Genomic DNA, 60,948 nt, shown 5'->3' on the forward strand with positions numbered 1-60,948 from the left:
GTTCTCAACCCAACCAACCAGCCATGGAGATATGTCACTCGCTGTGGAATTCGAAGAAAGCGTCCTCTGGCAACGGGAGTCTTCTTGGAGATGATAAGTCCGGACCTGACACAGACCAGAAATGGCTTTGCTGCCCTGGATCCAGAGGTTCTGGCACCTTCTTCCTTAGGGGCTTCCCATTCCAGATCGGATCCGGAAGTACCTGCGTCTTCGTCCTTGGTTCTGTCTCCCTCTTCGGTGGCTTCTACCTCGGTCACAGATCCTCAGAGCTCCCACCCTCATCAGACCGTGAGACTGCCTGAGAGCAGCCCATTCAACATCACTAGCTGTCATCATAAGCAGCTCTATGGTGAGAAACATCTCGGTCCCCAAGCCAAAAACCCTGTGCTACCCAGGAGCACGAGTATGGGACATAACAAGGCTGCTTCCGACTAATCTACGGGAGAGGCCGGGAGCTGATGCTTCCGTAGTCCATGTGGGGTCAAACAACATCAAGAGGGCTAGCTTGGAACATCTGAAAATGGATTTTAAAGAACTGATTTTAGCATTAAAAGACTCCAAAAAACAGCCAATCATTTCAGGTCCAGTACCATTGATGGGCCACAGGTGAGAAATATTCAGCAGGCTACTGGCATTACACATCTGGCTAAAATATTACTGTAGCTCAGCTGGAATAATTTTTATAGATAACTGTGACACCTTCTGGAAACAGAAGATACTCTACATCCAAATCATATTGGCTCATGGACTCTTGGCTCTTGGCTCAGACCACTGTGTGCAGCTCACCCTGCATTATCAGCGCCAATGTAAATAACATGAGCAAGTCTACTGATAAGCTACCCAGTAAAGCATTAAAAACAATCAAGCAATCCAGAAAAGTGCTAAAATAGCCCATATTAACATATGCAGCCTGAGAAACAAGGTCCATGAAGTCAATAACTTCCTTGTAACATCTCTGAAACTCACTTTGTTAATACATCTGACGATACAGTGGTAGCAATACATGGTTATAACATCCACCGGAAAGACAGAAATGCCAACGGGGGCGGTGTTGCGGTCAATATTCAGAACCACATTCCTGTAAAGCTTAGAGACGATCTTATGTTAAATACTGTTGAAGTAATATGGCGACAGGTTCATCTGCCTCACCTAAAGTCCATTCTTGTGGGAAGCGGCTAAAGACCAACTGGTGCTAACAGTCAGTATCTGGATAACATGTGTGAAATGCTTGATCATGTCTGTGATATCAACAAAGTATATGTTATGGGTGATTTTAAATATTGACTGGCTCTCATCAAGCTGCCCACTCAAGACAAAAATTCAAACTGTAACCAGTGCTTGCAACCTATTTCAGGATGTCAGTCAACGTTCCAGGATATTTACAAACAGCACAGGAATGAAATCATCAACATGTATTGATCACATCATTACTAATGCTGCAGAAATGTGCTTTAAAGCAGTATCCAAATCCATAGGATGTAGTGATGACAATATAGTAGCCATATCTAGGAAAACCAAAGTTCCAAAGGCTGGGCCTAATATAGTGTAAAAGAGGTCATACAATAAGCAAACTTAGGTTTGACATGCCAGCAACACACGCTGATACTACACATCCATGTAAACTCAGCAGAAAAAAGAAACGTCCCTTTTTCAGGACCCTGTCTTTCAAAGATAATTCGTAAAAATCCAAAGAACTTTGCAGATCTTCATTGTAAAGAGTTTAAACACTGTTTCCCATGGTTGTTCAATGAACCATAAACAATTCATGAACAGGCACCTGTGGAACGGTCGTTAAGACACTAACATCTTACAGATGGTAGGCAATTAAGGTCACAGTTATGAAAACATAGGACACTAAAGAGACCTTTCCACTGACTCTGAAAAACACCAAAAGAAAGATGCCCAGGGTCCCTGCTCATCTGCGTGAACGTGCTTTAGGCATGCTACAAGGAGGCATGAGGACTGCAAATGTGGCCAGGGTAATAAATTGCAATAACCGTACTGTGAGACGCCTAAGACAGAGCTACAGGGAGACAGGATGGACAGCTGATCGTCCTCGTAGTGGCAGACCATGTGGAACAACACATGCACAGGATTGGTACATCCGAATATAACACCTGCGGGACAGGTACAAGATGCCAACAACAACTGCTCTGGTTACACCAGGAACGCACAATCCCTCTGTCAGTGCTCAGACTGTCCGCTGAGAGTGTCATGTTTTGTCTTATATCATCTTGTCATTTTGCTTTTCCTTCTGTTCGTTTCCCCCTGCTGGTCTTATTAGGTTCGTTCCCTTTTTCTATCCATCTCTCTCCCCCTCCCTCTCTCTCCTCTCTCTATCGTTCCGTTCCTGCTCCCAGCTGTTCCTATTCCCCTAATCATCATTTAGTCTTCCCACACCTGTTCCCGATCCTTTCCCCTGATTAGAGTCCCTATTTATTCCTTTGTGTTCCGTTCCTGTCCCGTCGGTTCCTTGTTTTGTATTCACCATGCTGTGATTGTGTTTCGCCCTGTCCTGTCGTGTTTTTGCCTTCATCAGATGCTGCGTGTGAGCAGGTGTCTCTGTCTACTACGGCCTGCGCCTACCCGAAGCGACCTGCAGTCTGTGGCCGCTTCTCTTGTTATTCCCCTCTACAGACTAGAGGATTTCTGTTACTCCCTGTTTGGATTTGAATAAACTCTGTTTCTGTTAAGTCGCTTTTGGGTCCTCTATCACCTGCATGACAGAAGGAACCGACCAAGTAATGGACCCAGCGACTTCAGACGCTCGTTACACTGCCGTCGAGATCCAAGGAGCCATGCTCGGCAGACACGAGCAGGAATTGTCTGCTGCTCGCCATGCCGTGGAGAACCTGGCCGCTCAGGTTTCCGACCTCTCTGGACAGTTCCAGAGTCTACGTCTCGTGCCACCTGTTACTTCCTGGCCTGCCGAGCCTCCAGAACCTAGGGTTAATAACCCACCTTGCTACTCCGGGCAGCCCACTGAGTGCCGCTCCTTTCTCACGCAGTGTGAGATTGTGTTCTCTCTCCAACCCAACACATACTCTAGAGAGAGAGCTCGGGTTGCTTACGTCATTTCACTCCTTACTGGCCGGGCTCGAGAATGGGGCACAGCTATCTGGGAGGCAAGGGCTGATTGCTCTAACAAGTTCCAGAACTTTAAAGAGGAGATGATTCGGGTTTTTGACCGTTCAGTTTTTGGTAGGGAGGCTTCTAGGGCCCTGGCTTCCTTATGCCAAGGTGAACGGTCCATAACGGATTATTCTATTGAGTTTCGCACTCTTGCTGCCTCTAGTGAGTGGAACGAGCCGGCGCTGCTCGCTCGTTTTCTGGAGGGACTCCACGCAGTGGTTAAGGATGAGATTCTCTCCCGGGAGGTTCCTTCAGATGTGGACTCTTTGATTGCTCTCGCCATCCGCATAGAACGACGGGTAGATCTTCGTCACCGGGCTCGTGGAAGAGAGCTCGCATCAACGGTGTTTCCCTGCTCCGCATCGCAACCATCTCCCTCCTCTGGCTTTGAGACTGAGCCCATGCAGCTGGGAGGGATTCGCATCTCGACTAAGGAGAGGGAACGGAGGATCACCAACCGCCTGTGCCTCTATTGCGGAGTTGCTGGACATTTTGTTAATTCATGTCCAGTAAGAGGCCAGAGCCCATCAGTAAGCGGAGGGCTACTGGTGAGCGCTACTACTCTGGTCTCTTCATCTAGATCTTGTACTACTATGTCGGTCCATCTACGCTGGACCGGTTCGGGTGCTACATGCAGTGCCTTGATTGACTCTGGGGCTGAGGGTTGTTTCATGGACGAAGCATGGGTTCGGAAACATAACATTCCTTTCAGACCGTTAGACAAGCCTACGCCCATGTTTGCCTTAGATGGTAGTCATCTTCCCAGTATCAGATTTGAGACACTACCTTTAACCCTCACAGTATCTGGTAACCACAGTGAGACTATTTCTTTTTTGATTTTCCGTTCACCGTTTACACCTGTTGTTTTGGGTCATCCCTGGCTAGTATGTCATAATCCTTCTATTAATTGGTCTAGTAATTCTATCCTATCCTGGAACGTTTCTTGTCATGTGAAGTGTTTAATGTCTGCCATCCCTCCCGTTTCTTCTGTCCCTACTTCCCAGGAGGAACCTGGCGATTTGACAGGAGTGCCGGAGGAATATCATGATCTGCGCACGGTCTTCAGTCGGTCCCGAGCCAACTCCCTTCCTCCTCACCGGTCGTATGATTGTAGTATTGATCTCCTTCCGGGGACCACTCCTCCTCGAGGTAGACTATACTCTCTGTCGGCTCCCGAACGTAAGGCTCTCGAGGATTATTTGTCTGTGTCTCTTGACGCCGGTACCATAGTGCCTTCTTCTTCTCCGGCCGGGGCGGGGTTCTTTTTGTTAAGAAGAAGGACGGTACTCTGCGCCCCTGCGTGGATTATCGAGGGCTGAATGACATAACGGTTAAGAATCGTTATCCGCTTCCCCTTATGTCATCAGCCTTCGAGATTCTGCAGGGAGCCAGGTGCTTTACTAAGTTGGACCTTCGTAACGCTTACCATCTCGTGCGCATCAGAGAGGGGGACGAGTGGAAAACGGCGTTTAACACTCCGTTAGGGCATTTTGAGTACCGGGTTCTGCCGTTCGGTCTCGCCAATGCGCCAGCTGTTTTTCAGGCATTAGTTAATGATGTTCTGAGAGACATGCTGAACATTTTTGTTTTTGTCTATCTTGACGATATCCTGATTTTTTCTCCGTCACTCGAGATTCATGTTCAGCACGTTCGACGTGTTCTACAGCGCCTTTTAGAGAATTGTCTCTACGTAAAGGCTGAGAAGTGCTCTTTTCATGTCTCCTCCGTTACTTTTCTCGGTTCCGTTATTTCCGCTGAAGGCATTCAGATGGATTCCGCTAAGGTCCAAGCTGTCAGTGATTGGCCCGTTCCAAGGTCACGTGTCGAGTTGCAGCGCTTTTTAGGTTTCGCTAATTTCTATCGGCGTTTCATTCGTAATTTCGGTCAAGTTTGCCCCTCTCACAGCTCTTACTTCTGTCAAGACGTGTTTTAAGTGGTCCGGTTCCGCCCAGGGAGCTTTTGATCTTCTAAAAGAACGTTTTACGTCCGCTCCTATCCTCGTTACTCCTGACGTCACTAGACAATTCATTGTCGAGGTTGACGCTTCAGAGGTAGGCGTGGGAGCCATTCTATCCCAGCGCTTCCAGTCTGACGATAAGGTTCATCCTTGCGCTTATTTTTCTCATCGCCTGTCGCCATCTGAGCGCAACTATGATGTGGGTAACCGTGAACTGCTCGCCATCCGCTTAGCCCTAGGCGAATGGCGACAGTGGTTGGAGGGGCGACCGTTCCTTTTGTCGTTTGGACAGACCATAAGAACCTTGAGTACATCCGTTCTGCCAAACGACTTAATGCCCGTCAAGCTCGTTGGGCGTTGTTTTTCGCTCGTTTCGAGTTTGTGATTTCTTACCGTCCGGGTAGCAAGAACACCAAGCCTGATGCCTTATCCCGTCTGTTTAGTTCTTCTGTGGCTTCTACTGATCTCGAGGGGATTCTTCCTTATGGGCGTGTTGTCGGGTTGACAGTCTGGGGAATTGAAAGACAGGTTAAGCAAGCACTCACGCACACTGCGTCGCCGCGCGCTTGTCCTAGTAACCTCCTTTTCGTTCCTGTTTCCACTCGTCTGGCTGTTCTTCAGTGGGCTCACTCTGCCAAGTTAGCTGGTCATCCCGGTGTTCGAGGCACTCTTGCGTCTATTCGCCAGCGCTTTTGGTGGCCGACTCAGGAGCGTGACACGCGCCGTTTCGTGGCTGCGTGTTCAGACTGCGCGCAGAAGAAGTCTGGTAATTTTTTTCTGCTTCTGCTCCTGGTCTTGCTGGGTCTCAGTCTGTTCCCTGCCATCGCATCTCTCCTGTTCTTGTTCCTGCCCTTGCTGTGTCTCAGTCTGTCCCTAGTTCTCATTTTTTTTTAGAGTAGTACCCTAGTTTCCCTTTTTATCGTTTTCGTTACGGTCCTGAGGAGAGGAGTTGGGTTCTTTCTCGGGACGTGCTGGACCGTTTGATCTATGATTTCCTCCGTTGCCGCCAGTGTTCCTCCTCGAGAGCGCCAGGAGGCGCTCGGTGAGTGGGGGTACTGTCATGTTTTGTCTTATATCATCTTGTCATTTTGCTTTTCCTTCTGTTCGTTTCCCCCTGCTGGTCTTATTAGGTTCGTTCCCTTTTTCTATCCCTCTCTCTCCCCCTCCCTCTCTCTCCTCTCTCTATCGTTCCGTTCCTGCTCCCAGCTGTTCCTATTCCCCTAATCATCATTTAGTCTTCCCACACCTGTTCCCGATCCTTTCCCCTGATTAGAGTCCCTATTTATTCCTTTGTGTTCCGTTCCTGTCCCGTCGGTTCCTTGTTTTGTATTCACCATGCTGTGATTGTGTTTCGCCCTGTCCTGTCGTGTTTTTTGCCTTCATCAGATGCTGCGTGTGAGCAGGTGTCTCTGTCTACTACGGCCTGCGCCTACCCGAAGCGACCTGCAGTCTGTGGCCGCTTCTCTTGTTATTCCCCTCTACAGACTAGAGGATTTCTGTTACTCCCTGTTTGGATTTGAATAAACTCTGTTTCTGTTAAGTCGCTTTTGGGTCCTCTATCACCTGCATGACAGAGAGAGGCTGGACTGAGGGCTTGTAGGACTGTTGTAAGGCAGATCCTCACCAGACATCACCGGCAACAACGTCACCTATGGGCACAAACCCACCTTCGCTGGACCAGGCAGGACTGGCAAAAAAGTGCTCTTCAATGATGAGTTGCGGTTTTATCTCACCAGGGATGATGGTCAGATTGCCGTTTATCGTCGAAGGAATGAGCATTACACCGAGGCCTGTACTCTGGAGCGGGGTCGATTTGGAGGTGGAGGGTCCGTCATGGTCTGGGGCGGTGTGTCACAGCATCATCGGACTGAGCTTGTCATTGCAAGGCAATCTCAACGCTGTGCATCACAGGGAAGACATCCTCCTCCATCATGTGGTGCCCTTCCTGCAGGCTCATCCTGATATGACCCTCCAGCATGACAATGCCACCAGCCATACTGCTCGTTCTGTGCGTGATTTCCTGCAAGACAAGAATGTCAGTGTTCTGCCATGGCCAGTGAAGAGCCCGGATCTCAATCCCATTGAGCACGTCTGGGACCTGTTGGATCGGCGGGTGAGGGCTAGGGCCATTCCCCCCAGAAATGTCCAGGAACTTGCATGTGCCTTGTTAGAAGAGTGGGCTACCGGGGGATCACGTGACCCTTGAACGAGATGGCCGCATGAACTAAGAGCTCCGCACAAGTAGTTTCCAATTCCTAATCTTACCTCCACTCCAAGTTCAAACTCATTTAGCTTTAGTAAGAAAAAGTCATGGCGGCTACAAAAGGCGACACTACAGGTGACATTTTTACCCGGACTCGAGTATTAGTGACGGAAAAAGCCTCCAAGAAGAAGCTAGCTTCAGAAAAAACTAGCGCCATTAGCCAGGAGCAAGAGAACCCGCTCCCCCACGAGGCACAACGAATGCCAACCTCGCACTCTGTCGAAGACATCCTTTCTGAGTTGAGATCCCAACGTACAGAACTAAACACCAAATTAGATCAAATCAAATCAAATCAAATCAAATTTATTTATATAGCCCTTCGTACATCAGCTGATATCTCAAAGTGCTGTACAGAAACCCAGCCTAAAACCCCAAACAGCAAACAATGCAGGTGTAAAAGCACGGTGGCTAGGAAAAACTCCCTAGAAAGGCCAAAACCTAGGAAGAAACCTAGAGAGGAACCGGGCTATGTGGGGTGGCCAGTCCTCTTCTGGCTGTGCCGGGTAGAGATTATAACAGAACATGACCAAGATGTTCAAATGTTCATAAATGACCAGCATGGTCAAATAAAATGCCATTAACTCTCAGCTCCGTGCGATAGGGGGCAAGGTGACAATCCTGGAAAACGCTTTGCCTGACATCAACAACAAGATAACCATAAACGCAGGGCGCCTGGACGAGGCAGAGGGGCGAATCCTATCCACTGAAAACTTATTGACAGATGCCATGGAAACAATAGCATATGATTAAAAAAAATCGAGCATCTGGAAGAGAAAACAGAGGACCTGGAAAACAGGGGGCGAAGGAATAATTGTGTTTTATTCAATCTGGGCGAAAAAGAAGAGGGAAACATGCCACTGATCCGCTACCTACAAGACAAACTTCCTGAGTGGCTCCACATGTCCATCGACAGGCCCATAGAACTCGAGAGAGCTCACCGAGGACTGAGGCCCCCACCAGCAGCCAGACAACCACCGCGCCCAATCACCATACGTTTCCTGAGATTCACCGACAAGGAACGAGTCCTACAGGCGGCGAAAAACAACACCATCACAGTGGGAAACGCCAAACTCGCTTTACACCAGGACCTGTCAGCTGGAATACGCCGAAAGCGCCGAGAATTTGACGAAGTGAAGAAATACTCCATTGACCGAGGCATCTTCAGGAGATTCAAATACCCAAACGAGCTCAGGATTCTTCTCCAAGGAGCCTTGCGACACTTAAGAACTCCCGAAGAGGCAAAACGTTTTTTTGAAAGACAATCCTGGCCAATGAGAAACGGACTAAATGCGATTAATGCCTTTACTAAAGGAGGTAAGACGACATATAGCCGATATCCAGAGACCCACCCCCTAAATGTCATTATAGCCGTCCAATTTATATTTATTTTCCTTTAACTGAGAGGGATGGGCTGTATAGCCTAACCTAGGCCTACTAATGTTTCAGCCTACTTTTATTTCCCTGTTTTTTTGTTGTTGCTATTATTACCTGGGGTTCCCTATGTCCCTTGGGGGAGGTATATGTAGGCTGGGCTATTGATTTTATTTTTCTCTCCTCTTTTACTGTGGTCTGGACGAGGGCAACTGTGTTATTTACTCAATGCGGGGTGGAGAGGATGAGGCATTTCTTTGGTGGGGAGAGGGAGACGTTGTGCGTTGCTAACTGTTCCCGGTTTTTGTTTTATTCGGAACACAGAATTGAGATTGAGCAGGGAGGGTAATAGATCCAACGGGATGTGTCGAGTTGTTTGGGAACTCGGCTGGGGTGTTCAGAGATTATTATTTTATGTACACCATTTATTTTCCTTTTATGTGAACGCAGCTGTAATTACTATCCACTTTTACCCAGCGATGACTTGCACTAAAGTTCGATTACTGCTCGATGACGATGACTAGTACCTTAAATCTATTGACATGGAACTGCCATGGTCTAGGGCATGCAATAAAACGAAAAAAGATACTATGTGCTCTAAAAAAGGAAAAAGCAGACATCGCGAGACATCGCAAGAGACACACCTCTGTGATGCTGAACATGCCAAACTCCACAGAACTTGGGTGGGACAGGTGTATTTCTCATCTTTCAAATCAAACAGTAGAAGCACAGCCATACTTATCCATAAAAATGTTCCATTCATAATTGACAAAAACATATCTGATCCGGAGGGGAGATTTATTTTGATAACTGGGTCACTATATGGTCAACCAATTACTATATTAAACATATACGCCCCTGACACAGATACTCCTGCCTTCATGTCAAAAATTATAACCCTGTTCAATGAGCATTGTGTCTCCTTTGGCGTGGTGGCCGGAGATTTTAATTGTACCCTTAACCCAACCCTTGACAAATCATCTCAAGTCCCCACCACAAATCCTAGATCTGCAAAGATGTTGAACTCTCTTACTAAAGAGATGGGACTGATAGATATCTGGAGAGAGAATAATAGCTCATCTATGGACTATACATACTACTCTAATGTCCATAACACCTACTCCCGTATAGATTACATTTTTATCCCAAAGAGTTTCATAAATTCAGCCACTTGTCACATCCTTAGAAAGCATGAGCTCTTGAGTTGGGAAAATCTTGTGCAATACACCGACGCATGTCTTGTATTCAAGATCCTTAATGGCCTGGCTCCCCCTCCACTCAATATTTTTGTTAAACAGAAAACCCAGACATATGGCAGCAGATCCACAAGGTCTGCCATGAGAGGTGACTGTATAGTTCCCCTAAGGAAAAGCACCTTTAGTAAATCTGCATTCTCTGTGAGAGCTTCTCATGTCTGGAATACACTGCCATCAGACACGCATAACTGCACCACATATCACACTTTCACAAAATGCTTGAAGACCTGGCTAAAGGTCAATCAGATTTGTGAACATGGTCCCTAGCTGTGTTTTTCCGCTTTCCATGTTGTCTGTTGTCTGTAGCTTGTGAGGTGTGGAAACACTTTGTTGCTTTTATGAATTTTGTTTTGCTGCTTTTTGTTCTATGTTGCTCTGTCTGTATGCTATGTCTTGCTTGTCCTATGTTGCTATGTCTTGCTTGTTCTATGGTGCTATTGTCTATATTGTAATTGTTTTTAATAACCTGCCCAGGGACTGCGGTTGAAAATTAGCCGGCTGGCTAAAACCGGCACTTTTACTGAAACGTTGATTAATGTGCACTGTCCCTGTAAAAATAAACTAAACTAAACTAAACTAAACTTGTACAATCGGACCCATAGCACTTTCAGATCACGCCTTTGTCCACCTCCGCTTTGACCTCTGCAAAAACATCCCGAGGTCAAAGAGCTGGAAATTCAACACCTCCATGCTATCAAATGACGTGTTCCATACATTGGTAACTACATGGATAGACAACTACACACAAGACAATAAAGATTCTCCTGTTTCTCCGGCCACAATGTGGGACGCTGCTAAAGCCACACTAAGAGGTCATCTAATTGCATATGCTTCCTCTAAGAAAAAAGCAATGGAAGCACACAGGCTAGATCTTGAGAGGGAGCTGGAGTGCTGTGAAAAAAATACATAAACAATCCCTAGACAGCACCTCCTGGAGTCATCTTAAAGCAGCCAAAGCCAAACTGAATTTGGACTACACTCGGGAGATTTAAAAAAAGTTTTCTTTACTAAACAGAAATACTATGAGTATAGCAATAGGCCCAGTAGATTGCTTGCTTACCAATTAAAAAAGGAGCAGTCAGAGCGTACAATCATGGCTGTCCGAACAGCAGAGGACAAGGTCACATATGACCCAAAAAAAGATCAATTTAACTTTTCATGATTTTTACTGCAAACTATATACCTCTGAGAGAAAAAACACGGAGGCAGAACTCCACTCTTTCCTAGAGGGAATCTCGCTACCTAAACTATCAGAGACCGACCAGGAAGATCTCAACTCCCCCTTCACTCCTGAGGAGATCCTGGAGGCAATTACCTCCATGCCACCTAATAAGTCCCCAGGCCCAGATGGATTCCCCAGAGAGTTCTACAAAGCTTTTTGGCCCCAGCTCAGCCCTATCTTCATGCCAATGCTGGAGGATTTTTGCAAAAACGGAGTTCTCCCAGACTCAATGCACACAGCTCGCATTACAGTGTTGCTAAAAAAGGACAAGGACCCCCTATCCTGCTCGTCCTTCCGGCCCATAAGCTTGTTGGATTTCGACTATAAAACAATTACCAAATTGCTCGCCAAAAGACTAAACACTCTTCTTCCCAAAATAATAAAAGCGGTCCAAACTGGATTTATTTGAGACAGATACTCTTCTGATAACATTCACCGTCTTTTTGATATTATTGATCAAGTAAACGCACAGAAGACCCCTGTCCTGCTGGCTTCACTGGATGCTGAGAAGGCGTTTGACAGGTTGGAGTGGAGCTTTCTGTTTTCAGTCTTAGAAAAGTTCAATATGGGCCCAAATTTTATTAAATGGATCAAATCACTATACTCTCATCCAAATGCCATGGTGACTACTAATGGACTGAACTCTGACAGATTCCCTCTGGAATGGGGCACAAGACAAGGGTGCTCGCTGTCCTCGCTGCTCTACTTGTTGGGGGCGGAGCCTCTGGAAGAGCTGATAAGGAGCAATCCAAGTATTATGGGTGTTTCTGCAGGTGGCCTGCAGCACAAGATTTCGCTTTACGCAGATGATGTCTTGCTCTACATATCCAACCCTGAGAAATCCCCCCCTCTCATTTTAGACACAATTGCTCAGTATGGCAAGTTTTCAGGTTATAAGATCAACTTTAACAAATCCACTGTCTGCCCTCTCAATATTACACTCACCAGCTCTATGAAGACACTTTGTCCTTTCCAATGGAAAACACAAGGGTTTCAATACCTCGGGATCTTCATAACACCAGATCTGAATAGCCTTTTTAAGGAAAATTATCTTCCACTCCTGGATCGAATCAAGAACGATCTCCAAACTTGGATCTCCCTCCCAATTAGCTTAGTAGGAAGAATTAATGTAATCCGTATGAACGTCCTCCCTAGACTGAACTACTTATTTCAGATGCTCCCGTGCTATCTCCCAGTTTCCTTCTTCAAAACAACTAACCAAAGCATCACCAAATTTATATGGGGCAATAAAAAACCTAGGATCAAGTTTTTCACTTTATCAAAACCTGAATCTAAAGGTGGTCTTGCCCTTCCCTCCCTTCAATTGTACTACTGGTCTGCCCAAATCCGCAACATGCTAACATGGATCACAAACAGACAAGAGTCAACGTGGATTCAGATAGAAGCCCAATCCTGTGGTTCATTGCCCTTAAGCTCAATTATATTCATTAATAACTTTAGTGAAGTGGGCAACATAGCCAAAACCTTTGCGATTTTCAGCACCCTACTAGCGTGGAGGGACTGTAAGAAATACCTGGGCATTTCCTCCCAAATATGTTCTCACTCGCCTATAGTAGGCAACCCAGACTTGCCAAAAGCCCTGAGGGATGCCAACTTTAATCTTTGGCATACTCTAGGAATCAGGACCTTTTCAGACCTATTTCATCAGAATACCACTACACTGAAATCCTTTCAAGAGCTCTGCAGTGAATTCGATGTGCCAAGATCCCATTTAAATAAATAAAAATCTTCAAATTAGACATGTAATTTCCTCATTTACCTCCAAAAGGAGGTTTAGAACTCAGTTGAATGAAGTTGAAACCCTTCTTGTCACAGCACAATCCATTAAAGGCAAAATATCTTACATCTATAGACTCCTTTCTGAGAAAGGAAGCTCCTCCTTTACTCATTTGAAAATAATCTGGGAAAAGGACCTTGGTCTGACTATCAGTGATGAGTTATGGCCGGAAGTTTGCGACAGGGTATACTGCTCCTCTACCAGTGTAAAAATGAAAGAATCTAATTACAAATTTTTGTACAAATTTTATTATACTCCTTTGAGACTCCATAGAATGAAAACAGATATGTCTCCTAACTGTAAAAGATGTACCTCTGAAAGTGGAACCTATATGCATGTATTTTGGAGCTGTAGGGAGATTGCCAGATTCTGTACATACTGCTGCACAGAAAATACTAGAGGTACAGTTTGATATGACCCCATGTATCTATCTTCTTAATGCCCAGCAGGACTTTGTTCTTGATCCTGACAGGGAAAATTTGCTTATGACTATTACATACTTTGCTAAGAAATGTATTATTCTATTGTGGGCCTCTAATACCCCTCCTACATTTAAAATGTGGATTGACCAGATTGTTGACTTTCTTCCTCTTGAAAAGCTCACTTATGACCTCCACAAGAGACAGCCCAAGTTTGATAGACTCTGGTCTCCACTATTCAACTATATTTCAAACTGGACAAAGTGAACGGGGTGACTAGGGAAATGCGCAGATACATGTTGTGTAAGGTACTGTAAAACCTAAAAACGAATTATTGGCCCGTCGTCTCAGCAAATGCTTGAAATAGCTGATAAGAACCTTGATAGTGCTGCTGCAAGTGTTATATGTTTTTTGTGTGTGTTTTTATTTTAATTGAGTTTTTGAGTACGTGTGCGTATGTGTGTATGTGTATGTATATGTGTGTATGTATGTATGTACGTATGTATGTATGTATGTATGTATGTATGTATGTATGTATGTATGTATGTATGTATGTATGTATGTATGTATGTATGTATGTATGTATGTATGTATGTATGTATGTATGTATGTATGTATGTATGTATGTATGTATGTATGTATGTATGTATGTATGTATGTATGTATGTATGTATGTATGTATGTATGTATGTATGTATGTATGTATGTATGTATGTATGTATGTATGTATGTATGTATGTATATATATATGTACCAAGGAAAATATATAGATTAAGAAAAATAAATGCTTTTATTTGACTTTAACATTCATTTTATTTTTTTATATATTTTTTTAATGTATTATTATTTTTTTGACTTTTTCTTTTTTTAAAGCCTGTCACATCTGTGAATGTGGAATGTGTTTTGTTGGTTGATTGAAAAACAAGAAAACTTAATAAAACTTTAAATTGAAAAAAAGAAGAGTGGGGTACCATCTCACAGCAATAACTGGCAAATCTGGTGCAGTCCATGAGTAGGAGATGCACTGCAATACTTAATGCAGCTGGTGGCCACACCAGATACTGACTGTTACCTTTTGATTTTGATCCCCCCTTTGTCCAGGGACACATTATTCAATTTCTGTTGGTTACCTGTCTGTGGAACATGTTCAGTTTATGTCTCAGTTGTTGAATCTTGTTATGTTCATACAAATATTTACAGATGTTAAGTTTGCTGAAAATAAACACAGTTGATTGTGAGAGGACGTTTCTTATTTTGCTGAGTTTATATCTGACCAAATTATGAAAGGCAAGAATTGTACTTTTGAATTCCGTGAAGTCGGTGTGGGAGAGGTGAAAAAATGAATGACAAGTCACCGGTGTGTCTATGTATGCGGATGACTCAACACTATACACGTCAGCTACTACAGCAACTGAAATGACTGTAAACACTTAACAAAGAGCTGCCGTTAGTTTTGGAATGGGTATCAAGGAATAAGTTAGTCCTAAATATTTCTAAAACTAAAAGCACTGTATTTGGGACAAATCGTTCACTTAAACCCTAAACCTCAACTACATCTCGTAATGAAAAATGTGTAAATTGAACAAGTTGAGGTGACTAAACTGCTTGGAGTAACCCTGGATTGTGAACTGTCATGGTCAAAACATATTGATACTACAGTAGTTAAGATGGGGAGAAGTCTGTCCATAATAAAGCCCTGCTTTGCCTTCGTAACAGCACTATCAACAAGGCAGGTCCTACGGGTACTATTTTTGTCACCCCTAGATTACTGTTCAGTAGTGTGGTCAGGTGCCACAAAGAGTGACGTAGGAAAATTGCAGTTGGCTCAGAACAGGGCTGCACGTCTGGCCCTTAAAAGTACACGGAGAGCTCACATTAATGACATGCATGTCAATCTCTCATGGCTCAAAGTGGAAGAGAGATTTACTTCAACACTGCATGTTTTTGTAAGAGGTGTCGACAAGCTAAATGTACCAAGCTGTTTGTTTAAAATACTTGCACACAGCTCGAACATCCATGCATACCCCACAAGACGTGCCACCAGTGGTCTCTTCACAATGCCCAAGTCCAGAATGGACTATGGGAGGCGCACAGTACGACATAGAGCCATGACTACATGGAACTCTATTCCACATCAGGTAACTGATGCAAGCAGTAGAATCAGATTTTTTTTTTATGGTTAAAAAAACCACCTTATGGAACAATGGGGACTGTGAAGAGAGACACAAAGGTACAGACACATGCATACACATACATTGTGATATTTTGTATGGTGGTATCAAACATTTTGTATTGTAGATATGTAGTAGTGTAATAATATTATATGATGTACTGTTTTATCTTTTGTATTATATGTAATGTAAGTGCCTTAATGTGTTTGGACCCCAGGAAGTGTAGTGGGGATCCCTAGTAAATACAAATACAAACACACGCAATTATCACAAGACCACTTCGGGTTACCTTCACCGATTCCACAGCACCTAATTCCATTTTCACCCACCCTGAAACCACAAATGGATCAGCCAAAAGGAAAGGGTCCGCTTTTTCCAAAAATGTCACTCCTACTGTCACAGACTCATCTTTATCCCGACCCTCGGTGCAAGCCTTGGGCTCCGAGATCTTCACCACTCCTTCCACCTCCGATACTTTGCCTTCATTCACTTCCATTTCTCATCCTGTCTTCGATCTGGTGTACAGCTCACTCTGCTTACACTTTCCACCATTCTTCTTGAACAAACCGTGTCCCCTTTTTCCACAATTCTTTACCTATTCAAGCTCACCCTCTTCCTCCCTCTCTCTCTCTTCGACCTCCTCTGCCTCTCCTTTTCCCTCCATTCCTCTAAGTATACGTCTCCTTGTGATAATACTGCACTTCGCCGGGCATACATCTCATGCTTGCCTTCTCAAGGGACACCATTCCCAGCTATAGCTTAAGGGATGGCCTACAGTGCCTTGCAACAGTATTCATCCCTCATGGCGTTCTTCCTATTTTGGTGCATTACAACCTGTCATTTAAATTTATTGTTGTGTTTGTATTTTTCATGTAATGGACATACACAAAATAGTCCAAATTGGTTAAGTGAAATTTTTAAAAATAACTTGTTTCATGCAAGTGGCACCATGAAGACCAAAGAGCTCTTTCAGCAGGACAATGACCCTAAGAATACTGCTAAAGCAACACTTGAGTGGTTTAAGGTGAAACATTTAAATGTCTTGGAATGGCCTAGTCAAAGCCCAGACCTCAATCCAATTGAGAATCTGTGGTATGACTTAAAGATTGCTGTACACCAGCGGAACCCATCCAACTTGAAGGAGCTGGAGCAGTTTTGCCTTGAAGAATGGGCAAAAATCCCAGTGGCTAAATGTGCCAAGCTTATAGACATACCCCAAGAGACTTGCAGATGTAATTGCTACAAAAGGTGGCTCTACATAGTAGTCACTTTTTTGGGGGAGGGGGGGGGGGTGAATAGTTATGCACACTCAAGTTTTCTGTTTTTTTTTGTCTTATGTCTTGTTTGTTTCACAATAAAAAATATTTAGCATCTTCAAATTGGTAGGCATGTTGTGTAAATCAAACGATACAAACCCCCCAAAATCCATTTGAATTCCTGGTTGTAATGTAACAAAATAGGAAAAATGCCAAGGAGGGTGAATACTTTCGCAAGCCAAGTGCTATTCAACTATATTCTTACAGGGGCCAGATATAAATGTAAAAAAATATGAGGTTAATTCAACGGAGGCCAAACATTTTCCATAAGATTATTCTTAGGAAGAGCTTTTCTTAAAATGAAATGTTTCTAAAAGTAATTAGGAAAGAAGTGGAGGGTGCTTAACCAATATGAGTCCAGGTGCAACCAAAAACTGTGATAATCATTAAAAAGGAAAAGGCACAACACTTGCTCACCAGTTATTTATTTTATTAAAAGGTTCTTAAAAGTAATTCGGTGTTTCCAGCCTGAAAGAAGTGCAGTGCATTCGGAAAGTATTCAGGCCCCTTTCCTTTTTCCATATTTTGTTACGTTACAGCCTTGTTCTAAAATGGATTAAATTGAATAAAATCCTCATCAATCTACACACAATACCCCATAATTTAGAAATGTTTACAAATGGGACAATGAAATAAAAAATTATTATACATTTTTTATGCAAGTATTCAGACCCTTTGCTATGAGACTCAAAATTAAGCTCAGGTGCATCCTGTTTCCATTCATCATCCTTTAGATTTTTCTGCAATTTGATTGGAGTCCACTTGTGGTAAATTCAATTGATTGGACATGATTTGGAAAGGCACACACCTGTCTATATAAGGCCCCGCAGTTGACAGAGCATGTCAGAGCAAAAACCAAGCCATGAGGTCGAAGGAATTGTCCGTAGAGCTCCGTGGACAGGATTATGTCGAGGCACAGATCTGGGGAAGGGTACCAAGAACACAGTGGCCTCCATCATTCTTAAATGGAAGAAGTTTGGAATCACCAAGACTTGTCCTAGAGCTGCCCGCCTGGCCAAACTGAGCAATCGGGGGAGAAGGGACTTGGTCAGGGAGGTGACCAAGAATCCGATGGTCACTCTGACAGAGCTCCAGAGTTCCTCTGTGGAGATGGGAGAACCTTCCAGAATGACAACCATCTCTGCAGCACTCCACCAATCAGGACTTTACGGTAGTGGCCAGAGGAAGCCACTCCCCAGTAAAAGGCACATGAGTTTGCCAAAAGGCACCTAAAGGACTCTCAGAATCTCTGGTCTGATGAAACCAAGATGGACCTCTTTGGCCTGAATGCCAAGCGTCCAGTCGGGAGGAAACCTGGCACCATCCCTACGGTGAAGCATGGTGGTGGCAGCATCATGCTGTGGGGATGTTTTTCAGCGGCAGGGACTGGGAGACTAGTCAGGTTCGAGGGAAAGATGAATGGAGCAAAGTACATAGAGATCCTTGATGAACATTTTCTACAGAGCTCTCCAGACCTCAGATTGGGGCGAAGGTTCACCTTCCAACAGGACAACGACCCAAAGCACACAGCCAAGACAATGCAGGAGTGCCTTCGGGATAAGTCTCTGAATGTCCTTGAGTCCAGACTTGAACCCGATCCAACATCTCTGGAGAGACCTGAAAATAGCTGTGGAACGGTATCAAATACATCAAACACATGGTTTCCAAGTGTTAGATGACATTCGATTGGCTCCGTTCCGGCCATCATTATGAACTTTCCTCTCCTCAGCAGCCTCCACTGCTTCTAACGAGTCCTTGTGACCATCAGAGAGGAAAACAGAAGGCATGTGCATGTTCCTGAGTCATAGCTTTCAGGAATGGGGGCATAATATTTTGTAGCTTAAACCGCTCAAACTCTAGAGCCAAATATAAAACAAAATCAACATGCCACATAAGCACTAGAAACCACTAGAAACAACTAGACGCCACTAGAAACCACTAGAAACCACACTAGCTCTCACAGTCTCATGTCAGAATTAGACGTTCATCCATGTTTGTCAAACGTCACATTTCGAAGTTCTTCCAAATGTCAAATTTCAAAGTGTTTAAGGTTAAATTTAGGTTTAAGCATTCATTTTAAAATCTTAAAGTTAGGCATTAACTCCGAATGGTTAAGGTAAGGGTTAAGATTTGAAATAGTCTTAAAACAAAAATCACAAAAACATCTTTCTATGTCACTGGATTCGAACATGCAATCTTTGGCACCAGAGGCAGATGCTCCATCTTTCTGACACATCAAATTTCAAATGTCAAATTTAGAAGTGTTTAAGGTTAAGTTCATGCATTAACTCCAATTATTTATTTATTTTGTCTCAAAATAACTTTCTATCGCTGGATTCGATCATGCAACCTTTGGCACCAGAGGCAGATGCTTGACCAGCAAAAAACACTTTCTATCACCGAATTCGAACGTGCAACCTTGGCACCCAGAGTCAGATGCTTGACCAGAGGCAGATGCTTATGCCCATCTGCCTTCCTAGTGTCTCTTGTTTTTTTTCATTTAAGACCAAGTGACAACCAGGTGAGGGGAGTTCCTTACTAATTAGTGACCTTAATTGATCAATCAAGTACAAGGGAGGAGCGAAAACCCGCAGACACACGGCCCTCGGAATGAGTTTGACACATGTCGTACAGTATAGCTATTATTTAAAACAGTAGTCAAATTTGGCATTAATGATCAAATTATCTTTAATGACCCTAAGATTAAAATCTCCCTATGAATGAACGAAAGTTCAGTATGAGTACATAACTTATACAAGCTACTCATATACAGATATGATTTTGGGAAGGAAACAGGCACACACTGTGGCACAGGCAATTCAACGCATTCTTAGTCTTCTACATAATTCACTTTCAGACAGTCATGCCCTTTGTGTTGTAATAGGGTCATTATGTGTGGTCTCATTCCTCTGTCTCTGCATGTATTGGCGTGCCAACCTGTGTGTGTGTGTGTGTGTGTGTGTGTCTCTGTGTGTGTGTGTGTGTGTGTGTGTGTGTGTGTGTGTGTGTGTGTGTGTGTGTGTGTGTGTGTGTGTGTGTGTGTGTGTGTGTGTGTGTGTGTGTGTGTGTGTGTGTGTGTGTGTGTGTGTGTGTGTGTGTGTGTGTGTGTGTGTGTGTGTGTGTGTGTGTCTACATGTGTGTCACATCTATGACAGAATTCTTGTCATTACTGCAGTTGAAACCTTATGTAAATTTGTTTACTTGACAAGCCAGAAAAAACGACTTGTACTGGGTTCATTTTATGTCCCTGAACTACCTTTCAATTCTTTGACAAAATATGACTTGTATGGTCATGAGTCCTTAAATGACTGAGTCTCATAGTTGAGATATGGTGCAGCGATTTTGGGGGCTTGTATCGAACTCCTGGTCTCACTCTGAAGGCAAACAGGCTGACCACTCCCAGTATTTAATTTTTTTTTGTAGTGCTTACCAGATTGTTCAAATATGTAAATATTTTGATTGCTTCCACAAGGACTTCATCTCATGTATATCTTCAATCAAAATGCTGTTTACACTATGAGAGAGATAGAGAGATACTGTTCCATTTTTTAAAAACGAAACAACAACAAAAAACGCCGGCTAAACCACTTCTATTCTCATTTCAGTCACGTCATTATTACGGAATTCCAGAACCTGTTAAAACTTGCAGCATAGTGAATTTACTATATTCCTGTGTTGTTTACATACTTGGGCCATAGACATTTATGCAATGTATGTGTGGCTCAGCACCGACCAGGAATATACTTTCACCTGTCCAGTTCTTTCACACCAGTGCAAACAAAGGAAAGGAGACTTGAAGAGGAAGGCACTTTTGATTATTGAGATGCACTCGTAGATGTCCTGCCACCCTCATCCTTTACACTTGAAGAAACATGAGTCACCCTACAGGGCAATAGTAGGTACTACAATTTAAAAACAGACGAAGCAGCATTATCACTGTCATATAATTATCTGAAGATGCCCAACTCCAATCCTCAGGCACTGCAATCCCGCTGTTTTTAATTTCCCCCTGCACTTGATTGATTGTCACTAATTTCCCAAAGACCGATTCAAAGGCATGAACACTGTGGTCCACGAGGACTGTAGTTGTACGCAACTGCTATATAAAAAGAGTTTGATGAAACTGAAATACCAAGAAAGAGCTGTCGGTTAGTAGTAATTGTAGCTGTAATTGAGAGATGCAAACTGACGTGTTTATGTTGTAATAGTCAGTTGTGTTTGCTGCTTCAAACAGGTAGTGGTCTGGAAAGGCAGGCCATTGCAGAGAGCAGACCCTTGTCTTTGATGTGAGGTCGTGTGGTCAGAGATGGAGAGAGACTCTGACTGTTCTCACCAACAAGATGAGGCCCTCGCTAGAAAAGTGTGTGTTTCTGCTTAAAGAAATAATAGCCCATAGCGACTGATGTACTGTATATACTTTGTAAATAGATCAAGTTGAATTGACCAATTTGATATAGATCTATTTATTTATTTATCCGTTATTTTACCAGGAAAGTTGACTGAGAACACGTTCTCATTTGCAGCAACGACCTGGGGAATCGTTACAGGGGAGAGGAGGGGGATTAATGAGCCAATTGTAAACTGGGGATTATTAGGTGACTGAGTTGGTTTGAGGGCCAGATTGGGAATTTAACTAGGACACCGGGGTTAACACCCCTACTCTTACGATAAATGCCATGGGATCTTTAATGACCACAGAGAGTCAGGACACCCGTTTAACATCCCATCCAAAAGACAGCACCCTACACAGGGCCCTGGGGAATTGGGATATTTGGGAACATTTTAAATAAATAAAATGAAAATAATTGGGACAATTTTTTTGATGTTTCATTTTGCTAAAATAGAGGACCAGGCAGCCTATTTAGTTGGTGTGGAGCAGCAACAGGTGCGACTGAGTCAGAGGTTCAGGTGCAAAAATAGGTGGTATTTATCTTCAGTAATGAAGAAGACTGGATCTAGCATTGAGTATTTACAAAATGGACAGATTTAATGAAAAGAGTTGACAAAAATAATCAACTTAAAAAATAATAGACTTACTTGGCCAAAATAGTACACTCAGGAAAAAAAGGAAAGGTGATATTTATAACCTAAGCTATTCGGCTGTCCCCATAGGACAACCCTTTGAAGAACCCTTTTTGGTTACAGGTAGAACCCTTTCCACAGAGGGTTCTACATGAAACCCAAAATGGTTCTTTCTGGAACCAAAAAGGGTTCTCTTATGGGGACAGCCGATGAACCCTTTTGTAACACTTGACTTGTCAATGGAAACACACAAAGCTGAGTATAATCTGATCGAGATCTGTAAGTAAATGTTACAATTAGTGCTGCTCCTCCTGAATGAGGAGAATGGGTATCGTAGGACCTTCCCTAACCTGGCATAGACCACTCAGACAGTCAAACAGGTACATTAAGTGATAATCACCCTATAAAGGCATTCCCATTACACACTTGACATTAAAATGAACATTACTTAATATTAACACGTTAATGTTAATGTCTCAGTTTGTGTGGGGAAAATGAAGGGAAATGACTCAGGCACGTGGTAATTTTTCAACAAAGAATTACTTCATAAACTCAGCAAATAAAGAAAAGTCCTCTTACTGTCAATGGCCTATTTATTCAGCAAACTTAACATGTGTAAATATTTGTATGAACACAACAAGATTCAAAAACTGAGACATAAACTGAACAAGTTCCACAGACATGTGACTAATAGAAATTGAATAATGTGTCCCTGAACAAAGGAGGGTCAAAATCAAAAGTAACAGTCAGTATCTGGTGTGGCCACCAGCTGCATTAAGTACTGCAGTGCATCTCCCCTTCATGGACTGCATCAGATTTGCCAGTTCTTGCTGTGAGATGTTACCCCACTCTTCCACCAAGGCACCTGCAAGTTCCTGGACATTTCTGGGGGGAATAGCCCTAGCCCTCACCCTCCGATCCAGCAGGTCCCAGATGTGCTCAATGGGATTGAAATCCGGACTCTTCGCTGGCCATTGCAGAACACTGACATTCTTGTCTTGCAGGAAATTACGCACAGAACGAGCAGTATGGCTGGTGGCATTGTCATGCTGGAGGGTCATATCAGGATGAGCCTGCAGGAAGGGTACCACATGAGGGAGGAGGATGTCTTCCCTGTAACGCACAGCGTTAAGATGGCCTGCAATGACAAGCTCAGTCCGATGACGCTGTGACACACCGCCCCAGACCATGGCGGACCCTCCACCTCCAAATCGACCTCGCTCCAGAGTACAGGCCTTGGTGTATATCTCATTCCTTCAACCTTAAACGTGAATCTGACCATCAACCCTGGTGAGACAAAACCGCAACTCGTCATTGAAGAGCACTTTTTGCCAGTCCTGTCTGGTCCAGTGAAGGTGGGTTTGTGCCCATAGGTGACATTGTTGCCGGTGATGTCTGGTGAGGACCTGCCTTACAACAGGCCTACAAGTCTTCAGTCCAGCCTCTCTCAGCGGACAGTCTGAGCACTGATGGAGGGATTGTGCGTTCCTGGTGTAACTCGGGCAGTTGTTGTTACCATCCTGTACCTGTCCTGCAGGTGTTACATGTGGTCTGCCACTGCGAGGATGATCAGCTGTCCACCCTGTCTCCCTGTAGTGCTGTCTTAGGCGCCTCACAGTACGGACATTGCAATTTATTGCCCTGGCCACATCTGCAGTCCTCATGCCACCTAGCAGCATGCCTAAAGCACATTCACGCAGATGAGCAGGGACCCTGGGCATCTTTCTTTTGGTGTTTTTCAGAGTCAGTAGAAAGGCCTCTTTAGTGTGGTAAGTGTTTCAAAACTGTGACCTTAATTGCCTACCATCTGTAAGATGTTAACAACTGTTCCACAGGTGCATGTTCATTAATTGTTTATGGTTCTTTGAACAAGCATGGGAAACAGTGTTTAAACCATTTACAATGAAGATATGTGAAGTTATTTGGATTTTTACAAATTATCTTTGAAAGACAGGGTCCTGAAAAAGAGACCTTTCTTTTTTTGCTGAGTTTATTTCTAATTTTCTGCTTTGGGATGCTCCTGCATGACAGATTAGTTGTGATATTATTTGATTCCTTTCTAAATCACTTTTTTTTGCTTGGCCTAATTGCACCTGTGTAGGCCTAAAGATGTTGAAATAGTCAATTCTAAGTAATACTTCCATGGACTTTACATCTCAATGATGCCTATATTATGTTTTTTGGAAGTGCAGATAACTGTTATAAAAAAAACAAGTCTTCAAATCCACCAATGCATTTGCATTACTTGACAAAAAGGATAAAAGCAGTCAAATGATTCATATCTGTAACATGGATTATTCTGATCCATTTAGCTTATTTTTGTTGGTTTGCGTATTGACCACAGTACTACAGTCTTTCTAAATCTATTCCTGTGGGACCCAGAAGGCCTAGCACTAACACACCTGACTCAACTACTTGACTAATCACTAATCACTCAACTCGTGAATTGTTGAAGCGAGTGTGTTAATAGTGCTGGGCTAGAACCAGAATGTGACTGAGAGGCACTGCAGTACGACAAATAAGAACAAACATGCATAGTGGTTATTTATTGCATTTGGATATACAGTCCCTTTGGAAAGTATTTGGACCCCTTAACTTATGACATGTTTTGGTAGGTTACAGCCTTATTCTAAAACGATTACATCGTTTGTTTCCCTCATCAATTTACATAAAATACCCCATAATGACAAAGAAAAAAATGGATTTTAGAAAAGTTTGCTAATTTACAAAAAAAACGGAAATATCAGTACATATCTATTCAGATCCTTTACTGAGTACTTTGTTGAAGCATATTTGGCAGCGATTACAGCCACGAGTCTTTTTGGGTATGACGTTAAAAGATTGGCACACCTGTGTTTGGGGAGTTTCTCCCATTTTTCTCTGCAGATCCTCTCGAGCTCTGTCAGGTCGGTAAGGTTGCTGCACAGCTATTTTCAGGTACCTCCAGAGATGTTCGATCAGGTTCAAGTCCGGGCTCTGGCTGGGCCACTCAAGGACATTCAGAGACTTGTCCTTGAAGACACTCCTGCATTGTTTTGGCTGTGTGTTTGGGTCGTTGTACTGTTGGAAGGTGAACCTTCGCCCCAGTCTGAGGTCCTGAGCGCTCTAGAGAAGATTTTCATCAAGGATCTCTCTGTACTTTGCTTCGTTCATCTTTCCCTCGATCCTGACTAGTCTACCAGTCCCTGACGCTGAAAAACATCCCATGGTCTGAGAGTCTTTAGGTGCCTTTTAGCAAACTCCAAGCGGGCTGTCAGGTGCCTTTTACTGAGGACTGGCTGAGGAGTGGCTGAGGAGTGGCCAGTCTACCATAAAGGCCTGATTGGTGGAGTGCTGCAGAGATGGTTGTCCTTCTGGAAGATTCTCCCATCTCCACAGAGGAACTCTAGAGCTCTTTCAGAGTGACCATCGGGTCCTTGGTCACCTCCCTGATCAAGGCCCTTCTCCCCCTATTGTTCAGCTCTAGGAAGAGTCTTGGTGGTTACAAACTTCTTACATTTAAGAATGATGGAGGCCACTGTGTTCTTGGGGACCTTCAATGCTGCAGACATTTTTTGGTACCCTTCCCCAGATCTGTGCCTCGACACAATCTTGTCTCGGAGCTCTACGGACAATTCCTTCGACCTCATGGCTTGTTTTTTTCTCTGACATGTACTGTCAACTGTGGGATCTTATATAGACAGGTGTGTGCTTTTCCAAATCACGTTAAATCAATTGAATTTACCACAGGTGGACTTCAATCAAGTTGTAGAAACATCTCAGGGATGATCAATGGAAACAGGATGCACCTGAGCTCAATTTCGAGTCTCATAGCAAATGGTCTGAATACTTATGTAAATAAGGTGTTTCTGTTTTTTATTTTGAATACATTTGCAAAAAATGCAAAAAAACTGTTTTTGCTTCGTCATTATGAGGATTTTTATTTATTTAATATATTTTAGAATAAGGCTGTAACATAACAAATATGGGAAAAGTAAAGGGGTCGGAATACTTTCCAAAGGCACTGTAAATGCATTCAATGTTAGGCACATTAAACAATTCGATATATAGTACAATACACTAACATCATGCAATTTCCTGTAGTTGGCATAACTCCAAAATGATTCAAATGCTCAACATTCAACGTCAACCACCCTTAAAGGACACTGCAAGGCATTCGAATTCAAAGAAGAAAGTCCAGTATACAATTAGTGTCCGCTTGTTTGTGTTCATGTTGATCAGTCTTACTTTAGTCTTTCTTCAACTAGTTTTTCTGTCATACATTGTGAGCAACTAAAACAAGAAAAGAGTAGTCAGTTAATAGTCGCTAGTTGTAGCCCGAAATGTGAGATGCAATGATTCTACCGAGGCGTTTCCTTATATTTTAATAGTCAGTGTGCTTGCTGCTTTAAACAGACAAGTGGACAGGAAACACAGGCCCATGCAGAGAGCATAGCCTTGTTTTTGATATGAGGTGTGTGGTTAGAGTGGTTAGAGGTGGAGTGACTCTGAGCTCTTACAAACACTGTGAGCTCCTTCGTAGGAGCCTGTGCTGTTTTGCAAACACATACAGTACATAAACATGAATAATCTTACTTACAAGGAAAAATCTGTTTAATTACTGAAATATCCATTACTAACCATTATACCACGTTTCGATGGATGTGTTGAGGTTTATCTATCACGACAAATACAGAAATAAATTGGAATTAGAGTCAAAGTGCTCATTAAATGGCTCCCACAATACTCCCTAAAAAGTTTTTTTTTTTAAATGTGCTGTGAAGCATTGGTGTAAGCTTTTAATCCTACCCATTTTATCTAACATAGGGACACTTGAAGATGTAAAAAAGAAGAAGAAAAAAAGGTTTCCGGTATTTCGATTTGAAGGGTGTATATATATATATATATATATATATGGTTAAAAAAGCTTTGAGACAGTCATTCTTCTGATGTGTCATGATGCGTGCCTGCCTTTTTCTGTTGTGGAGTACTCTCTCAGGTAAATTCATTTCCAACTCTTGTGCTATTACCACTTCAACAATTCTTCCTTTATGGCAAATTCTTAAGCCAAACATTGGTAAAAAAAATAAATAATAATTATTTGCTTTTCCATCACAACTACCAATCAGACAGTTTGCATAATTCTGAGTTTCACAATTCATGTTTCTGCTTACAGCTACTTGGACAAACCAAATAATTGTGACCCAGACACCTGGTGTGGTGAAGGTGATAGCCAGTGGCACGGTGACTTTGAAGTGCCACGTTGATCAGATTCTCGCCTTTTGCCACTCAGTGACTTGGATGAAAGTAGACGCCAGGACTGGAACAATGAGCACAAGAACTAACGTAAAGATTAATACGACCTCTGAGGTAGGGAAACGGGACAGAGTATGTTTGGCAACCATCACCAACGCATTAGTGAGCGACTCTGGCATGTACTACTGTTTGGCTGTTCACTCCAAGGCGGTCCACACTGGCAACGGATCCAATCTAATCATCACAGGTGGAATACAACTATACATTTGCTAATATCAACACCATATAAGCTGCACTGCAAATAACAAGGCGGAAGGAATATCCCCAAATGATCATTGAAAGTTACTCTTCTCATTACAGAGAGCAGCACTGAATCCCCAAACATCAAAATCGTCTCATCAGACAGCGACGGCTCCTCCGCCGCTCTGCTGTGTTTGGTGTCAGGAGTGGTCCCGTCTCAAGTCCATGTGTTCTGGCTCATAAACGGGAGAGAGGACAGTGGACTTACTGAGTCCACCTGGACAGACAACAGTGATTCAGCCACAGAGTTCACTAGGAACCAGATTCTGGTCCAGGCAGAGGAGTGGGACAGAGGGGTTCAGTGTACGTGTGTGGTGGAGTTTGAGGGAAATTCTATCAACAAAACTGTGCAAAGAATAGGTACGTAAAAAAAATATGCTTTTTCAGGACATTATGGTCAACATTCCCCTCACAATTGCACCCTTGCAATGAACAAAATGACTTTTTTACTGCTAGAGAATTCTCTCAACCATGTCCATGACAAGGCACAGAATATTTATGCAGATTACAGTTACCTTACTTACTTAGTACATTCACATACTTCTCTTTGTGTATGGTATGTCATATCCTCAGATCTTGGCGTGCTGTGTTACGTCACAGTGTGGATATACAGACTCCTGGGAATAACTGCCTGGCTTCTGCTGTTGATCCTGGCTACCACTGTGGCAGCATGCAGGGGCAAGACTAGAGGTATGTATAAACACTGACTTTGGTCCTGAATAACCCAAATACATGAACAGAGTAGCATGTAATAATACAAAATATACAAATGTACTGTACGTTGTAATGGTTCAGTTAAACTGTCGAGTAATTCACCTGTTTTGACACGCACTGTCTTTATTTTGTGACTTAGGTGTTCAGAGGAATGATACCTCAATGAACAGGGGACGAAGGCATAATTCATCATAAAAAGGTTTTACAGTTTGTCATTTGTACAAAGTCATTTTGGTCGCATTGTCGTGTGTCAAGACCATTGGGAAAAGTTGTTTATTGTTGTTGTTGTTGTCGTCGCTTGCTTAACTGTTGCTAACTATTCAAAAATGAAAGTGTAAATTGGGAAAAAGCTCATTAGAATTTCAAATTGCAGTTATATATTTTTTTCTCATAGAACATATTCATACTGAATTATAATCCACTGTAAATGCTCTCTCATTACAAAGTCCTGGGTCAGATATCCACTTTTTTTCTTATTCGAAACCTTTGCGCGAGTGATCGAAATGTTATTGAATTCCCCTCTGTGAACCACACTTTGCTAGGCTTCATGCAGGCAACTGTGTCGTTACAGACTTCGAATGAATCCATTTCAAGAAAATGTCCATGTTTAAAAAGATGCAATACAATAGTATTGCTACATTCCTATATTCTCATGCTATGCTGTTACTGGCTTATTTGTTAAAGTAAGAAACTTTTCCAGAAATCCTCACCATCTGTTTTGACTACTAACTTGTAAAGGAGAGACATGATACCCAACTCTTTCTCTTAATAAGTGCATATCAGATAATCAAATGAAATCACATTTTATTTGTCACAATGCACCGAATACAACAGGTGTGGACTTGACTGTCAAATGCTTCCTTAAGAGCCCTTTCCCACCAACGCAGAGTTAAAACGTTTATTTTTATGTGCTAAATAAAAAAAGGAAATAATAACACAGATACGTGCATATTTTATGCTAAAATAATTGCAATTGCTATGCAATAACTGTCCTTCAAATGAAGTAAGCAGTGTGCAGCAGCGTCGCTTATCCAAATCATCTTCTTTAGTCCAACAGACTAAATGGGTAAACGTGTCCTATGTGAGATAGGGCGACATTATTGCTGGTCTCTGTCGTTTTGCTTTCATTTCTGAAAGAGGAGGTCAGAGACCTGGCAGTGTGGTAACAGATTAACAACCTCTCTCTCAATGTGGGCAAGACAGAGGGCCGAACAGGCCCCCATTAACATCGATGGGACTGAAGTTGAGCGGGTCGAGAGTTTCAAGTTCCTTGGTGTCCACATCACCAACAAAGTATCATGGTCCAAACACACCAAGACAGTTGTGAAGTGGGCACGACATCACCTTTCCCCCTCAGGAGACTGAAAATATTTGGCATGGGTCCCCGAATCCTCAAATACAGCTGCACCGGTGAGAGCATGCTGACCGGTTGCATCATCGCCTGGTAAGGCAACTCCTTGGCATCTGACCGTAAGTGTTATGCGGGTGAATGAGGACCCAAAAGCGACTTGGCGAAAACAGAGTCTTTAATCCAGTAAAGTAAAATACAATCAAAAAACACAACTTCCACTCGTAATGACGAGAACCGACTGGAGACTCGATCTTGAACAGCAGGTTGCCTCGGGAAGGCACTTGAACCTAGCAGACTCAGACACCTGCTCACCACGCAGCATCTGAGGGAAACACGACACGACAGGGCGATACACAAACACAGCACGGTGAACAATAGATAGGATCCGACAGGGCAGGAACGGAAAACAAGGAGAGAAATAGGGACTCTAATCAGGGAAAAGGATCGGGAACAGGTGTGGGAAGACTAAATGATTGATTAGGGGAATAGGAACAGCTGGGAGCAGGAACGGAACGATAGAGAGAAGAGAGAGCGGGAGAGTGAGAGAGGGAGGAGGAGAGAGAGGGATAGAAAGAGGGAAAGAACCTAATAAGACCAGCAGAGGGAAACGAACAGAAGGGAAAGCATAATGACAAGACAATATATGACAAAACATGACAGTACCCCCCCACTCACCGAGCGCCTCCTGGCGCTCTCGAGGAGGAACACTGGCGGCAACGGAGGAAATCATAGATCAAACGGTCCAGCACGTCCCGAGAAAGAACCCAACTCCTCTCCTCAGGACCGTAACGGAAAAACGAAAAAAAAAGGGAAACTAGGGTACTACTCTAAAAAAAAATGAGACACGGGTAGAGAACTGTAAGAGTTTGAGCTATCAGGACCAAACAGGCCAGGAGAGTGACGACTTGGGACAGACTGAGACACCGCAAGGCTAAGACCAGGACCAGGAGAGGCGGTGGCTGAGGACAGACTGTGACACAGCAAGGCCAGGAGTAGGGGCAGGAGAGAGGCGGTGGCTGGGGACAGACTGTGACACAGCAAGGCCAGGAGTAGGGGCAGGAGAGAGGCGCTGGCTGAGGACAGACTGAGACACAGCAAGGCCAGGAGTAGGGGCAGGAGAGATGCGGTGGCTGGGGACAGACTGTGACACAGCAAGGCCAGGAGTAGGGGCAGGAGAGAGGCGCTGGCTGGGGACAGACTGTGACACAGCAAGGCCAGGAGTAGGGGCAGGAGAGATGCGGTGGCTGGGGACAGACTGTGACACAGCAAGGCCAGGAGTAGAGGCAGGAGAGATGCGCTGGCTGGGGACAGACTGTGACACAGCAAGACCAGGAGTAGAGGCAGAAAAATACGCACAAGGGTGGACCCCATCGTCAGTATCGGAGCGCTGGGACAGAATGGCTCCCACGCCCACCCCCGACGCGTCAACCTCAACAATAAACTGTTTAGTGACGTCAGGTGCAACAAGGATAGGAGCGGATGCAAAACGCTTCTTAAAGAGATCAGAACAACAATCATACGACCGGTGAGGAGGAAGGGAGTTGGTTCTGGACCGACTGAAGACCCTGCGCAGACCATGATATTCCTCCGGCACTCCTGTCAAATCACCAGGTTCCTCCTGAGAAGAGGGGACAGAACAAACAGGAGAAATAGCAGACATTAAACACTTCACATGACAAGAAACGCTCCAGGAAAAGACAGAACCACTAGACCAATCAAAAGAAGGATTATGACACACTAGCCAGGGATGACCCAAAACAACAGGTGTAAAAGGTGAACAAAAAAGAAAAAAAGAAATGGTCTCACTATGGTTACCAGATACAGTGAGGGTTAAAGGTAGTGTTTCACATAATATACTGGGGAGAGGACTACCATCCAAGGCAAACATGACCGTGGGCTCCCCTAACTGTCTGAGAGGAATGTCATGTTCCCGCGCCCAGGCTTCGTCCATAAAACAGCCCTCTGCCCCAGAGTCTATTAATGCACTGCAGGAAGCTGCCGATCCGGTCCAGCGTAGATGGACCGGTAAGGTAGTACATGTACTTGACGGAGAGGACCGTCTAGTAGCGCTTATCAGTCGCCCTCCGCTTACTGATGAGCTCTGGCCTTTAACTGGACATGACATGACAAAATGACCAGCGGAACCGCAATAGAGACAGAGGCGGTTGGTGATTCTCCGTTCCCTCTCCTTAGTCGAGATGCGAATACCCCCCAGCTGCATGGGCTCAACACCTGAGTCAGTGGGAAAGACGGTAGTGTCGGAGAGAGGGGAGACACAGTTAACGCGAGCTCTCTTCTATGAGCTCGGTGACGAAGATCTACCCGTCGTTCAATGCGAATAGCGAGTTCAATCAAAGAATCCACGCTGGATGGAACCTCCCGAGAGAGAATCTCATCCTTAACCTTAGCGTGGAGTCCCTCCAGAAAACGAGCGAGCAACGCCTGCTCGTTCCAGTTACTGGAGGCAGCAAGAGTGCGAAACTCTATTGAGTAATCCGTTATGGATCGATTACCTTGACATAGGGAAGACAGGGACCAGGAAGCTTCTTTCCCAAAAACTGAGCGATCAAAAACCCTTATCATCTCCTCTTTAAAGTTCAGATAATTGTTAGTACACTCAGCGCTTGCCTCCCAGATAGCTGTGCCCCACTGCCGAGCCCGACCAGTAAGGAGTGATATGACGTAGGCAATCCGAGCTCTCTCTCTTGAGTATGTGTTGGGTTGGAGAGAGAACACGATATCACACTGGGTGAGAAAGGAGCGGCACTCAGTGGGCTGCCCAGAATAACAAGGTGGGTTATTAACCCTAGGTTCCGGAGGCTCGGAAGAACCGGAAGTAGCTGGTGACACGAGACGAAGACTCTGATACTGTCTTGAGAGGTCGGAGACCTGAGCGGCCAGGCTCTCAACGGCATGCCGAGCAGCAGACAATTCCTGCTCGTGTCTGCCGAGCATCGCTCCCTGGAACTCGAGAGTAGAGTAGAGAGAATCCATAGTCGCTGGGTCCATTCTTGGTCGGATCCTTCTGTTATGCGGGTGAATGAGGACCCAAAAGCGACTTGGCGAAAACAGAGTCTTTAATCCAGTAAAGTAAAATACAATCAAAAAACACAACTTCCACTCGTAATGACGAGAACCGACTGGAGACTCGATCTTGAACAGCAGGTTGCCTCGGGAAGGCACTTGAACCTAGCAGACTCAGACACCTGCTCACCACGCAGCATCTGAGGGAAACACGACACGACAGGGCGATACACAAACACAGCACGGTGAACAATAGATAGGATCCGACAGGGCAGGAACGGAAAACAAGGAGAGAAATAGGGACTCTAATCAGGGAAAAGGATCGGGAACAGGTGTGGGAAGACTAAATGATTGATTAGGGGAATAGGAACAGCTGGGAGCAGGAACGGAACGATAGAGAGAAGAGAGAGCGGGAGAGTGAGAGAGGGAGGGGGAGAGAGAGGGATAGAAAGAGGGAAAGAACCTAATAAGACCAGCAGAGGGAAACGAACAGAAGGGAAAGCATAATGACAAGACAATATATGACAAAACATGACAGTAAGGAGCTGCAGAGGGTAGTGCGAACGGCCCAGTACATCACTGGGGCCAAGCTCCCTGACATCCAGAACCTATATACTAGGCGGTGTCAGAGGGAGGCTCAAAAAATAGTCAAAGACTCCAGTCACCCAAGTCATAGACTGTTTTCTCTGCTACCGTACGGCAAGTGGTACCGGAGCGCCAAGTCTAGGAACAAAAGGCTCCTTAACAGATTCTACCCCCAAGCCATAAGACTGCTGAGCAACTCTATTACTTGAACTGCATTGTTGGTTAAGGGCTTGTAAGTAAGCATTTTACGGTAAGGTCTACTACACCTGTTGTATTCGGCGCATGTGACAATTCAAATTTGATTAGATTTTTGGCTTTAAAAACTGGTACAGTAAGCAACTCCAAAGCATGGATTGCAGTCTCTCCTTATCTATAGACTACTTTGAGGGTAATGAAATTAAGGAATTAAGGAATGAATGAATTTTATTATTTGAGTGAACCTATCGCTTTTAAATGTCATTGCCAGGTAAATGAATGGAGAAGAGCATGATTTCTTTCAGAGAATGAACTACTAGACATATTCTTTGTCCATTTTTGCGGTTGCTACAGATTTGTCAATCGATAACATAGAGGCCTCCTCTTCCTTCCTGCCCTACATCTCATAGACTATATGCCAATGAACAGCCATTTCATTCAACCCGTTTCCAAATGAGGAGTTAAAACATGCAGGCTAATTTAAATAGAGTAATAACATTTTCATATGGAAAAGTAGAAAGATTGGTATACAGTGCATTCAGAAAGTATTCAGACCCTTTCACATTTTCCACATTTTGTTACGTTACAGCCTTATTCTAAATTTGATTAAATCAATAAAAATCGTCATCAATCTACACACAATACCCCATAATGACAAAACAAAAACAGGTTTTTAGAAATGTTTACAAATGTATTATTAAATAAAAGATAATACAGTATTTACATAAGTATTCAGACCCTTTGCTATGAGACTCGAAATTGAGCTCAGGTGCATCCTGTTTCCATTGATTATCCTTAAAATGTTTCTACAACCTGATTGAAGTCCACCTGTGGTAAATTCAATTGACTGGACATGATTTGGAAAGGTACACACCTGTCTATATAAGGTCCCACAGTTAACTGTGCATGTCAGAGCAAAAACCAAGCCATGAGGTCGAAGGAATTGTCCTTAGAGCTCCAAGACATGATTGTGTCAAGGAATAGATCTGGGGAAGGGTACCAAAAAATGTCTGCAGCATTGAAGGCCTCGAAGAACACAGTTGCCCCCATCATTCTTAAATGGAAGACTCTTCCTAGAGGTGGCCGCCCGGCCAAACTGAGCAATTGGGGGAGAAGGGCCTTGGTTAGGGAGGTGACCAAGAACCCAATGGTCACTCTGACAGAAGGAAGCCACTCCTCAGTAAAAGGCACATGACATCCCGCTTGAAGTTTGCCAAAAGGCACATAAAGGACTCTCAGATTCTCTGATCTGAAGAAACCAAGATTGAATGCCAAGCATCACGTCTGGAGGAAACCTGGCACCATCACTACGGTGAAGCATGGTGGTGGCGGCATCATGCTGTGGATATGTTATTCAGCGTCAGGGACTGGAAGACAAAATATATCATTCTCAACACGTGCTTTGGCTTTGTCATTATGGGGTATTGTGTGTATATTGATGAGGGGAAAAACGATTGAATCAATTTTAGATTAAGGCTGTCACGTAACAAAATGTGTAAAAAGTCAAGGGGTCTGAGTACTTTCCGAATTGCTGAAAATGACATGAGATCTGTAGCTGAGAATGAGACTGAGTGGCAGAGTAGACCTAAATGTGGTTTGCGTTCTGTTCATAATTGTGCCAGAACAGTGGACAGAAAGAAACACACAATCAAGTCAGGGGGTACAGCAGTGGCTTGTGGTTTGAAGAGGCGACACTGACTGAGGTGGGCTTTCAAGGCAAATGTCATAGATCGACTTCTGAAGAATTCATGCACTCATAAAGAAAAAAATCTCCTTTTGCAATTGTTGTGACATTTTGTGCTCTTTGTCACCTCCAACTAAATCATTTTGGAAAAAAATACAGAGGTAATGATCATCATCATCATTTGTGTCAGTTCCATTTCAATTAAATATATATGTTTTTAAACTTATGCAACTGGCACTGCCTAGCGTTGAAACAATGGAGACCACTAACTAGGTGTGTTTGTCTGAGGTTGCTAACCAGGATGGTAGCATCAGTTGTCTGCAGTCCCTTTTTACTCAGTGGTATGGCCTCACAACCTTAATCAGGTCAAAGAAAAGACCACCATGTTGCACATTTAGGTTGGAGAGCATTTCAGTCTGTGTCCACTTTTGATTCAATTGTTGTTGACATGCCAAATGAATAAAGCCACTTTGAATTAGCTAAAGAAGAGGGTATAAACTGTAAAGACGTACCTTGTGAAGATATACTGATGTAAACAAAACATTTTTGCTTATAATTACTTGGACTGATGTACTGATATGCCTTAGAATATAACATCCTCCTGAATCTGTCACGGACTGCATCGAGAGACAGCTTTCTACAAAACTACATAAATGTCTCTGTAATATCTTTCAGAAATGGTTTTGAAATTAAAAGCACACACTCATTGTCATTCAGCGTTCTCTTTATTTCTAATTCAGTACCCCATTATCACCTGTCAATTAACACACTAAAGGCTTATCTTTTGCTGAAATATTTTCGATCTTCAGCAATTATCTAAAATACTTTCATTAGGTATTGCCCATTGGTATGCGTTTGTGTGCGTGTGTGTGAAGTGTGTGTGTGTGTGTGTGTGGGGGGGGGGGTGGTGGGGGGGACTATTCTTCCATCCTGTCAAATGTCTTTATTACTTAGCTGAAGGAGCGAGCAATTTCTCTCAACCCTCTGATGTTCGACATGTATACTCCGTTTCTGATTCTGTGCTACATGCATATTTTGAAAGGTAAGCTACATCTACTTGTATTCACTAATTGTATTTCATTTATTCGACACAATTCAAGATGGATTTACGTAAGTATTCAGACCCTTTATTCAGTAATTTGTTGATGCCCCTTTGGCAGCGATTACAGCCACGAGTCTTCTTGAGTATGACGCTACAAACTTGGCACACCTGTATTTGTGGTGTTTCTTCCATTCTTCTCTGCAGATCCTCTCAAGCTCTGTCAGGTTGGATGGGGAGTGTCACTACACAGCCTTTTTCAGGTCTCTCCAGAGATGTTAGATTGGGTTTAAATCAAAACAAGGACATTCAAAGACTTATCCCAAAGCCACTCCTGCGTTGTCTTGGCTGTGTGCTTAAGGTCATTGTCCTGTTGGAAGGTGAACCTTTGCCACAGTCTGAGGTCCTGAGCGCTCTGGAGCAGGTCAGCACTCCATCTGACCTGATTGGTGGAGTGCTACAGAGAAGCCACTCCTCAGTATTCAGACCCTTTACTCAGGATTTTTTTTAAGCACCTTTGGCAGCAATTATAGCCACAACTCTTCTTGGGTGTGTGTAGGTCCTGGATTGCAGGAAGCTTGGCCCCAGTGATGTACTGGGCCATATGCTGGGCTGTACGCACTGGTCCATGCGCACTACCCGCTGTAGCGCCTTACGATCAGATGCCAAGCAGTTGCTCGATGCAACCAGTAAGGATGCTCTCGATGGTGCATAAGTATTCAGACCCTTTGCTATGAGACTCGAAATGGAGCTCCAGTACATCCTGTTTCCAGTAATCATCATTGAGATGTTCCTGCAACTTGATTGGAGTTCACCTGTAGTAAATTCAATTGATTGTACATGATTTGGAAAGGCACACACTTGTCTAGAGTTGAAGTCGGACGTTAGTGGAGGCTGTTATAGCATCAAAGGGGGGACCACTCCATATTAATGCCCATGATTTTGGAATAAGATGTTCAACAAGCAGATGTCCACATACTTTTGGTCATGTAGTGTATCACTTTAACCCCATATGAATCTATGCAAGGCATTTGGTTCAGTATCGTGTTTCCATATTCAGTTGTAGGGTCCGTCATGTCGGAGGACTCAACAGTGATCCAGTATCCCCCTGTTGTTGAGGAGGTAGTTGGCGGCAACATCACCATGAACTGCATTCTGGAAGGGTTGACTTCTTACTGTTATACTGTCGCCTGGATAAGACTGCCCAAACAACCCGGGGCGCTGCGAGTCCTCAAGAACACCATTATCAACACCAGATCTGAGTATGAAATCTTCAAGCATATGTGTCCAGTGTCCATCTACAACGTAGCTGTCACCGACTCTGGGATTTACTACTGTGCTGTCATATATGGCCAGCAGATCTACTTAGGCAACGGCACCACAGTGATTGTTAAAGGTTAGTATTATAGCATTTTATGTTGGTCCTACAAGCATTTGAACTATCAAAACCTTCATAGACCTTTTAATTGTAACCTGATTTTCGCATGATCTTGATGTGTTGTATCTCAAGCTTTAACTTGTGTTCCGTAAGAGTCACAGGCATGAGCTATGTCACTGATGCAGTATTTGTAATGAAGATCAAATCAGTTTCCAAATGATCTAACATCATTTTGATTTCCTTCCCCAATTTCTTCCCTTTATTTCATGTAGATGGAACCAAAGCTCCTCCAACCATTGAAATCCTGAAACCGCTGAACAGCTACCATTCCTCTGTCTCTCTCCTGTGTTTGGTGTCAGGAGTGATCCCGTCTCAAGTCCATGTGTTCTGGCTCATAGACGGGAGAGAGGACAGTGGACTTACTGAGTCCACCTGGACAGACAACAGTGATTCAGCCACAGAGTTCACTAGGAACCAGATTCTGGTCAAAGCAGAGGAGTGGGACAGAGGAGCAGAATGCACGTGTGTGGTAGAGTTCGAAGGGCAGTACATCAACAAAACCGTGCAACACAATGGTAACTGCTCTTCCTCTTACTATCATTGGTTAGCACTACTGTAATAATATTGACCATATGTTCATGTGGTAACATTAATTTGAAAATAAATGCAGTGAATTTGAAGATATTGAAACTTTCTGTATTGAGCTGTACCATTCCCTTTGATGAGATGTTATTGTGTCCTGTCAGACTTCTCCACAATGTGTTACACCATAGTGAGTCTCTACAGGGTTCTGGGAATTGTGTCCGCTCTTCTTCTTCTCCTTACACTGATTGCACGGGTACAGCTATCCTGCAAGAGCAACAATTCAGGTAAGAGGTATTTTTGTATGATAGTTCATTATATACTGAACAAACATATGAACGCAACATACAACAATTTTAACGATTTTACTGAGTTACAGTTCATATAAGGACATCAGTCAATTGAAATAAATTCATGAGGCCCTAATCTATGGATTTTACATGACTGGACAGGGGCGCAACCACGGGTTGGCCTGGGTGGGCATAGGCCCAGACACTTGGGAGCTAGTTCGAGCCAATCAGAATGAGCCCCCCCCCCCACAAAAGGGCTTTGTTAGACAGAAATACTCCTCAGTTTTATCAGCTGTCTGGGTGGCTGGTCTAAGATGATCTAGCAGGTGAAGAAGCTGGATGTGGGGGTCCTGGGCTGGCGTGGTTAAATGTTCATGGTCTGTGGTTGTGAGGCCGGTTGGACATACACAATTCCCTAAAACGACATTGGAGGCAGCTTATGGTAGAGAAATGAACATGACATTATCTGGCAACAGCTCTGGTGGACATTCCTGGAGTCAGCATGCCAATGGCACACTCCTTCAAAACATGAGACACCAGTGGCATTGTGTTGTGTGACAAAACTGCACATTTTAGATTGGCCTTTTATTGTTCCCAGCACAGGGTAGATATGCCACACCTGTCAGATGGATGGAATATCCTGGCAAATGATAAATGCTCACTAACAGGGATGTAAACAAATTTGTGCACAACATTTGAGAGAAATATGTTTTTTGTGCATATGGAACATTTCTGCTGTCTTTTATTTCAGCTCCTGTACATGTTGCATTTATATATTGGTTCAGTATAGTTACGTGTGCGTGCGTGAAACAAAGTTCGATGTGAATACACACACGTGTTTTTTTGTTTGACATTTTTCTTTCTTTTTTAAAACTTTGAACTAACTAAAAGTGCTAACTGTGTTCGTTTGTTTTTTCTTCAGGCAAGCGTAAGAAAAGCAACAGGAACCCCCCAAACTAAAGAAAAGGAGGGCTTTGGGATTCTGTCTTCATTGCGAAAACTGCAGCAAACCAACATTCAGAATTCGAGGGCTTTGAGTGAACCAGAGTGCTTCATACCAACTAGGAAGATGTTAAGTATGTAATACGTTTTCACTGGGTGTCGAAAGGCTATAGAATTTTTACGTGACTTCTTATAAAAAAAAATCCTTTTCACTTTGCTTTTGATTTCATTACATGAAAATGGTCAGATAAGCAATATGCATAAAAAAATCAAATGTGTTGGAATAGCCCAATTCTTCCATAAAGTGATATCCTGAAAGTACTGTAGTGATGAAATGTTTTTTTTTTCCCTCATCTTGTGTCACAATCTAAAACATCCAGTAGATATCAGTGTTTACTCAAAATCTACAACCTACCCTTCCTGTCACTTGTACGTCCATTGTAGTGACACTGATTGAATGAAGAATAGCGCTGAAGGAGATGGCTGCCATTTTATAATCCCATAACCAATTGTGCTATTGTGTATACTTTTTTGAGCTATTTGTAACTTTTTTTAAAGTAAGCATTTCACTGTCAGGTATTCGGCACATGTGACAAATTAAATTTGATTTGAGACAGGCTGGAGCTTTTTTAAACTATTCTAAAACATCATGTAGAAAACTCCATTAACCAAGTTGTCTGCAACATTTAAACAAACTAGCCATCATTCTTTTTACTAAGTTTTTATTTCTGTGATGGGTCTACATCGCCCCATGCTGTATCATAGTGTAAAAGTGTTTGTGTTTTTTATTTTTTTTACAGTTGACTAAAATCAGTGTAACTTTTTATTCAACAAAAATGACTACAGTACTTTGTATTGAGAGTATTAACATTTCATGACCTAAATGGGAATACTTTTGTTCAGTCTTGCCATTACTTACTTGATTTTACCATGACTTAATCCAAATGCACCATTTTCATTAATTAGCCAGGGTGATTTATTTTCCATTCAGGACTAAGCAGCAGCACAACTATTTTCCAACCCTTTAAAATAATGTTGTTGTGGAAAAATGAACTGATACAATAATAACAGTACATTCCGTCTATTTTCTGAGTTTCATTGATATCGTGAAAGCTGCTGAGGTTAAGTGATAGCTGATAGCATATCACGAAAGTACAAAGGTTCATCTCTCATAATGTGCTATTGGGTGAATAAAAAGCCTGCAAATAGAATTGGCTAGTGGTGTGTTAATAGCAAGGAACAGATTTGACCAAAGCTGTGTCTGTCCATAAGCATATCATACTGAGAATACCACACCTTGCAGAGAGAGCGATAGATAGAGTGTGTGTGCAGGAGAGCGTTAGGCAGCTAAAGCTTAAACTACTGTGGTATGTGGTCAGCTTCTGTTCTGAAGCCTACAGTCCTGCACCTGTCACACTTTTTCATATGTTACACAATCTGCAGGCTGTGCCGGATCAAACAACTCACAAGTGTCAAAAACAGTGAGCCTTCTCATTTTGGTCAGAGAAACAGGCCGTACAGAGTTCGTCAAAGTGTGTTTCAGATTGAGAATTTGAATGTATTTTTTTTAGCATTCAAGCAACATTTTTAAACATGTGTTCAAATACATAGGCAGTGTTGGCAGCAATAGTTCCAGGAAAATTGTAAATTAGATAAGAGGTAATGAAAGAGGTAATAAAAATTAAAACAAAGAAAAAAACAAGATATTAATTTACAATTAATCCCTGAGGGTGAGACAGGATAGCTAAGAACACTTATTTCCAATGTGGTCCTCTGTGTAGGACAAAACCAGGACAAGGTCAAATTCTGTCGTTCTGCCCCTGAACAACCCACTGTTCCTAGGCCGTCATTGAAAATAAGACTTTGTCCTTATTAACTGACTTGCCTCGTTAAATAAAGGTACAAAATAAATAAAAATACACAGGAAAACACATGAGCCTATAAGCAGCCAATTAGCCTACACCACAATAAATATATCATCAATACAAAATTCAAGACTATTTCAGTCATTTTCCTATGTAGGCTTGTACACGTTTTCCCACGGAAGGGCTCTAACCTGACCTTTGAAAACATTTTAGGACTGGGACAGTTTAATGACTATTAGGAGGATTTCCCACAGTTGAATTACAATATTAAAAAAGAGCTCTGTGTCGCTCTGGGCACTTAGCAATTGGGGACACTTGGCTCTTGGTTTATACACAAATAGATACATAATAATCTGGAAACTCTTATGCAATTTCTTCTTCAAAATATTATTGGATAATTGTATTTGGGCGTCTCCCAAACTGGATGTGGTCCAAAGTCGCATACTGGACCTCCTGTGGAACAATCAACACCAGGGAGTTCATTATAGGAACATTTGTTTCTCAAGGAATCAGACATAGGTATAGCTGTTGCTGTTGCTTTAAATACAGAAATGCGTTAACACTTCATGTGGACTGAATTGGGGCAGCAATACTGCAAATGTAAACCAGGGTCTCATTTGTGACTATTCACACCATAGAAAGGATAGTCAGTCAATCTCAATCAATACATTCACAATGAAGATAACTGAGTAATAATCTAAAACAATCCTTCTAGAGGTGAGAGTAGGTTTAGCCTCAATTCATTGGAGTTTGTTAACAAATGTAATCCATATAAAAATGCCAATCTGTATTTTACACAAACCACAAGGTATATCGCCAATAAGTACTGTAATTACACTATACTTACCAAGTAATACGGCAGTATGAGACATGAGAAGTTTTCAGAGCAGTATGTTCGGATCATAACACTACAGCCAGGAACCACACCCTAATAGGGTATCCCCCCTTAATCATATCACAATAAACTCTTACCAGTTGAATGTGGACACAAATAAGCCTTTCTGTTATACAACTTTTCTGAAATATTGTATACAAATATGCAAATTAAGTGGTAACTTATTAAATATGCACATATTTGCATATCACGCAAATACATTTTTCTGGACAGTGGATAAAGTCAGTCTAAATATTTTGGTTTCATTTTGTTAGGACAATCCAGGACCGGACTTACACACAGCCGATTGTAAATAAATACTTTATTTCATCTTTATATTTGTAAAATACTAAAGAAAGTGACATAAAATGCATTTTTGGTACATTTTTCAGAAGAAAAAATCCTCTAGAATTAACATTTGACAACATACTAAGAATCCGGAAAATACTTCTAAGGATAACACATAGAATTTGGTGAATGCAGATGCTTCTGAGGATGAGAAAAATTAGTTGGCGGGTAGGAAGAGTCTGACTTTTGGGAAATGGCATATAATGACAAGGTCACTGAAATTTAGACTACCAATTTAGACCCAATCACCCTCTTGTCCAGTTTGCAATATTCTCTGTGAAATGGGCTTTTAAATGATGTGTGATTCAATGTAGTGAGCTTTGCAATTATGGATGTATATGTCCATTTAAAAATGCAGTAGTATGAGAAATGAATGAAAATATACATTTATCAACTTTTTGACATTTTTACTTTTTGAAAATACTACTATTAATGGACCAAAATACTAAAAAATCTCTAAATTGATAAGTACAGTTGAAGTTGGAAGTTTACATACCAAATACATTTAAACTCAGTTTTTCACAATTCCTGACATTTAATCCTAGTAAAAATTCCCTGTCTTAGGTCAGTTAGGACCAACACTTCATTTTAAGAATTTAAGAATAATAGTAGAGAGAAGGATTTATTTCAGCTTTTATTTCTTTCAGCACATTCCCAGTGGGTCAGAAGTTTACATACACTCAATTAGTATTTGGTAGCATTTCCTTTATATTGTTTAAATTGGGTCAAACGTTTTGGGTAGCCTTCCACAAGCTTCCCACAATAAGTTGGGTGAATTTTGGCCCATTCCTCCTGACAGAGCTGGTGTAACGTAGTCAGGTTTGTAGGCCTCCTTTGTCATGTTTGTCATTTATTATCATGTCTTGTCCCTGTGCTCCCCATGCTATTCGTTTCCCTCTGCTGGTCTTATTTGGTTCTTTCCCTCCTTCTATCCCTCTCTCTCTCCCTCCCTCTCTCACTCTCTCGCTCTCTCTTCTCTCTATCGTTCCGTTCCTGCTCCCAGCTGTTCCTATTCCCCTAATCATCATTTAGTCTTCCCACACCTGTTCCCGATCCTTTCCCCTGATTAGAGTCCCTATTTATTCCTTTGTGATCCGTTCCTGTCCCGTCGGTTCCTTGTATTGTATTCACCATGCTGTGATTGCGTTTCGCCCTGTCCTGTCGTGTTTTTGCTGTGATTGTGTATCGCCCTGTCCTGTCGTGTTTTTTTTGCCTTCATCAGATGCTGCGTGTGAGCAGGTGTCTCTGTCGACTACGGCCTGCGCCTACCCGAAGCGACCTGCAGTCTGTGGCCGCTTCTCCAGTTGTTTCCCCTCTACAAGTCTAGAGGATTTCTGTTATTCCGTTTTGGACTTAAATAAACTCTGTTTCTGTTAAGTCGCTTTTGGGTCCTCTTTCACCTGCATGACAGAAGGAACCGACCAAGGAATGGACCCAGCGACTTCAGACGCTCGTTACACTGCCGTCGAGATCCAAGGAGCCATGCTCGGCAGACACGAGCAGGAATTGTCCGCTGCTCGCCATGCCGTGGAGAACCTGGCCGCTCAGGTTTCCGACCTCTCTGGACAGTTCCAGAGTCTACGTCTCGTGCCACCTGTTACTTCCTGGCCTGCCGAGCCTCCAGAACCTAGGGTTAATAACCCACCTTGCTACTCCGGGCAGCCCACTGAGTGCCGCTCCTTTCTCACGCAGTGTGAGATTGTGTTCTCTCTCCAACCCAACACATACTCTAGAGAGAGAGCTCGGGTTGCTTACGTCATTTCACTCCTTACTGGCCGGGCTCGAGAATGGGGCACAGCTATCTGGGAGGCAAGGGCTGATTGCTCTAACAAATTCCAGAACTTTAAAGAGGAGATGATTCGGGTTTTTGACCGTTCAGTTTTTGGTGGGGAGGCTTCTAGGGCCCTGGCTTCCTTATGCCAAGGTGAACGGTCCATAACGGATTATTCCATTGAGTTTCGCACTCTTGCTGCCTCTAGTGAGTGGAACGAGCCGGCGCTGCTCGCTCGTTTTCTGGAGGGACTCCACGCAGTGGTTAAGGATGAGATTCTCTCCCGGGAGGTTCCTTCAGATGTGGACTCTTTGATTGCTCTCGCCATCCGCATAGAACGACGGGTAGATCTTCGTCACCGGGCTCGTGGAAGAGAGCTCGCATCAACGGTGTTTCCCTGCTCCGCATCGCAACCATCTCCCTCCTCTGGCTTTGAGACTGAGCCCATGCAGCTGGGAGGGATTCGCATCTCGAATAAGGAGAGGGAACGGAGGATCACCAACCGCCTGTGCCTCTATTGCGGAGTTGCTGGACATTTTGTTAATTCATGTCCAGTAAAGCCAGAGCTCATCTGTAAGCGGAGGGCTACAGGTGAGCGCAACTACTCAAGTCTCTCCATCAAAGTCCTGTACTACTTTGTCGGTCCACCTACGCTGGACCGGTTCGGGTGCTACATGTAGTGCCTTGATAGACTCTGGGGCTGAGGGTTGTTTCATGGACGAAGCATGGGTTCGGAAACATGACATTCCTTTCAGAGAGTTAGATAAGCCTACGCCCATGTTCGCCTTAGATGGTAGTCATCTTCCCAGTATCAGATTTGAGACACTACCTTTAACCCTCACAGTATCTGGTAACCACAGTGAGACTATTTCTTTTTTGATTTTCCGTTCACCGTTTACACCTGTTGTTTTGGGTCATCCCTGGCTAGTATGTCATAATCCTTCTATTAATTGGTCTAGTAATTCTATCCTATCCTGGAACGTTTCTTGTCATGTGAAGTGTTTAATGTCTGCCATCCCTCCCGTTTCTTCTGTCCCTACTTCTCAGGAGGAACCTGGCGATTTGACAGGAGTGCCGGAGGAATATCATGATCTGCGCACGGTCTTCAGTCGGTCCCGAGCCAACTCCCTTCCTCCTCACCGGTCGTATGATTGTAGTATTGATCTCCTTCCGGGGACCACTCCTCCTCGAGGTAGACTATACTCTCTGTCGGCTCCCGAACGTAAGGCTCTCGAGGATTATTTGTCTGTGTCTCTTGACGCCGGTACCATAGTGCCTTCTTCTTCTCCGGCCGGGGCGGGGTTCTTTTTGTTAAGAAGAAGGACGGTACTCTGCGCCCCTGCGTGGATTATCGAGGGCTGAATGACATAACGGTTAAGAATCGTTATCCGCTTCCCCTTATGTCATCAGCCTTCGAGATTCTGCAGGGAGCCAGGTGCTTTACTAAGTTGGACCTTCGTAACGCTTACCATCTCGTGCGCATCAGAGAGGGGGACGAGTGGAAACGGCGTTTAACACTCCGTTAGGGCATTTTGAGTACCGGGTTCTGCCGTTCGGTCTCGCCAATGCGCCAGCTGTTTTTCAGGCATTAGTTAATGATGTTCTGAGAGACATGCTGAACATTTTTGTTTTTGTCTATCTTGACGATATCCTGATTTTTTCTCCGTCACTCGAGATTCATGTTCAGCACGTTCGACGTGTTCTACAGCGCCTTTTAGAGAATTGTCTCTACGTAAAGGCTGAGAAGTGCTCTTTTCATGTCTCCTCCGTTACTTTTCTCGGTTCCGTTATTTCCGCTGAAGGCATTCAGATGGATTCCGCTAATGTCCAAGCTGTCAGTGATTGGCCCGTTCCAAGGTCACGTGTCGAGTTGCAGCGCTTTTAGGTTTCGCTAATTTCTATCGGCGTTTCATTCGTAATTTCGGTCAAGTTGCTGCCCCTCTCACAGCTCTTACTTCTGTCAAGACGTGTTTTAAGTGGTCCGGTTCCGCCCAGGGAGCTTTTGATCTTCTAAAAGAACGTTTTACGTCCGCTCCTATCCTCGTTACTCCTGACGTCACTAGACAATTCATTGTCGAGGTTGACGCTTCAGAGGTAGGCGTGGGAGCCATTCTATCCCAGCGCTTCCAGTCTGACGATAAGGTTCATCCTTGCGCTTATTTTTCTCATCGCCTGTCGCCATCTGAGCGCAACTATGATGTGGGTAACCGTGAACTGCTCGCCATCCGCTTAGCCCTAGGCGAATGGCGACAGTGGTTGGAGGGGCGACCGTTCCTTTTGTCGTTTGGACAGACCATAAGAACCTTGAGTACATCCGTTCTGCCAAACGACTTAATGCCCGTCAAGCTCGTTGGGCGTTGTTTTTCGCTCGTTTCGAGTTTGTGATTTCTTACCGTCCGGGTAGCAAGAACACCAAGCCTGATGCCTTATCCCGTCTGTTTAGTTCTTCTGTGGCTTCTACTGATCCCGAGGGGATTCTTCCTTATGGGCGTGTTGTCGGGTTAACAGTCTGGGAATTGAAAGACAGGTTAAGCAAGCACTCACGCACACTGCGTCGCCGCGCGCTTGTCCTAGTAACCTCCTTTTCGTTCCTGTTTCCACTCGTCTGGCTGTTCTTCAGTGGGCTCACTCTGCCAAGTTAGCTGGTCATCCCGGTGTTCGAGGCACTCTTGCGTCTATTCGCCAGCGCTTTTGGTGGCCGACTCAGGAGCGTGACACGCGCCGTTTCGTGGCTGCTTGTTCGGACTGCGCGCAGACTAAGTCGGGTAACTCTCCTCCTGCCGGTCGTCTCAGACCGCTCCCCATTCCTTCTCGACCATGGTCTCACATTGCCTTAGACTTCATTACCGGTCTGCCTTTGTCTGCGGGGAAGACTGTGATTCTGACGGTTGTCGATAGGTTCTCTAAGGCGGCACATTTCATTCCCCTCGCTAAACTTCCTTCCGCTAAGGAGACGGCACAAATCATTATTGAGAATGTATTCAGAATTCATGGCCTCCCGTTAGACGCCGTTTCAGACAGAGGCCCGCAATTCACGTCACAGTTTTGGAGGGAGTTCTGTCGTTTGATTGGTGCGTCCGTCAGTCTCTCTTCCGGGTTTCATCCCCAGTCTAACGGTCAAGCAGAGAGGGCCAATCAGACGATTGGTCGCATACTACGCAGCCTTTCTTTCAGAAACCCTGCGTCTTGGGCAGAACAGCTCCCCTGGGCAGAATACGCTCACAATTCGCTTCCTTCGTCTGCTACCGGGTTATCTCCGTTTCAGAGTAGTCTGGGTTACCAGCCTCCTCTGTTCTCATCCCAGCTTGCCGAGTCCAGCGTTCCCTCCGCTCAAGCGTTTGTCCAACGTTGTGAGCGCACCTGGAGGAGGGTGAGGTCTGCACTTTGCCGTTACAGGGCACAGACGGTGAGAGCCGCCAATAAACGCAGGATTAAGAGTCCAAGGTATTGTTGCGGCCAGAGAGTGTGGCTTTCCACTCGCAACCTTCCTCTTACGACAGCTTCTCGTAAGTTGACTCCGCGGTTCATTGGTCCGTTCCGTGTCTCCCAGGTCGTCAATCCTGTCGCTGTGCGACTGCTTCTTCCGCGACATCTTCGTCGCGTCCATCCTGTCTTCCATGTCTCCTGTGTTAAGCCCTTTCTTCGCACCCCCGTTCGTCTTCCCTCCCCCCTCCCGTCCTTGTCGAGAGCGCACCTATTTACAAGGTACATAAGATCATGGACATGCGTTCTCGGGACGGGGTCACCAATACCTAGTGGATTGGGAGGGTTACGGTCCTGAGGAGAGGAGTTGGGTTCCGTCTCGGGACGTGCTGGACCGTTCACTCATCGATGATTTCCTCCGTTGCCGCCAGGATTCCTCCTCGAGTGCGCCAGGAGGCGCTCGGTGAGTGGGGGGGTACTGTCATGTTTGTCATTTATTATCATGTCTTGTCCCTGTGCTCCCCATGCTATTCGTTTCCCTCTGCTGGTCTTATTTGGTTCTTTCCCTCCTTCTATCCCTCTCTCTCTCCCTCCCTCTCTCACTCTCTCGCTCTCTCTTCTCTCTATCGTTCCGTTCCTGCTCCCAGCTGTTCCTATTCCCCTAATCATCATTTAGTCTTCCCACACCTGTTCCCGATCCTTTCCCCTGATTAGAGTCCCTATTTATTCCTTTGTGATCCGTTCCTGTCCCGTCGGTTCCTTGTATTGTATTCACCATGCTGTGATTGCGTTTCGCCCTGTCCTGTCGTGTTTTTGCTGTGATTGTGTATCGCCCTGTCCTGTCGTGTTTTTTTTGCCTTCATCAGATGCTGCGTGTGAGCAGGTGTCTCTGTCGACTACGGCCTGCGCCTACCCGAAGCGACCTGCAGTCTGTGGCCGCTTCTCCAGTTGTTTCCCCTCTACAAGTCTAGAGGATTTCTGTTATTCCGTTTTGGACTTAAATAAACTCTGTTTCTGTTAAGTCGCTTTTGGGTCCTCTTTCACCTGCATGACATCCTTGCTCGCACACACTTTTTCAGTTCTGCTCACACATTGTCTATAGGCTTGAGGTCAGGGCTTTGTGAAGGCCACTCCAATACCTTGACTTTGTTGTCCTTAAGCCATTTTGCCACAACTTTGGAAGTATGCCTGGGGTCATTGTCCATTTGGAAGACCCACTTGCGACCAAGCTTTAAATTCCTGACTGATATCTTGAGATGTTGCTTCAATATATCCACATAATTTTCCATCCTCGTGATGCCATCTAGTTTGTGAAGTGGTGCTTCCTGCAGCAAATCACCGACACAACATGATGCTGCCTCCCCCGTGCTTCACGGTTGGGATGGTGTTTTTCAGCTTGCAAGCCTCCCCCTTTATCCTCCGAACATAACAATGGTCATTATGGCCAAACAGTTGCTGTTGTTCTGGGATTGATTTGCACTTTGCGTGGTCCCATGGTGTTTATACTTGCGTACTATTGTTTGTACAGATCAAAGTGGTACCTTCAGGCGATTTGGAAATTGCTCCCAAGGATGAACCAGACTTGTAGCGGTCTACAATTTTTTTCTGAGGTCTTGGCTGATTTCTTTTGATTTTCCCATGATGTCAAGCAAAGAGGCACTGAGTTTGAAGGTAGGCATTGAAATACTTCCACAGGTTTACCTCCAATTGACTCTAATTATGTCAATAAGCCTATCAGAAGCTTCTAAAGCCATGACATAATTTTCTGGAATTTTCCAAGCTGTTTAAAGCACAGTCAACTTAGTGAATGTAAACTTCAGACCCACTGGAATTGTGCTACAGTGAATTATAAGTGAAATAATCTGTCTGTTAACAATTGTTGGAAAAATTACTTGTGTCATGCACAACGTAGATGTTCTATCCGACTTGCCAAAACTATGGTTTGTTAACAAGAAATTTGTGGAGTGGTTGAAAAACAAGTTGTAATGACTCCAACCTAAGTGTATGTAAACTTCCGACTTCAACTGTACATGCAAAAATGTACTTTTATCCTGTGGTGCCTGGCCTTACAGTGCTTTCCCCCCAATTTGGATACACTATGGGCCAGTTCCCCAGACACATATTAAGCCTACTTCTGGACTAAGCTCCTGAGAAAATGTTTTTAAGTCAAGGACTATTAGCTTAGTCGATGTCCAGGATTGGAAACCCGGCCCCAAGAGTTAAATTGGACCAAAATGTTGATTTAAAAGATCTACCTGAGAAAATCTGATAGCACAGCAATGGATTATAAAAGTATGCGACGTAAAGAAAAACATTTAGCACCTTCACCAAAAATTCTAAACCAAAACCAATAGCTACTTACCGAGACGGATGATCGAACTGCCTTTCTAGCTTCTCCGAGTCTCCCTGCAAACGTTACAAGTCAGATCATGACAAACACCAATACAGCCATGACATCCCCAATAAACTAGTGTAGTTCAATCCTCCATCGAGAGATGCTGTGAGAACTAATGGTGTCTCAAAGTACGCCAATGGCACCCAATTTACTTCTCTATGAAATATTTTAATCTCATCTCTCACACTCAAATGTAAAACAGAGTCCCCTAAAAAATGTCCCAACTCCTCATTCACAGCAGAAATTTGAAAAGAAAAAAAAGTAAGCTCATTTATTTGATCTATTTCAACTGAACAGTTAAAAAGATCATGAAAATGTGCCTCCCGGGTGGCGCAGTGGCTAAGTGCGCTGTACTGCAGAGTTCCTGGGTTCGCACCCAGGTTCTGTCGTAACCGGCCGCGACCGGGAGGTCCGTGGGGCGACGCACAATTGGCCTAGCATCGTCCGGGTTAGGGAGGGATTGGTCGGTAGGGATGTCCCTGTCTCATCGCGCACCAGCGACTCCTGTGGCGGGCCGGGCACAGTGCACGCTAACCAAGGTTGCCAGGTGCACAGTGTTTCCTCCGACACATTGGTGCGGCTGGCTTCTGGGTTGGATGCGCGCTGTGTTAAGAAGCAATGCGGCTTGGTTGAGTTGTGTATCGGAGGACGCATGACTTTCAACCTTCGTCTCTCCTGAGTCCGTACGGGAGTTGTAGCGATGAGACAAGATAGTAGCTACTACAACAATTGGACACTACGAAATTGGGGAGAAAAAGGGGTAAAATAAAATAAATATAAAAAAATAAATAAAAGATAATGAAAATAAAATAAAATAAATACCACCAAGCTGATAAAAGCTATCTTAAAATCCTTCTAAAATCATTGGCTGTTGAAATCCTAAATTAGAAAAATGATAACATTTTACCAGATTGATGCTGCCTGCTCTCTGTGCCTGTGCCTCTTTGTCTGAAATTGAAACAGAGTAGTTCACATTATCTCTCCAGCAACCACTGACTTCTCAAATTAAATGTTGGATTAATGGTCAGACACAAACCTTGTATCCTCATCGGGATGTCCTATAGGAAAAAGCAACAAAAATGCCACATTTAAAATCCAGGTTGAAGTATACATTATGAATCAATGATAATGTTCTTTGCCATTTGTTCAAATTCACTCTATGATCTGATCTCAAAAGCAGAGGGAGTAAACTGTACAACTAAGGAAGAACTACTGGAATTGCATATTTCCAACATTCCTATTTCTGACATTGTTGTAGAGTGAAGTAAGATACAGTAACTACGTCGTTTGTGACTTTGGCTCAGTTTCTCTGATTTTAAGACTGAGTTCTTCTTCATCAATGTTGAAATAATTGGCAGTCAGGAGGTGGTAGGTGTATTACAGCTGCAGTTCAGCTGTAGTCAAATCAAAACTGCAAAAGCAGAACTATCTATATGCCGCAGACACTTGACATAACGATCTCTATAACCATCACAGAAAAGCCTAAAGAACAAAGACAAGAATAACCTTTCTTAACGTTCCTGTGCAAGAGAAAATATACAGTAGATATCCTTTTGCATTCCATTTGCTCAGAAAAGGACATAATGGAATAGAATTGTCACCCCCACATTTGGTCACCTATTCTATAGGTAGTAAAAACATTCCCTTTACCTATATCTTAGTTTGACGACTGAACTGGCCAACTTACACACCTAGCCATGACCATAGGCATCACGTCATAGCCCTAATGTGTTTGAGGGGGCACTGATAATTTACAAAATAAGCTACATCTTGTACATTTGTGTCCTACAAATTGATTAAATTGATGGGGCATGTACCTTCCTCGGTTTCAATGGTTATAATGCCTCTGCTGAGGACAATGACATACTGTACATTGCCTTCCACAAGATAATTTGGTATTTGTTTCATACAGTTTTGTCCAATTATTGATTAGATGTAACTTACCACGGTGCCGACACACAGCGACAGTGACAGCCACTATAATGGTGAGGAGAGCAGCTGCAGATATCCAATACAGCACCATTGTGCACACGCCAGTGAAATCTGTGGTGTAGGTCAAAAATACATGCAAGAAAGAATACACAATGTACATAGTAAATGAGAAGTTAATAAGAGAACAACGTTTAAATCGGAAAAGGAAAATCATCACAAACTCTATCACATTGGAAAAATATATAATTAAGTACAAGTGATAACTGCTATTATTGAAATATAAATGATTAGGGTGGGGACACGCTCTCACACATTGTGATGTAGTAAAAAACATGTGTTTTACAGTGTATGTGTATTGCCCTTTATGTAAAACTATAATTGAGCCTTTCCTCTAGTATAATATGCTCATCCCACCCATCCTCAGATTTTCTCATATCTTTGTAAGAAAAGTTAATAGGCTACTTTTGATTAGAAATGCTTCTGATTTAGGATGACGGATGGCTTTTTGCAGAGGAGACTGTTGAAATTAACATAAAAAGTGAGTATTTGAGATACAGTGATGCAATTACCATTGGGCTTTATCAGGGTTTTGTTGATAGAATTTCCCTCAAACTCCACCACACACGTACACTGCACCCCTCTGTCCCACTCCTCTGCCTGGACTAGAATCTGGTTCATAGTGAACTCTGTGGCTGAATCACTGTTGTCTGTCCAAGTGGACGAAGTTAGTCCACTGTCCTCTCTCCCGTCTATGAGCCAGAACACATGGACCTGAGATGGGACCACTTTCAACACCAAACACAGCAGAGGGATGAAGGACTCTGCTGTGTAGTATAGAGTCGTCAACACAACAGACCCGTCACCGTCCGATGGAGAGAGGAGTTTGATGGCGGGCGATTCAGTGATGTTCTGTGTTCTCTCTCTCTCTGGGGAAAAGATTGTCAGAATGGTAAACAATTAAATAAATATGACTTGTTGAAATGATCTACAGGTTGTTCAACGTAGACTACACTCTGAAATCACGATTCTTCATTTTAGCCCATACAGGCAACCTCATTCAATACGTTCAAAGGGTTACAGAAACTCTATGCAATATTTACAATTGGCTATTTAGATTTTTCGAGCACAAGATTTATTTTTGTGTGTGTACATTTAAAAAAAAACACATCTGTGTATTTTTTTAGCAGTCAACTTTGTGAATGAAAATACCAGACATTCAATTTACCTGTCACAACAACTCTAGAACCGTTGCCCGTGTGGGTCATTTCGGATTGAACAGCTGAGCAATAGTACATTCCTGAGTCGCTCACTGTTGCGTTGGCGATTGTAGCAGAACATAGTTTGTCCTGTTCCCCTTCTCCCTCCTCAGAGTTGTTATCAATCTTTAAGTTTGCAATCTTAGTCAGTGTTCCATTCCTGGGGTCTACTTTCATCCAAATCACAGAGTAGCAGTAGGTGATAAGCTCAACCAAATAGCATTTCAAGGTCACTGTATCACCAGCCTTCACCATCACCCTCCCTGGCGTCTGGATGATAATGGATGTGTGTGTAGCTAAAAAAAACAGAAATAGGAATAACAAGAATATAACATATATTTCAACTAATTCCTGTTAGAATGATTGGTGAATTTCATAACTTGGTTTTTCTGAACATGAATATACCAAGCGTGTATGCCAAACACAGGGGAAAAAAGCGTACTCCCTGTCGACCTAGAAAAAGATTTAGGAACTTTTATAGTCCTCCTTTGTCTAACCTAAAATGTGAATTATCTTGAAATTGCTAGATTATAAAATGAACATTTTCAGCCACACAAGTTTATTAAGAAGTTATAATTTACTAGAATACTGTGGTTAAGGGCTTATTTATTGCAATAAATGAATGTATGCACGGTGGTGATGAGACATAGGCTAAACCCCTTACTAAACCCCTTACTACCATTACTACCATTATTCGTTTTCCTAAATAAATGTACCTTTCCTACATTTATTCTCGACACATTGACAAAGTGTGCAGAATAGAGTCATACTTGCCTTTCAAAACATAGCTCCAGCACAACAGAAGTATCAGGGTCCATGGCATTTTAGATTCACGGAATTTGAAGGGCATCATCTCTTTGAGTCTGTTCAGCCACCTTGACGAGATGAAGGTGTCTCGCGCATAGTCCTGCTACGTCGCAGAAAGCGAGACCGACATCTCACCGGAAATGAACATATAAAGTGTCCTGCGTTATAACAAACTGTGAGCAAGGAAAGATAGGTCATATTCCAGCAAAGGTCTCTACAACAATTTTTTTTTAGAATAAATGCAAAGTTGACAAGATTGCACCGACTGAATGCAACGAAGATACATTTAAGAATTGACTCACTAAAGAACTGCCTGTTTTCGACAATTACAGCTAGGCTATATTGAGATGAATGAATAAACATGATAACATCAAAGATTATTTGTTTTAATCAATTCACGTCCGTGATCTATAACCTCAGTTTGTACAAAAAGTAATAAAATACGTAATTTTGAACAAAAAAATTATGTAAGAAGAATGTAATTTACTCTGTAAGAATATAGCCTATTATGCTATTGGCCTGGTTCTCTGTAAAGTAGTAGGCGAATTACCTTTTCAGAATTATTTTTGAAATTGGCTTAATTCACTATTATTATTAGGCTACGTTGGTTTTTTTTAAAATCATTATTATAATAATTGTTTATCTTACCGGATCTCATCGTTAGCCAATTAAACAATACATCACTAAAAACGTTAGGCGTGTATGTCTATAGAGATATTGTTATAATTGTTAACATTGCCTAATTATCTGAACATAATATAATTCATAACGTCTGTTGTGATTCTGCCATGTGATGTGTGCCTTATCTCTATTTATGGCGCTGGATTCTACTAATGATGGATTCCAAGCCAAAGTCAATTTACATGTTGGTATAAACCTTAATTACAGGCTGTTCTAATTCCAGAAGGGAAAGTAGAACACGTGGATAAGAGAAAGTAGAACACGTGGATAAGAGAAAGTAGAACACGTGGATAAGAGAAACATTAGATAGGCCTACATTCAAATACAGACGGTTCAGTGTTACATAATGATTTTTTGTTGTTGTATTACATAACAAAACAACAATTGTAATGTTCAATTTTAACACTAAATAGGGTAGTTCATATTCAGGTGGGGGGTCAAACATTTTAGGTATATTCTTAAAAACTAAGACCATACAGATGTATATAAATTTATGTTCATAATTTTATTTTAACGTTGCTCGCATTGATCTAACCTCAAAGGGCGCAAGCGATGTTGCAACCGAGCGAGGAAAAATAGCTTGAGGCGTCGCCTACACAAACTACCTGTTTACCATTTGGGGTTTCTAGACCACAAAGCTCATGGAAACTCTGAGATACTGCTGACATTGCTGAACAAAACAGTCTAAACATATTCCCGGAAATCGACAAAGGGGTTTGATGAAAAACAATAACATGTTTTAGGCTGAAACATGTGAGATTATAGGTCTGCGTAAAAGGAGCATTTTGTCTTCGTGGTAAAGGCAAAGGCGGCATGATGATTGAGATAAATGCGTTGATGCTGCAGTCGTGCATAAAAATCCACTTTTCTGTCTTGGTTAAAAATATCAGCATTTCTAACACCATTATGAGTTAGAGGCTTTCAAGAGGTAATATTTTGCATGAATTCTTTGATGCAGTGTTTGACTTAATCTGATGCTGACCTGTGAACTCCAATATGTTCCCATAACATTCACGGAGATGCTTCTTGTTGTTAGTAATTTGATTAAAATAAAAACATATGGACATACAATGATCGGGAGTGAACTTGTAGATACAATGCCCTCCTTAATGATTGGGACAGTAAAGTATTTTTTATTTTGGCTCTATACTTCCAAAGTTCATCCATATTGTGTGAACCATTTAGAAATTATAGCACTTTTTTTGTACATAAAAAGTATTGGGACAAATCACTTGTATTTTTATTAAAACAGTAAAAAGTTAAGTATTTGCCCCATATTCATAGCACATGATGCATTGAGCTTGTGACTACAAATTGTGAATATTGATGAGAGACAAAGTTACAGATGCACAAATATCATAGGAGGGTTAGCTAACATGCTAAGGACTTGCAAAGTAGCTAAAATGTTGTAAGTAAAAGTTGCTAACTAGCTCAACTGCTAAAGTTGTCCATGATGAGATTCGAATTCACAACCTTTGGGCTTTTAGACATTCACGTTACATTCGTTTTTGCGTTAAGCAACCATCTGTCTTAAGTAACCATACCAAACATACCAAACATTAGACTAAATCGAGTTCTCGGCTTTACGTACAATATAATACGAAATGCTCTGGGACCAGGTTCCCCATGTTATCGTAATGGTGAGCGATTATCATGTTTTGGGGGTATGAAATTTGTGCATCGGTAACTTTCTCACTCATAAATATTCACGATTCATTCAGGATTATCCCTAATCATGGTAGCATCCACATTAATGTAGAAGTGTTTAGAAACATATTATATTCGTATCAACAATAAAAGTGACTCCAAAATGACACAATACATTATTTTCCATTTATTTTTATTGGGAACAAAATAATCTGAAACACAACCAAAACAAACATCAAATGCATCCCCAAAATGTGTAGAGTCACAAGCTTGATGTAGTCATTGCGTGTTATGAACGTATGGGACCAAATACTCAAATTTTTATAACTTTAATACACATTTGTCCCAACACCTTTTCGCCCATAAAATTGGGGGACTATGTGCAGAAATTGCTGTAGTTTCTAAACAGTTGCAAGCGCCATGCTCTACCAACTAGCTATATGGGACAATTTAATGCAATAAGACCCACAATGGCCACAAACAAGTGCGTTCGAACTCCAATGAGCGCACGCCCTCTTTTGGTAAGCATTTATGCTATGCACGCAGGTTAGGCTACCATTTGCCTTGACTCTCGAGTCGCAGAGATTCGGAAGACACTGCCATGACTTAGCCTATCAAATACAAATTATAAACGTATAAACAGCCTACTTAACTACAATAACATGGTATTTACTTTTAGATTGTAATAATTGCAATAATTGCAGACCTAGTGAATAATGTGTTATGGCAACAAGCACCGTTTATTTATTCTGTCAGATAAGATGTAGGCTATAGACCAATATAGGTAGGTGCTGTCAATACACTCACCTATCATTTTGTATATTTGGAAACTAAGTCCAGCAGAGGCATGAAACATTGCCATTCGCGCAAAGGGCTGTTCCAAGGTAGCTGCTAAGACTCAAATCTTAGAATATTTTCTATTATTATCCATCTTACCAGCTCCTTTCCTCTCTGTGTTCATCTTTTATTTTTTATTTATTTCACCTTTATTTAACCAGGTAGGCAAGTTGAGAACAAGTTCTCATTTACAATTGCGACCTGGCCAAGATAAAGCAAAGCAGTTCGACAGGTACAACGACACAGAGTTACACATGGAGTAAAACAAACATACAGTCAATAATACAGTATAAACAAGTCTATATACAATGTGAGCAAATTAGGTGAGAAGGGAGGTAAAGGCAAAAAAGGCCATGGCGGCAAAGTAAATACAATATAGCAAGTAAAACACTGGAATGGTAGTTTTGCAATGGAAGAATGTGCAAAGTAGAAATAAAAATAATGGGGTGCAAAGGAGCAAAATAAATAAAATAATTAAATACAGTTGGGAAAGAGGTAGTTGTTTGGGCTAAATTATAGGTGGGCTATGTACAGGTGCAGTAATCTGTAAGATGCTCTGACAGTTGGTGCTTAAAGCTAGTGAGGGAGATAAGTGTTTCAAGTTTCAGAGATTTTTGTAGTTCGTTCCAGTCATTGGCAGCAGAGAACTGTGCCTTCATGACCTACCTATTGAGAGATGGGAAGTAAAGCTGCAGGGTACATTGTTAAATACATGTTGGTATGGTCAAATTGGACATTATGGTATGGTATGTTTTAAGTTGGACATTCCCAGTAGCAGTGCGTGGGTAAAATCACTTGGGATGCCAAGCCCCCCCCCCCCTGACCAAAAAAAACCCGAATTAAAGCCATTATGTGGTAATTGTGTTGTTTGCTCCATAACCTGTTAATTCATATGCCTTGGCGGCCCTGGTATATAGGCCGAAAGGCAGAGACAGTAAGAGGACAGAGGCAGAAAAAAAATCAATCACACCGTTGTTTTACCACAAAATCGGATAGCAGCCTCTGACCAAATGAAGTCCATAAAGCATATTAAATGTACAGTAACAGACAGTTACATGACCTACAGCATGGTCAATCAAGTTAATGTTTCCATTTCAACTTCAATATTTCAACATCATCAAATCACCTCTGCTTAGTCTAATACAGTCACAACTAAAATATACCAATGACAATTTAGTCCAATCAACGTAAGCTAAATATGATGTGGCTGTCCATGGTTCTGATTTCTGCGCGCGTTCGTCCATGTAGAAAAACGTGATGACTCACCCTACTTGTAGAGAAACACCAATGCCATCCTTTCTTTCGTGCTGACAAAACGGTCTATAACTCTGTCATACAGTACATACTTTTTTTGTTGTTGTCTTAGGCGACCTGGCTAAAATGCTTGCTCGCTAGCCTAACTTTCATGGGCAATGTTAGCTAGTTAACATTAGCCTTCTATATCTAGCTACATATTGAACGTCAATCCTCTCAGGCCAGGGGCACAACAATGCATGAACTAATGGTTGGATCAGAATCACAGTTATAATCATTGTCCTGTATGTTGTTTTAAGTAAAACCACAAGTCCAAATCCCTATCTCCATCCATGGCTAATTTAGGAAAGGGCCAAATTTAGCTAGCTGGCAAGCTAGCCACTGGAGGACAACGACACAATGAGAAGCAACAATTTAAGTGGTTTCTGTCAATGAGTTATGCTCTCAATAGGAGTGCTGCCAAATCCACACTGGCTTCCCTTTTTTGTTGTTGGTGCGCCTGGACCATTCATAGTTGAGCTCGCTCAGTTTAGCTCAACGCTGATTGGCTTCCCTTGCAAAGCGTCTCAGCGTTGATACAGCGATATATGTTTTAGCAGTTGTCAAACTGTCTCGAAATTGCCGCTTGCATAGGCATGCAACGGCCACCTGTCTATCCAAGATAGCGTCTGAGGCGGACAATTGGTTTAAAAGACACGATGAAAAAAGGATGGTTTGTTATAGTAAGCGTTTCTCTTATTCCTTCCTTAATGACCTTCCGTATACCGGCCCAACAAGAAGGCTGAGGGAAGAGCTTTTTCGAATTTTCACCAGAGAATTCCCAGAAACTGTTCTGTGGAGGGTGCAAGCAAGATCAAGTAGTGACAAGGTAAAACGGATTGTTGATCTAAATGTCTGCATATATAATGAACTCTGGGGTGCAGGGTTGCAGTCAGATGTTGTGGGTCCTGTGCTGTGTAAATTCAGTTTTGTTTCAAATCCAGCATATATCAAAGGAAATTATTGGATAAAAAATGTAACTTTTTCCAGGTAATTTATTTACATGTTATTGGGTACAATCATCCAGGTATCATCAGAGAGGTGGTTTTGACTGCAAGGTATGTGTGAAGAGCCCACCCAATGGTTTTTACTTGCATAGGCCAAAAGGATGTTTTACAAAAGCTGTGTAAATTAATAGCTTAGGATAGCTCATGTGTCCATCTTAGTTTCTGGTTTTGTTCAATTCAATTTGGCTAGGCCTACTTATTCCAAATTATAAACCTGGTGGTTCGAGCCCTGAATCCTGATTGGCTGACAGCCATGGTATATCAGACTGTATATACCACGGGTATAACAACATTTCTTTTTACTGCTCTAATTACATTGATAACCAGTTTATAATGGCAATAAGGCACCTTGGGGGTTTGTGGTATATGACCAATATATTACGGCTAAGGGCTGTGCCTAAGAACAGCCCTTAGCCGTGGTGTATTGGCCAAATCTTGGAAAACAGCTTTTGTTTTACCACTCCTCAAGGGAGGTGATGGTAGTGAGTTGGATAATTATTGGCCCATCTCTAAGCTCTCCTGTTTGGCTAAAATTCTAGAGTCACTGGTGAATAGGCAACTACAATCTTTTTTAAATTAACAGTATTCTTTCTAGTAATCAATCTGGCTTTAGACATAAACACAGTACTATTACGGCCACTGTACGTGTTGTAAATGATATTACTAATGCCCTAGATAATAGAAAGTATTGTGCCGCCTTGTTCATAGATTTATCTAAAGCTTTTGACACTGTAGACCATGTAATACTTTTGGTATGCTGTCGTCAATAGGACTGGGATTGGATGCCTGTCGTTGGTTTCATAACTATCTAAAGGATAGAAGTTAAGCTGTTAGAGTCGACGGTATCCAGTCAGAGCCATTGGAGTTGGGTAAAGGGGTCCCACAAGGTTCTATACTTGGTCTATTACTGTTCACTCTCTACATAAACAATATTGGTGATGAGATAAGAAAGTGTCAAATTCATTTATATGCTGATGACACTGTCATATATTCTATCGCTTCAACGGCTGACCAAGCATTATCACTATTATTTTAAGATATTACAAGAGTCTTTTATACAGCTGAAACTTGTTTTAAATGCAAAGAAAACACATTTTATGATTTTTAATAGGTTCAAGAAGTTGGTTGAAAATACACTTGCACTTACGAGCTTAGATGGTTCTCGAATTAATCAGGTCTCTGCATATAAATACTTAGGGATATGGTTGGATGATAAACTGTCTTTTAAAATGCATATTGATGAACTTTGTAAATGGCTAAAAAACAAGCTAGGCTTCCTCCATAGAAACAGGACATGCTTGTCCTCCACAAATAGAAGACAAATTGTGCAAGCTACTTTTATGTCTGTTATAGATTATGGGGCTATTATTTACATGCATGCTATGGCATCAACACTTAAATCGCTGGATGCTACTTCTCATTGCGCACTTACAGTGGGGCAAAAAAGTATTTAGTCAGCCACCAATTGTGCAAGTTCTCCCACTTAAAAAGATGAGAGAGGCCTGTAATTTTCATCATAGGTACACTTCAACTATGACAGACAAAATGAGGAAAAAAATCCAGAAA

The 60,948-nt window shown here is 42.8% G+C and overlaps 1 protein-coding gene and 2 gene segments (V, D, J or C); 2 read left to right on the plus strand and 1 right to left on the minus strand.

The window, feature by feature from the left end:
* Positions 1 to 27,149: 27,149 nt before the first annotated feature.
* Positions 27,150 to 29,411, plus strand: LOC124012054. The segment is given in 4 exon segments: positions 27,150 to 27,409; positions 27,523 to 27,822; positions 28,036 to 28,152; positions 28,316 to 29,411. Coding segments are annotated over 4 exon segments (675 nt in total).
* A 6,559-nt stretch (positions 29,412 to 35,970) lies between these two features.
* Positions 35,971 to 39,860, plus strand: LOC124013414. The segment is given in 5 exon segments: positions 35,971 to 36,057; positions 37,115 to 37,450; positions 37,705 to 38,007; positions 38,179 to 38,301; positions 39,227 to 39,860. Coding segments are annotated over 5 exon segments (855 nt in total).
* A 923-nt stretch (positions 39,861 to 40,783) lies between these two features.
* Positions 40,784 to 54,062, minus strand: LOC124013413 (immunoglobulin kappa light chain-like). Of its 4 annotated transcripts, XR_006834861.1 has the most exons (9): positions 53,885 to 54,062; positions 53,080 to 53,406; positions 52,424 to 52,780; positions 51,867 to 51,965; positions 50,959 to 50,980; positions 50,830 to 50,870; positions 49,890 to 49,933; positions 41,959 to 42,056; positions 40,784 to 41,564 (listed from the first exon to the last, which is right to left on the minus strand). XR_006834861.1 is itself a non-coding variant. In XM_046327758.1 (8 exons), exons 1-8 carry the CDS (start codon positions 53,961 to 53,963, stop codon positions 41,499 to 41,501), a joined length of 1,035 nt encoding a protein of 344 aa, XP_046183714.1. In that variant the 5' UTR covers positions 53,964 to 54,062; the 3' UTR covers positions 40,784 to 41,498. The 4 variants fall into 4 exon arrangements, 3 of the variants coding, with proteins under 3 accessions (XP_046183714.1, XP_046183715.1, XP_046183713.1); XM_046327758.1 differs by lacking the exon at positions 41,959 to 42,056; XM_046327759.1 differs by having other exon boundaries at positions 40,784 to 42,056.
* Positions 54,063 to 60,948: the final 6,886 nt, after the last annotated feature.

Source organism: Oncorhynchus gorbuscha, linkage group LG24, assembly GCF_021184085.1.
Source record: "Oncorhynchus gorbuscha isolate QuinsamMale2020 ecotype Even-year linkage group LG24, OgorEven_v1.0, whole genome shotgun sequence".
Classification (NCBI taxonomy): domain Eukaryota; kingdom Metazoa; phylum Chordata; class Actinopteri; order Salmoniformes; family Salmonidae; genus Oncorhynchus; species Oncorhynchus gorbuscha.

Coding starts and splice junctions, on each gene's coding strand:
- LOC124013413 (XM_046327757.1), bottom strand. CDS start 53,963: ATGATGCCCTTCAAATTCCGTGAATCTAAAATGCCATGGACCCTGATA. Junction 53,407..53,884: donor CTGGAGCTATGTTTTGAAAG/GCAAGTATGACT, acceptor TGTTTTTTTTAG/CTACACACACATCCATTATC. Junction 52,781..53,079: donor TTCTAGAGTTGTTGTGACAG/GTAAATTGAATG, acceptor TCTTTTCCCCAG/AGAGAGAGAGAACACAGAAC.